This window comes from Bidens hawaiensis, unplaced genomic scaffold, assembly GCF_021521415.1.
Source record: "Bidens hawaiensis isolate Kalapana, Puna unplaced genomic scaffold, B.hawaiensis_p1.1 tig00033528_1, whole genome shotgun sequence".
Lineage (NCBI taxonomy): Eukaryota > Viridiplantae > Streptophyta > Magnoliopsida > Asterales > Asteraceae > Bidens > Bidens hawaiensis.
In genome coordinates, this window is record NW_027495751.1 from 9,582 (window position 1) to 81,670 (window position 72,089).

The window sequence follows — 72,089 nt, forward strand, 5'->3', positions numbered from 1 at the left end:
TAACTACGCGCGGAACCGAGCAGCGAACCTCTGATCCCAAGAGGAAATGGAACTCTCACCACCGAGGGTCCGACTCCAAGCAGCCACCGTTCAAGAAGCAGGAAAGCGCAAGGGTTTACGCGATTCAGGCCGCGGAGCCACCACGAAAAGGATACAGCGGGCCTCGCCCATGGTGCAAACAAATGCAAGTACCACCACGAGGGTGAATGCGTAAGAATCGAATGTGCCAAATGTGGCAGACCAGGGCACAAGACGATGAATTGCCGTGTCAGAGACGCTGGAGCAAGCGACAACTGCTACGCATGCGGGAAGCCAGGGCATTTTAGTCGGGATTGCCCGCAAAAGGGAAACCAAGCTCGCGGGAGAGCTTTTGTGATCGGCGCAGGCGAAGCTAAAGAAGAGCCGAATGTGGTAACCGGTACGTTTTTGCTTAACGGACATTTTGCATCTGTCTTATTTGATACTGGCGCTGACCTAAGTTTTATATCCGCTGAGTTTAAAGACTCCCTAGGCCTAGCAACCAGTAGACTAGACACGCCTTATACTATAGAACTAGCCAATGGTAGGCAGTTATGCGCAAACGAAAGAACTGAGCAATGTGTAATAGTCATGGGAGGTCACGGGTTCAATATTAACTTGTTGCCAATAGACTTGGGAAGTTTTGACATTGTGGTAGGTATGGATTGGTTAGTCGAGAACCACGCGGAAGTTATTTGCCATGAGAAGCAGGTTCGGATCCCACTGTTGAACGGAGAAACCTTGGTAATTCAAGGGGAAAGAAGGGGAGTTGCGACGAAACTGATTTCGTGCCTAAAGGCGCGTAAGTGCCTAAGGAAAGGGTGCTACGCCTTCCTGGCGCATGTAGTAGAGAAGAAAGGAGATGAGCGAAGAATTGAAGACTTACCAGTAGTGCGCGAATTTCCAGAAGTTTTTCCTGAAGATTTGCCCGGATTGCCGCAGCCGCGACAAGTAGAATTTCGTATTGATTTAGTCCCAGGAGCTGCGCCAGTAGCTCGAGCGCCTTATCGACTAGCTCCATCTGAGATGCAAGAGCTATCCAATCAGTTACAGGAACTATTGGATAAGGGTTTCATACGCCCAAGCTTTTCACCTTGGGGAGCTCCAGTACTGTTTGTTAAGAAGAAGGATGGTTCGTTCAGAATGTGTATTGACTACAGGGAGCTGAACAAGCTGACAGTCAAGAATCGGTACCCCTTACCGAGGATTGACGACTTATTTGACCAGCTGCAGGGATCCAGTTATTATTCGAAGATAGATCTACGGTCAGGATACCACCAACTTAGGGTCCATGAGGAAGATGTGCCAAAAACAGCCTTCCGAACTAGATACGGCCATTATGAGTTCTTAGTGATGCCTTTCGGGCTAACTAATGCGCCGGCTGTGTTCATGGATCTGATGAACCGCGTGTGCAAACCATACTTGGACAAGTTTGTGATTGTGTTTATAGATGATATTCTGATTTACTCACGGACCAAGGCCGAGCATGAGCAACACCTGAGATTGATTTTGGAATTGCTAAGGAAAGAAAAGTTGTATGAGAAGTTTTCCAAGTGCGAGTTTTGGCTTAGAGAAGTTCATTTTCTCGGTCACGTTGTAAACGAGAAAGGAATACACGTTGATCCTTCCAAAGTCAAGGCCATCGAAAACTGGGAAGCGCCAAAAACCCCAACTGAGGTGAGGCAATTCCTAGGACTAGCTGGCTACTATCGACGCTTCATTGAGAACTTCTCCAAAATAGCTCTACCTCTGACCGCACTAACTCAGAAAGACAAGAAGTTTGTTTGGGGCGAAAATCAGGAAGCAGCGTTTCAAATGTTGAAACAGAAGTTATGTAGTGCGCCAATTTTGTCTCTGCCCGAGGGGACGGACGACATCGTCGTTTACTGCGACGCTTCACATCAGGGACTCGGATGTGTCCTTATGCAGCGAGACAAAGTCATAGCGTATGCCTCGCGCCAACTCAAGACCAATGAAAAGAACTACACAACGCATGATCTGGAACTTGGAGCGGTTGTCTTCGCGCTAAAGATTTGGCGCCATTACCTCTATGGTACAAAGTGTGTAATCTTTACGGATCACAAGAGCCTTCAACATATATTTGATCAAAAGGATTTAAACATGAGGCAACGAAGATGGGTGGAGTTATTGAACGATTATGATTGTGAGATTAAGTACCACCCTGGAAAGGCGAATGTGGTAGCAGACGCGCTAAGTAGGAAGGAGCGAATAAAAACGCTACGAGTCAAGGCTCTAAGGTTGACCATTCACGCAGATCTCTCTACCCGCATCCGAGACGCTCAGCAAGAAGCCTTGAAACCAGAGTTTGTTAAAAACGAATGCCTTGGGGGTATGGTTAAGAATTTGGAACTGAAAGAGAACGGCAATCTATATTTCGCTAACCGCATATGGGTCCCTCTCAAGGGAGGATTGCGCGAGCAGGTATTGAACGAAGCTCACAAGACGCGGTATTCCGTACATCCTGGCGCAGACAAGATGTACCAAGATGTTAAAACGCTGTATTGGTGGCCCAATCTTAAAGGCGCCATCGCGACGTATGTCAGTAAGTGCCTGACGTGTTCGAAGGTAAAGGCTGAATACCAGAAACCATCAGGGTTGCTTCAACAGCCAGAAATTCCCATGTGGAAGTGGGAACAAATCTCTATGGACTTCATCACCAAACTGCCAAGGACACCTGGGGGTTATGACACAATATGGGTTATTGTGGATCGGCTAACTAAGTCAGCGCACTTCCTGCCGATCAAGGAAACCGATAAGATGGAAAAGTTAGCCCGACTATATATTCGAGAAGTAGTTTCAAAACATGGAGTCCCAGTGTCCATCATTTCCGATAGAGATAGTCGGTTCACCTCAAGATTTTGGAGATCGTTACAAGGAGCTCTAGGTACTCGCCTTGATATGAGTACAGCTTATCATCCTCAAACGGATGGGCAAAGCGAGCGAGCAATCCAGACATTGGAAGATATGCTACGCGCGTGCGCAATCGATTTCGAAGGTAGCTGGGATACTCATCTCCCATTGGTTGAATTTTCTTACAACAACAGCTATCACACAAGCATTAAGGCTGCGCCGTTCGAAGCTTTGTATGGGCGCAAGTGTAGATCCCCACTGTGCTGGGCTGAAGTGGGTGACAAGCAAATGACTGGTCCAGAATTGATCCAAGAAACAACAGACAAGATTTTTCAGATAAGGGATCGCCTTAAGACAGCGCGCGATAGACAGAAGAGCTACGCAGATGTGCGAAGGAAACCATTGGAATTTCAAGTAGGGGATAAAGTACTTTTGAAAGTCTCTCCATGGAAAGGAGTCCCCCGTTTCGGCAAGCGAGGAAAGTTGAATCCGCGCTACATTGGACCATTTGAGATCCTGGAAAGGATCGGTCCGGTTGCTTATAAACTCCGTTTACCCGCCGAACTCAGTGGAGTTCATGATACGTTTCATGTGTCCAACCTCAAAAAGTGCTTATCTGACGAAACGTTGATTTTGCCGTTGGAAGAGATTCACATCGACAAACAGCTGCACTTCGTAGAAGAACCTATAGCAATAACCGATTGGAAAGAACAAAAGTTGCGCAGAAGCAGAATCAAGTTAGTAAAGGTTCAATGGAACTCGAGGCGTGGGCCTGAATTCACTTGGGAAAGAGAAGACCAGATGCGCATGAAATACCCACACCTCTTTCAGAGCATGGCTTCTGCCAGCAACGTCTCCTAAATTTCGGGACGAAATTCGTTTAACGAGGGGAGAATGTGACACCCGGTAAATTCCCAATCCCTTAAACTAAGTAATCAACCTAATAATTAGGTGATTGTGAATATTAAGCGCGCCATGATTAGTCAGCGCGTGCATTTGTTATGTGCGCCCTGCGCGAGCGCGCCATGTTAGTCAGCGCGTGCATTTGTTATGTGCAACCTGCGCGAGCGCACCATGTTAAGAACCAGCGTGAGCATATGTTATATGCGCCATGCGTGAATGTTTTGGCTTTATGTTTTCATGTAACTTAACGATATGTTGTCTATGGGTTGACCATCCCGCATGATGCTAAGGCGGGTGCATCCTAAATCGTTTATGCGCGTGCGGAAGGGAACTAACCTCCCCGCATGGCGGGAACATTGAGAGCTAGTTTGTCTGAAGCTCCAAGATGGAATTGACTTCAACATGACTGATCACTATGTTGAAATACCAAGACCCCCTGGAGAATCTACAAATGAAACTCAATGTCCCTAACTGCGAGAAGGTTACGCACCCACCCGCAGCAAAGAAATGTCCTTCACGCAGAAAGCTATGCGCACAAAGTGATGCGCACAGAACACTTAGTCTATTATCCAGACATAAGGAGATTACTCCCGCCCAAAAGGAAACAGTAGCGTGTTTCAGAGATTTTCCACTTTTTACTGTACACTGACAAAAGTACCTGAAAAAGCACACTGTAACATGAAAAGTCAACTGTCAGCCACCCTATTCTCACCAACCCCAGACCTGCATGTCCTGTCCAAATCAAATCAAGATCTTTTATCCACTCCTCCACTTTTAAGTAAACAATAAACAATAATAATTTCCATACTTTATCATCATTACACCTAGATATGAAAAGATTTCAATCCCCTAAAGCAAGGGATTGTGTTCCCTTGAGTTTGCCTATAAATTTGTAACCTAAATTATCACCCAAAACACACTTCAAAGAACTACAAACTTGCACTAATCCTCTCCCAAGCATCCGTTGTTTTCATTTCCGATCCTGTTACTAGGTAAGCCGAGAATATAACCTTGAGATCTACTTTCCAACCCTTATGTTCTCCCATTTCTTGATCTTAATATATATACTTCTTGTTATCTAATCGTATTCTAGACCTTCGATTCCGAGGCCAACACCAAGAAAACCCGAATCTCGATTAATCCCTTAACAAGAACCACAGGTGAGTCTCACAGCCCCTATTTTCACTATTTTCACTATTTTAAACTGTTTTCGGGGCGAGGGACACGTACCTAAATAATGTTTTATCATGGTATACTTACAAGCTATGCAAGCGATTATGTGTTTAAATTATATTTCATGATGAGCAATGCGAACGGTTATCTAAGGTTTTCGATGTATGTGCGCTAGAACTCGAGTAAGTGATCACTTTACCATTGGAACTCTAAGGGTAGGGACTGCTGGTTTGATCCACCCACTCGTAGGGGTCGCACCTCTTTGCATGGACGAGTGCCTAGTATGGTCATGGGGCAGTACTATGGGTTTGAACCCGCTCGTAGGGGTCGCGCCTCTTTGCATGGACGAGCGCCTTGTTTTCCGGCACAACGTCCGCGCGTAACCCGCGGGACGGAATTATTGATTAGCTCGTAGTGGCAGCGCCACTTTGCATGGACGAGCACATTTTTCCTGAAACGTTCGCGCGTAACCCGCGGGACGGTATTACTTATTTTAGCTCGTAGTGGCAGCGCCACTTTGCATAGACGAGCACAGTTCCCAGAAATGTTCGCGCGTAACCCGCGGAACGATTTTATCAGAATATGTTGATATAACTATGTTTTACCAAGCTTGTGCTTTAATGATGCTACCAGAATTATGTTTCAGAATGATTATGATGCAATACGATTTATCAAGTTACTAAAACTTGTGAACTCACTCAGTTTATACTGATTCAAATGTTTTTACGTGTCTTTCAGGAGATAATTAGGTAGCGCATGGAGTCACACTTAGAGCACCTCACGCTGAACATCTAAACTAGCTTTTTGGAAGATTTTAGTTCTATCCCTTCGATGCGCGTGGTTGTTCCCGCCGCGCATGGGGATATGGCGTGGAAATCTTCAACAGTTTTTATACTTGGATGTTTTTATGTAATGTAATGTATTGTATTAAACATTTCATGCGCAATGAAAATCTTTGAATGTTTGCAATGGCCCGTGCTTAATTATCAATCCCCACTCGCGCGCGCCCGGCTGTTTCCGCCGCTCAGGGCCGGGTGTGACATAATATATATAATTTGTTTTGACATGTAAGAAAATATAGTTGTTTTGATTAAATATGACTCTTCTTGACCAGTTATCACGTTGGACTTGACCCATCAGTTGAGTCTAACCAACCTGATCTTGGAACCTGAAATTTATAGTCTGATAATAAAACTCTTATATATACTTATTTGAAATAAAATTTAAAAGGAAATAATAGCGCACCAAAATATTTGGTAGTTAAGGACTTAAGGTTATAAATTGATAAGAAAAAATAACTAAAAAAAAGAATATAGAGATAGAGATAGAAAATGTGATGTGGGAGGTTTAAAAAAAGTTTAATCTAAAGGAATGATTTTTTTGTAATAAATTATAAAATAAAGATATGAATAAAGAACATATATATAGCTATTTATAAAAATTCATGGGTTTCTTATGGTAGAGTTATCGGTGTTTCATCATTAACTATTGTTGCATATAGCAATCTTTATATGTGTTATTTATCGTATTATGTTGGTTGGTAAATTGATATATAGCTATTTACCAATGTCCATGGATATCTTATGGTATGCTTTCTTTTTATGTGATTTTTTTTATTGCAAGTCTCTTCGTTTGCACGTTGAGTATTTTAAAGTTTAAGTTCTTTTATTATCGTTATTATTGTTATTTTGCAAAGCTCTATTTGAGTTTATTTGTTTTGTGTTTTTCTTTTTTAATCTCTTCGTCCAGTTGTTTCATTTTTTAATCAAATCCGGTATGAGTAAAATACAGGTTTTGAAAACATTGATTAAATGTTTACCACTTGTACAAAGGTCCAATAAGTTCAATTTTTGAAATCAAACTCGAACCAAGCCGTTATATAATACTTTTTATTGAAATTTGTAATGCTTATGACATAGATAGAAAACAACGATGCTACGAATTAGAAAACTAACACAAGTACCATAGTGTATATCACGAAAAAAACAGATAAACTAACAGAAAATGAGTATCGCGTTGTAAATTGTCACACCGTCGCATCACGCGGGTTTCTACTAGTGTGTGTATATATATATATATTAAATAATTATTATAGAAGCGTCTAAATAAATAATATCAATAAAATATATATTTTAGAATCTTTGACGAAAATCGATTCAAAGGGTAAAGATATAACATGTTTATTGTTAATATTATTATTACACTTTTTAATAAAATAACAAATTCATAAATATAATATATATATATATAAAGTTTATAAAGTTGTTAAATGACAAGAAACGTCGATAGTGAAGTGTCGGGTTTAATAAAATATTATTTATTTTATATTTAATATTAGTTTTAATATGTAAATTCACCATAAAAACACATTAAGCAATTAACAAAAACTAAAATACCCAAAACTGGGCTGCCCAGGGCTCGATCCTTAGTCCCTGGCCGGCTCAGTACATGGACACACATCTCACAACTAGCTGAGCCAAGGTAAGACATTGATAAATCATGACAACATAACTTTAAAAATCAAAAACTGATTATCCACTAATTCAATAGAAACCCTAGAAATGAAATTTATCTATCCGTAATATGTTTGATGAATTAAGGTTAGGGCTAATGTTAGTGAATTAAGAACGAATGTATTACATGTATGAATTACCGTTTTTGATGATGGATCGATGGGTAACGGTGAATTGGGAACGACGGCCACAGTTGCAGCCATAAGCCGCACAAGCAGACTCGAAAACTCAATAAATTATGGGGTTTATCGTCGCGAGATCAGGAGGAAGATGTATGCTTGTTTAATTGAATTCTTATTAACTGTTAATGGTATGAACGTCAGATGTTACGTGACGGGTTACGTAATTGTCAATACGTATATCATTTATTGACATAACTAAATTAAGAGGGTCGGTTAGGCCGAAAAAGGCAAGATTAACAACCCTTTTGATTTGATTTCCAAGTTTACGGCGTGAATTGTGGTCCAAGATTGATAAACGGGTCTTGGGTTTGTGAAATGGATACAAGTTACGGGTTAGTTAAAAGGGTTTGGTTAAACGGGTTTGGGTTATGGGTTGTAGTAATCAAAATTTGCAAACTAGTCCTTTGATTATGAAGAGGGAAACACACTTAGGTAAAAGTATTATTTAGGGCTAACAATGTACATAGTTCAAAGTAATGGTAATAAACCAATAATAATATAATAATAATGACTCGACATACGCGATATTTGATTGATAAAAATTTCCAAACATAGAAACGGGTCGAGTAAACGAATAAGAATATTAAACGGAAAAACCGAATTGTTACAAGTTACTTACGAAATAAGCGAAACGTTCGTTTGGTGAAAGCAACCGACACAAACAAACAAAACGTTTGGTTGGTGAAAACAATCGACACAAACTTGATAAACGAAACGTTCGGTTGGTGAAAGCAATTGACACAAATATAATAAACGACACCGCTAGTTAGGTGAAAGCGACTAGCATAAACCGACTTGCGAGTCGATAACGAACTAACTGACCTTGCTCGTTTAGGGCGTGTGAAGGCAGCGGACCTCGGGTCTAAACTGAAATTGCTAGCGAACTAAACACTGAACTCATGAGGTGAGTTTCACTACCCCCTTTTTACGGGTTTACTGTTTTATTTATTCGGGGGTGGAAAACATACACAATTGCTTTTATATACGATAATTAAAAACAAAACACACAATCCTTATGCGAACATGAGTTGAACTATGTAGTGCTATAAGTCTCTTGCTTACATACTGTAACCATTAACTAACGGAGTTAGCCACAGGAATATATGAATAGTACTATTGACGTTGACATTTCCCCTACTGTTAGGTTAGTCGCGCTAACCTTCGATATTGCATCGAAACAAGGTGCGTATATACCATCTGTGAGATTTGAATAGGGCAAACGGTTATAAGTCGTGGTTTGGTTATAGTCTCAGGGTTCGTCATATTAATTCGTAGAATTAGCTAGTCTACGAAGGATCATAGTATTTGTTTCAACAGATTATCGTATACTTGTTTACGAACTGATTCAACGATTTATGAATAACGTATTTTCATACGAGTGTCAAAACCTGTGAACTCACCAACCATTGTGTTGACTTTTTTAAACGTATGTTTTTCAGGGAATTAACAACGCTCATAAGGCATCATGAAGATTGGACCTCAATGCATAATTAGGATACCATTTTGGAGGATTTTGCTTGTATAACCTATCGATGTTTAGGGTCATATACTAGAAATCTCCTAATTGTTTTCAACAAATTTTGTTTGAAAATAAGTTATGATTTCTAAACTCTTCTTAATACTATTGGTATCCTAATACATGTATGTTGGCGATAGCCATATGCTTAAGGTATACATGACGTCACTCGCCTGTACTTCCGCCTTGGCGGGGTGTGGCATGTTAGCCATCGTTCAGTTAATCTCACATCGAGCTTACCACAACATTATTTACTTGCTCAATGGTTAAATTGCTTATCTTACTTGATACAGTTTGCTATTTTATATTATTATTATTATTATAGTGTCTTAAATCTGGTGTTATACTCACTCAACCTAGTGTTGACAAAATTATTGTATTTTTAACGCATATACAGGTTATCATGTGATCTAGTTGCAAGATTTGGTGAAGAACTTAGGATTTGCTATGTTAGAAGAGAGATTATCAAGACTTAGTTAAATCTAGATTTTAAATTATTTTGTTTATATGAATTATGTACTTGTATTTGATTTTTTTTGAATAGTGAATTAAATTTAATAGATATTGTCACTTTTCAAATTGTTGCATGATAGTACCTTGAGAGTTGTGATCAATCAGCTCACGCCCCGGTATTTCCGCCTTAGGTTGGGGTGTCACAATGAAAACATTATGCGGGTGGCTTCTGAGGAAGTCATAGATGACCCGCAGCTATCCTTATATGGGTATTTGGATATTTTCGCTAGCCTACCTCTATAATTACCCTAAGGTGTTGTTTGATATACATGAATAATAGACAGTATAAAATTAACTATTGTGAGAAAATAAAATAAATTAAATAAAAAGAAGATGATTAGGTAATCAGATGAATGAAACCAACAATTAAACAAGAAATCTCATATCATTAAAATTGAAGTTATTCCTTCGGACCCCCTTCATTTTTTAATTCAATTCCTCTTTCATCGTACTTTCTCGACATCACCACCACCACCACGTTCGCTATCTACACCACCACTTGGCCACCATGACATTCGCCACCACCACCACCTTCAACATTGTCATTTTTTATCTTGTTATTATTTTCTTTATTTTGATGTAGGGAATATTGTCATTTGTATCTTATTTTTGTCTTTCTAAACAATATAAACTAATGATTTATTTCATTCCAACACTAGTTTGAGGCCCGTGTATTACACGGGTAATTGATGAAAATTTTAAAAGAGAAAATTATGATTTGCCTCCATGTGCTTTAGTGGCACGCAACACGCAAAATCGGACTCGGGCCTGTAAAGTGCTCCCGCCCATAAAGCATAGGGAAGCAAATTATAATTTTCTCATTTTAAAATTTAAACATTAAGAAATATACAATCAACGACGAAATTATCATATATTGTTAATACAATTACAACTTACATTGAAATTACAGGAATTACAAAAGAAACATTACACAAATACAAACATTTCCTTATACACTACATTTGTGCTTGTATTGGTCAGATTACCTTGTTTATCAAGAATCAAATTCTTTAGCACATGCCTACTTGTAACTCTTGACAAGGCAACATATAACCGTCCATGTAAGAACACGGGTTCTTTCAAGTAATTAGATATATGTTGTTTATTTTTTTATTGAATTGGATACTTTTAATAATATTATACTAACGGACTTTTAAGATAAAGTATTATACTAATTGAATCGGAAGTTGAATGAGCATGATAAATTTACTGTCACCAACCGATATGTATTGAAATATTTCAAGTTTTTTTTTAATTTATTACAATTAAAAGTGTTAAATAATGAATATCTATAATTTGATACACCCCGTGTGATTAGATAATTTCTTTTGTAAAGTTTTTGAAATATTAAACACATAATAAACCATGATTATTTTCATACTTATATATGTATTAATAAGGAAAAAGATATAATTTAATACTTGATTTTAAGGTTTAAAACTAATAATTATTCGTATGATTAGAGTTTTAACAAGAAAACCAGAATTGTAAGTTTCCAAAGTTTCAGCTAAAACTAATAATGGTTTTAATATTTAGCTAAAATTCTCTTAATTAAAAATATTAAATAAAGTGATTTTAATGAAAATGTTAAAACTTTGCACATTAAGCAAAATATAGAACACAAATATGAATAACGAAAAAACAAACAACTAATGGTATCTTAGTTATGAAAAAAAAATACATAATGAAAAGTTTTAAATAACTAGTAAATCGTGATTGTAATTTTCCATATAAACAAAGAATTCGAATTTTTAGGAAGTATCGCAAATGAGTTGACCAGATCCAAAATAATGTTTGTTGAATTTATGTTTTTGAAAAAAGACTAAAAAAATTAAGAATAGCTAAGGGAGTAACAAGTGGCACAAGTAAGGATTCTTTCATTATAATAGTAGAAGTAGATGTTAACAAGCTAGACAAATTATTAATAATGATCCAAATAATTACCGAAAGCACAAATGGCAACTCTTTTTAACGTTTCACACTAACAATTATTTTATTATACCGGCCCCGCCCCAACACATAAAAATAACAATAAAAGCGATGAAGCAAATGCAGTTGTTTGTATTTACATAATACATAATAATTCCAAGTAAGTATATATATGTTGGGTAACTGAATGTGACTAAATTGGATCCCACATAACATTCCACCCCTTAACATTAACATTAACATTACTACACCATGTTCCACAACCCCAAATCTCTCCCAATCTCTAACGATACCGCAACCATCCGCGGTCGGATCGATTTCCAGCAGCACTCAGTATCTTCCACCACCAAATTCGTATCGGCCAAAACCTGGTGGAACCGAGGTTTCGAATGGTTACTCTCCAGAAAACCACATGATCCGGAAGAAACCGCTGTTTTACGCTGCCATAATTATTATAATAAAGGAAGAAGCTTGACAAATATTCTCTATAAGATCCCGAAGCCCTTGGACCGGATCAACCCGGACTTCCTAAAACCATTCCTACTCGTCCGCCTTTTCAGCTTTAATGTAATGTTATTTGTATTATTTTGTTGATTTTTGTATAAGCAAGCATCCATTAATTGATTGATTTACAATTTGTCTTATTATTAATTCTTCTTCTTGTATTATATATATATATACTTTATTATTATTATGATAATTTCCTCAATTGAAAAAATTATTTATCTTTACATAATCACTATTCAATTTCAGTTTATATTGGTATCCGCCAATTTCATAATCACTATTCATTTCAATATCAAATTTTTGCTATTCAGTAATAATAATATTGGTTTAAAACAATTCAAAGCATCACATTACAAAACTACAAACAACTTAAGCCTTTAGTTTTTTTTGTTAACTTTTTATTATTTTGTTATTATAACTAATTTTCATTTTTTTGTTTTTCTTTTAGAACTTTTAAAATATTATTTTTTTGACGATTCTAAGTATACCGCTTATTTTTCCTATGTCACGATATGAAGTTTACTCAGTTTAACACAAGCGATCCATCCACAGATGTACATGGTTTAGTGTTTTCGGTGTATGCCATTTACCTTTTTTCTTGTTTTAATAAAATTTCAAACTCTTTAGCTCCATATACGATTTGCAAATTTTACTTTATGCCCGTCTTTAATACACTTTTTGGGCCCGACACAACGTGTGAGCTCTCATAACTTTTTTTTAAAACAACAATTGTTTTCCATCATAAAAATCCCAAAACATTACACTTGTAAAAATTTAAACTCACAACCTTGATTTTATAAGGTATACTATACCACGAAACTAATAGATCGAATCTGCTGACAAACAATTTATGTATTTATTTATTTTTGTTGTTCTTTTTATTTTATTATTACAATGATTGAGCATATAAAATAAGTGGTACAGAGAATTTACGGAGGAATAGAAGCTGCAACCCATGTTACTTTTTCCTTCCAGCTTTAACAATTCAGATTCTAGGCTTACAATTTAATAAACTATTGTTAATAACAAGTGTTTTACAAGAATAAGATTCCCCTTCATTTCCTTCAACTTTTCTACATGAACCAAACGAATCAACTATGAATCCGCCTGGACCGCTCTCGGTGAATCTCTCATGCTAATATTCACACTATTCCTCATCGTTCGTCTACCAATTCCTGCATCTCCTTTTGTCATCATTGCCACAAATTCGCCATAATCTATCCTTCCATCCTGAAAAATGAAAATCAATCATAGGTTTGATATTGAAAAGAGACCTATATATAATATCATTTGAATGTTGTAATTAGAATGGAGTGGAAAGAAAACAGAAACCTTAAATAGAATTAGTGCAAACTATAATTAAGAGATACTACTGTTTTATCTTTGAGGATTTGAACTCACATTATCTTGATCAACTTCTTTGATAATATCCTCCACAAGAAAATCAGTCATGTTATGATCCGTGCACACTTGTTGAAGCTCATCAACTGTAATATAACCGCTTCCATCTTTATCAAAATACTTAAATGCAGCGACCAAATGTTCCTCGCGTTCGAGTTTATTCAAATGGATTGTAGCCGCTACAAATTCTCCATAGTCAATTGTCCCACTTTTGTCCACGTCAGCCTGCAAACGAACGCAATTAGCTGTTTTTTCCCATAATTTTGGGGAAAATAAGGTCGATTAATAATAAAAGAATAATTATCTTACTGCATCCATAAGATCGCGTATTTCTACATCCTTTAATGTAGAACCAAACTTTCGTAAACCGGCTTTTAGTTCATCAAATGTGATTGCACCACTATTATCAGTATCCATCGCCTTAAACATTTCCCTTAAACCAGCAATCTCTTCTTCTGACAAGCTCTCGGCTATAACCTAAATTCACAAAAACCAAAGATCGATTATTTTCGCTAACGGGCCTGAGTTTGGGCCAACTCTAATGGCCCGACCGGAGATAGGCCATCTTCTTATGAATAGATGAAATTGTTCCGTATGAATAGATGAAATATCTGTGAGTTTCTTAACAAAAAGATTTATCAATCACATAATAAAATATATGGAGAATGCTTATATCACATATATATGGAAAGATTTTATATTCTTCACTATACGGTTCGTATAGCTCAAAATTTAATATTTTTAACCTACATACCCGCAAAGCCATCTTCTTTAACTTATTCATTGCTGAAAACTGCTTCAAACGAGAAAGAACCGCCGGATCCAGTTCTCTAACGGGAGCAACTCCATTTTCACATATCCAAGGATGACCTACACGATGCTTATAAGCTATAACCACAAATAATTCCAATATGATATAGTGGGTAAGAGATCATACATAGAACGTTATGAGCAGTTAACCGCTCAGAAGGCCGTGTACATATCATCTTCCTAATAAGATCTTTTGCACTTTCCGATATAAGCGGCCACGGGTCTGAATCAAAGTCAAGATTTCCTTTCAAAACCGCATCAAATATTCCCTGTTGTGTTTCTACATAAATATTACAATGAGAATCCACAAAACTTATTAGAATTGAATTAAATGCATATATTTTGTTATTTACAACACATACCGGCCCAGAATGGAGGCACGCCGCTTAGAAGTATGTACAGTATCACCCCGGCTGTCCATACATCGGCTTCCGGCCCGTAATGTTTCAACAAAACCTCAGGGGCAACATAATATGGGCTTCCCACCACATCCGTGAATATTTGACCTATTTACAAATACAAACAAAATCCAATTACAAGTTTTCTTCAGAAATAGTAACCAAGTTTCTTAACCATTCCACTAAAGTCACTTAACTTTCGTTATGTGTTCCAATCTTGCGTATTTTTTTTACAAATGTTACAACGTAAAGGAATCCTGATTACTACTCTTTAGTGATTATTATGTTCCACTTCGACTTACATTGAATAATTATGGAACCAGGTTGTTATTTAATGAATTTATTTTCGTCACTATAACCTCATACTTCAAGTTAATCGGAAAAAATAATTACTAAATAGAAATCAAAATTCATATATATCTCACCTGCCTCACTTACTTTCAAAAACTTCCCAAATTTATAAAAAAAAATACACAAGAATGTAACACCTAATGAAAGTTGATACCAAGATTACCTGGTTTGAAGAAAACCGAGAGCCCAAAATCAATCGCCTTAAGCGAAAAATCATCATCTTTATTAACCAACAAGAAATTTTCAGGCTTTAAATCACGATGCATAACTCCCAACGAATGACACGCTTGAACAACACCAACAATAATCTTGATCAGTTCAGCCGCTTTCCGCTCACTATAATTCCCCTTCTGAATAATCCTATCAAACAACTCTCCACCATTACAAACCTCCATAACAATATGAACATACAAGGGATCCTCATACGCGCCTTTAATCGTGACAATATTGTTGTGACCCGCCAAATGATGCATGATTTGAATCTCCCTCCTCACATCCTCCACATCTTCTTTAGATATTAGTTTTCTTTTCGCAATCGACTTACACGCATAATCTATACCGGTCGAATTCTCGGTGCATAAATAAGTTGTCCCAAATTGACCTTGACCTAACTTTTGACCCAATGTGTAATGATCCCGAATGTTATCGGTCTTATGCCCGATCACATAAAAACCTTGGTTTGCGCTGCGGCTCATGGTGTCGTCAGGTTTGGGGACGATTTCGGGCTTGGAATCAAGATTTAAATTCTTGGATGGGTTTAGAGATGTTGGACAGTTTTGAGGGTTTGAGTGGTTAACCCGGTCAGCGGAAGACGGGTGTTTTCGGGTACTCGATCGGGATTGGGATTTGGATTTGGATTGATTAAAGGTTTTAATATCTTTGGCTCCAAATGATCCACGGCATGAATTTCCCATAAACACAATCAAGATTTCTTGAAAATAAATAACCTATTAATTACCTAAAACCCACCTTTTTTTTAATTCATCAAATTAACTGCAAACAATAACAAATTATGTGTTTTTATGGCGATCAAGATGAAACCCATAGGGTAAATTATACATGGGGAATATTAAATGAAGGTAATAAAAGAAATAACCTTTTTGGTGAATAAATACATTACCCAGGTGGAAGTGGAATGATGATGAAACTGATTATCATTATTATTATTATTATTATTGTGTTTTGCTTGCGATTAATTTTTGGGTTGAATTGGATGATGGGGTTGACCCACCCAGTTGTAACCCCTTTGACTTTCTCCTATTATTATTTTATATTTTATTTTCTTTTCTTTTTCAGTTTTTCTTATTAAGCGTGTTTTAAAAGCTATTCAAAAGCAAATGGTCTGTTGAAACTAATTATAATTATGAATTAACCGATAGTAATTCATATTTACGGTTTGACTAACCATACTCCTAACTCACTTTGATCGTCAAAAGCAATTCCAACAGATTACTCACTATTATATCTTCATAGTTGATTTCTACTTAAATTTAATTTATCTTACAGTGATGATTTATAAACGAAATTGAGAAACATACAAGCAAAATCGAGTGTAATATAAGTGTAGACAAAGTGCAAATCTGCGATTACAATCCCATCGGGATTGTCTTTGCCAACAAAAGTGAAAGTTATGAATACTATTGGTAAAAAAAATAGCATGGATCGGATGAAAGTTTGGATTATATAAAATCAATTTTTTTATTAACATAACAAACGAGCTCACACTTGACCTTGACTACGCTAACCAATTTAAACGAACTCGCTACTTCTATAAATATAATAAATTTTTATTATGTACAATAATATATATATACACACACACACAATAAATTGAATGTATAAATAAAATATTTACTTACACAAGCTGAACTCGAACTTAAAAAGATTGTTAATGAGTCAAGTTTGAGTTTGAAGAGGTAGGTCCCAGCAGAGACCAGTTGGTCCCGCAAGACTCACCTTGAATAGGGACGTCTGCGCAAAGGCCATCTGCTCCCGCAGGACCCACCATGCTCATAGAATCTTACGCGCAGTACGCAAGCTGTACACGCAGGGAAAGCCTCCCAATGGTGAAGTACCCCGCATGTTCCCGCAGTTGCGGATACAAGCCATCAGGGAAGGCTACCCGCAGACAGCAGGGCTACACGCACAAGGCAATAGCTACTTCAGTAGTCACATGAAGGAATGAGCAAGGCGGGAACAATCCCGCCAAAATGAGCCAGTCCGTATGATTCTGAAAGATCTTTTGTACTATACCTACCAAGGTATGGATAGGACAGACGATCTGACCAGAACAACCCATGAGCCAATCACAGGGTGACAGCTCACCGACAACAGTACGAGGAGGAGCACCCTCTAGTACTGTTTGTCACTATTAGCCGCTGCCTACTCACCAACTCTTACTGAGGGGCGTGCGTAGCCTACAGTTGGTAGAATAGTGTTACTGTTGGCCGTAACCTATTCACCAACCAGCATGGCCTGCGTATAATCCACAGGAGGTGGGACGTGCATAATCTACAGTTGGTGGAATAGTGCAGCCGACTTTGTTACTGTTGGCCGTAACCTATCCACCAACCAGTATGGCCTGTGCATAATCCACTGTTGGTAGAACAGGAATACTATTCAGCCGGCTGTACCTTCTAGGAAACCTACCTTCGGCTATAAATACTCCAACATCTTGGAATGGTAAGATCATCTGCTATCCAGTTATCTAGCAATCTCTTAATATACACTTATATTCAGAGCAATCTAGTCTGATTCTCACGCCGGAGGGTGGTCACAAGGAGGAACCCCCCCCCCCTTCTCAGTGACGAGCTTACGGTGTTTGTTTTGCAGGTCTCCTGAAGAACAGCCTTCTCAGCTAGATCTCATCCGTGGGAAACATTACTTAACCCCCAGATTATCTATAATCTGTCCAGGGTTCACTTAGTGTTTCTTCATTGGCGCTATCCGTGGGTAAAAGCTAGAACTATTTTAGTTTTTTCACAATTTCTGAAGAAATGGTTAACGTTACTCCGGTCCAAAGGCCAGTAACCGACCAAGAAACCCCGGTAACAACCCCAGCAACTGGGGGGAACACCGGCGGTTATACAATCCTTACGAACACTACCCCGACTACCCAAGCCGGGGCAAGTGCAGTAAATATTCCACTGGGGTTCACCGATACCCAGCTGGAAAAACGAACGAAGGTCCCTCGCCAAACACTAGATCAAGTGAAGGCGTGGGCCGAAGCACGGCAAAGAGAATTCCAAGCCGAATTGGATGAACGCTTGCGTTCAGTTCAACAGGCTGACGAATTCGCCAGTACTCGCCAACACCTCAATATGAGCAGTGACTGCGAGTACTCAGACGACGAGTTGGAGTCCGATACCGACGCAAACCCTCGCCATAAGGCGAAAGGGAAGCGTAAGGAAACGGACGTCCAACCAAAAAGGAATTTTGGGGAAGCGTTTAAACCAATCGCGGAGAGAAACCCGCGTGACTTCTCCAAAACCTTTAGACCAACTGCTACAAATGCAGGAAAGTCAAAATTCGCAAGGGACATTGCGGAAGCAATCGCCCCAAGAAGTGCCAAACAAATGTCCAACATTGGCACTTATGATGGTCTATCCGACCCAGACGACCATTTGAACAGGTTCATTGCGGGGGCTACCGTCAGCAACTGGACGGAACCCACGTGGTGCTACATGTTCCAGATGACTCTGGTCGGAGCGGCCAGGGCATGGTTCGATCGTTTACCGATCCACCACATATATGACTGGGCGGACTTTCAGAACAAGTTCAGCCAGCACTTCAGCCAACAGAGGAAGTACACTGAAGAGCAGTGGACGATCCTCAACTGCGTGAGAGAGGAGGATGAATCTTTGCTAGACTTCATCACTCGCTTCAACTCCAAAAAGCTAAGTCTCGGCAACATAAGTGAGGATCTGGTTCGCGCCGCCTTCATCCAAGGCGCCGAATACCCAGAACTTATCCGCACATTGACGGGTAAGGATGGCATGCCATCAACATGGGATGCCATCATGACGGCGGCAAAGCGCTTTGCCGAGACGGAAAAGCAACTGGGAAGGGATCTTCCCCAGAGTACACACCTCTACACGCAGAGGACAAGAGAAAACAATGTCCGGATCGCCCGGCAGAACAAAAAGAGGAGGCTAGGTATTTGGCAGTCAAGGGTAAACTTTGACACCTCATCCAGCTCTCGCCCTCTTGTTGGCGGAAGGGACAACACACACCCTTCAAACCGAAAACACCGGTGGACGCCACTCACGAAGAGCGTCACGGAGATATTTGCCACGGAAAAATTGCCATGGCCAAAAGCCCCATTGATCCGGCAGAAACCTAATGCGGATCAAAGCAAATCCTGTGATTTCCACGGGACAAAGGGTCATGGTACTGAAGAGTGCACATCCTTGAAGGATATTATTGAGACATTTGTCAAGGATGGAAGACTTGCACATCTCGTGGCATCAATCAGGAAGGGAGGAAGGAATGACAACCGGTACAGAGGTAACGGACGAAAGCCCGTCGACATCAGCATCAACATGGTTCATGGCAAGGTCAGAGGAAGAAAAAGACGAGTGACAGAACCATGCGCGTGGAAGGAAGCTGAGGTGCGCTTCCCGCGAGTGCCAGGAGGCCCCAGCAAAGAAGGCCCCATCGTCATCAGAAGCCAGCTGGGGCATTACATCACTTCCCGCACTCTTGCTGACAACGGCGCTTCGTCGACAGTGATGTACAGGCAGTTCTTTGATAAGCTGGATGATGAAGACAAAGAACGCTTGGAAACGGTCTACGCTTCAATGGAAGGGTTTGACGGCAGTACAGAAACCCCCCTGGGTATCCTATCTTTCCCCGTTACTCTTACTGATGGGAATCATTCACGCACAGAAGACGTGGATTTTGTCGTGATGAAAAAGCCACACCACACGTACGACATCCTATTCGGAAGAGACGGGATGGCAAGATTCAACGCCGTGGTATCTTCAGTCCACGGCATGATGGGATGGCCAACAGCTGAGGGTGTAGCGATGATCACTGGCATTCCCCAGGTATGCATCGCATCTGTCTCATCTAAACCCAAACCGAAAAAGGCTAAACCAACCATCACCGAACCGGAAAAATGGGCCTTCAATGGCAAATACCCCGACCAGGCCGTTACCATTGGACCAACAATCGTTGATCCCACCCGCACCCTACTCAAACGCTTACTGCAGAAAAACGCTGACATCTTTGCGTGGGCACCAGCTGACATGACTGGTGTACCCCGAAGTAAGGCGGAGCATAAGCTCAAGTGCGATCCGGCTGTTACGCCAGTCGTACAAAAGCGCAGAGTAATGGGGCCTGAACAAACTAACGCGTGTAGAACCCAAGTCAAGGAACTCCTTGACGCAGGCATCGTACGCGTTAGCAGATATCAAACATGGGTTGCAAATCCCGTAATGGTACCGAAGAATGACAAACAATGGCGCATGTGCATAGATTTCAAAGATTTGAACAAAGCATGCCCCAAAGATTGTTATCCGTTACCAGAAATTGATCTTAAGGTTGATTCGTTGGTACCATTTCGCCTTAAATGCTTCTTGGATGCGTATAAGGGGTACCATCAAATCCACATGGCCGTAGATGATCAGGACAAAACCGCATTTCGGACGCCCGATGGTACATTTTGTTATAAAATGATGCCATTCGGACTTAAGAATGCAGGGTCCACGTACCAACGACTGATGGACAAAGAGTTTCATGCCCAAGTCGGGAGAAACTTGGAAGTCTATATGGATGATTTGGTCATCAAAAGCCCCGAGCCAGAAGCGATGTTGAAAGACATTGAAGAAACTTTCAACACGCTCAGAAAGATAAACATGAAGCTCAACCCGAGCAAGTATTCATTTGGGATGGAAGAAGGGAAGTTCTTGGGAGTCATTGTTACTAAAGATGGCTTCAGAGCGAACCCTGAAAAGGTCGAAGCCATTATTAAAATGGAATCACCTACCACCATCAAACAGGCTCAGACACTGAATGGACGACTAGTCGCACTTAATCGCTTTTTGGCAAACCATGCGGATAAGTCGTTTCCTTTCGTGTCAACATTGAGAAACTGCTTAAAGAAAACGCACTTCGGCGATTTCGGATAAGTCGTTTCCTTTCGTGTCAACATTGAGAAAGAAAGCGATTTCGGGAAAATGCTTGCCTGAAAAGGGGAGTATTTGCCGGAAATCGCTAAGAAGAAGAAGAGAAGGGTGAAGGTGTGAATTAAAAAGGACCCTCTCCCCCTTAATCGCTTTTTGGCAAACCATGCGGATAAGTCGTTTCCTTTCGTGTCAACATTGAGAAACTGCTTAAAGAAAACGCACTTCGGCGATTTCGGATAAGTCGTTTCCTTTCGTGTCAACATTGAGAAAGAAAGCGATTTCGGGAAAATGCTTGCCTGAAAAGGGGAGTATTTGCCGGAAATCGCTAAGAAGAAGAAGAGAAGGGTGAAGGTGTGAATTAAAAAGGACCCTCTCCCCCTTTATATACTAATCGCAATTAATGCGGTGAATTTAATGCGGAGGAGAGAGAAATCGAGGGTGCAATGAAACTATGACGCGTGGCAAAAAGCAAGCTGGCAACAGCTGTAAAAAGGACGCGTGCCAGAAATTTCGCGGCCACGCGCCCGAAAAATCGCGCCCACGCGCCTGAAAAAGCGTCTGGAATGACCATGTACTGTCACGTCACCATAACTTCCTGCACGTCCTGACACAGTCAGAAGAAACCGTCGCACGACGTTTCAGATGTTTGGACTGTTCTTATCCTCACCAACCTTTCGAATTTCAAAATTCAAAATTCAAAAAGATTCAAAAGTAAGCGGAAAAATACCCCTTACCTTGGCAACCAAGTAACCATAAGACGGATGCGGGTACAGTGTTAAGGCAAAACCCTTCACATACCTAGCACCCGCAGGAAATTGAAGCCAAGAATACCCCGGCAACAAAGTAACTATAAGACGGGTGCGGGTACAGTGTTAAGGCAAAACCCTTCACATACCTAGCACCCGCAGGGAATTGAAGCCAGGGGTACCTTGAAAGTAAAGTAACCGTAAGACGAGCGCGGGTACAGTGTTAAGGCAAAACCCTTCACATACCTAGCGCTCCGCAGGGAATTGAAACCAAGAAGGATCTTCTGGGCAATGCTTGCGGAAACGGAAATAACATCCCCGCATAGCGGGAACGTCGAGAACTACATTGTTTGAGGCTCCAGGATGGAATTGGTGGTTTAAACATAATTGATCACTATGTTCAAAACCACTAAAACCTCAAGGAGAATCCACACAAGTGAGACTCAACGCTCCTGACTTGCGAGAATGTTACATACCTACCCGCATCATACCCAAAGATCAAGCAAAAAAATCGGGAATTTTTGCAAGTGACATTAGGAAACCCGCGGGAAGAATCCCCACGGAGAACCTTAAAACTAAAAACCCTTTTCAAAACCCCTTGCTTAAAGTCCAAAAGTTCACCTCACTTTATTAAACATTCATGAGAAGAACATTGGACTGGGGGGACTTGAAGAGGTAGGTCCCAGCAGAGACCAGTTGGTCCCGCAAGACTCACCTTGAATAGGGACGTCTGCGCAAAGGCCATCTGCTCCCGCAGGACCCACCATGCTCATAGAATCTTACGCGCAGTACGCAAGCTGTACACGCAGGGAAAGCCTCCCAATGGTGAAGTACCCCGCCTGTTCCCGCAGTTGCGGATACAAGCCATCAGGGAAGGCTACCCGCAGACAGCAGGGCTACACGCACAAGGCAATAGCTACTTCAGTAGTCACATGAAGGAATGAGCAAGGCGGGAACAATCCCGCCAAAATGAGCCAGTCCGTATGATTCTGAAAGATCTTTTGTACTATACCTACCAAGGTATGGATAGGACAGACGATCTGACCAGAACAACCCATGAGCCAATCACAGGGTGACAGCTCACCGACAACAGTACGAGGAGGAGCACCCTCTAGTACTGTTTGTCACTATTAGCCGCTGCCTACTCACCAACTCTTACTGAGGGGCGTGCGTAGCCTACAGTTGGTAGAATAGTGTTACTGTTGGCCGTAACCTATTCACCAACCAGCATGGCCTGCGTATAATCCACAGTAGGTGGGACGTGCATAATCTACAGTTGGTGGAATAGTGCAGCCGACTTTGTTACTGTTGGCCGTAACCTATCCACCAACCAGTATGGCCTGTGCATAATCCACTGTTGGTAGAACATGAATACTATTCAGCCGGCTGTACCTTCTAGGAAACCTACCTTCGGCTATAAATACTCCAACATCTTGGAATGGTAAGATCATCTGCTATCAAGTTATCTAGCAATCTCTTAATATACACTTATATTCAGAGCAATCTAGTCTGATTCTCACGCCGGAGGGTGGTCACAAGGAGGAACCCCCCCCCCCCCCCTTCTCAGTGACGAGCTTACGGTGTTTGTTTTGCAGGTCTCCTGAAGAACAGCCTTCTCAGCTAGATCTCATCCGTGGGAAACATTACTTAACCCCCAGATTATCTATAATCTGTCCAGGGTTCACTTAGTGTTTCTTCAGAGTTTTAAAAACACTAACTACTATCGCGAGTTTTACTGGAATTTGACTATTAGAATATTTAATGCAAACAAATGGCATCTCTTGAGATCTAACAGATAGAAAATTTTCTATTAGAAGTGTAGACCGGGTGTATTTAGTATCTCTCTTAATTTCCTGTAAAAGACGTTTTTGCCACATCGTGAGTCCACGCCCTTAGAAAACTAACGGGGTTAAGTTTCGGTTAGTATGGAATACAATACAAATAAGTCATAAGTCATGTGATAGTGTTAATACTAAATACTGATGAGCACCACCAATCAAGCAATGGTTCTCCAGTTTACCCCAAAATCATCTCAAAATAGATGAAAGATAATATCATTTTCCTTATGAAATTCAACTATATCTAGATAAACCAAACCTTTCTTCACCTTTGACCTTTCTCTAGATCTAATCATCTCAACTCAACTCAACTCAACTACATGCTATACATAAACCATCTTACTAAATACTATAGCCTTTTCATTGCAAATTGTCATTTTAATCAATAACAGCAACTATCGAATCCGTGTCATCCAAGATACTATCTTGATATGATATACAGCCGCTGTCCGCTTATTAACATTTATAACTTGCTTCAATCACCTCTGTTATGCCCTCCACTCGTAGGCCTACAAAGTAAACACGAAATTTCAATACAACAGGGTATTGGCGGGTCCCATAAGTTTTCCTAATAGATTCTCACAGTTCCCACAAAAAAATAATTTACGAAGAACACGATACTTACAACCCATTAAGCACTTTAATGGAATCATAGAAAAACCATTGCAGTGTCACAACCGGGCCCACAAGTGCAACCCGAATCGGAAGACTTCTAGTGAACAAATTCACCAACCCAATATTCTTTGCAGCCTGAAAACATCACTCGCATTAGAATCTTGAATACCAAATAACCTATATGTTTAACGAGAAATCTACCTGCAACACTGTGTTGGCCTTTTTGTTATATAGAGACGAAACAATATTATCCGCTGGATTTGAAACAATGGTCCCCACAGCGCCAGCTGTATACCCTGCTGCACAAGTCACCCCTAACTGTTGAGCCCTTGAGCACTCTTCTTTTCTTCTTTGAACAATTTTTCGATAAATAAAGTCAACCGAATGCTCAAATGTTGTAAACATGATCATTGAAACTGCCAAAAGCCCAACATTTTATGCATAAGTTCACTGGATTTGAATTAAAATAATGTGAAAAAACAAAGTATATTACATGGAAGATTACGCCCCCAAAGCGGAAGGAGTCCTTTGTAAAACCTGCAATCATTTATACACAAAGTTGTTTACATTTTATAATAATAAACATGTATAATTGTAAGCTCGTTTAACTTACGAGAATAGCTTTTTCAAGCTCAAGCTCAAGCTCGGCTCGTGAGTAGTTTTTTCAGGCTCAACTATTATTTATCAACTAGTTTATACACAACTTTAATTAATTGTAATATATTTATAAGTATATATAGCATCTTGGGTCGTTTACACCCAATGTACAAGTTGTTAGAATGATAAAATGTATACCCCGGTATTCCTTCTCGTGCATATAGTTTTGGGAAGCCATCAGACAAGCCCTTGGCAAAATTGGGCTGCGTCTGGACACGAACTTTGACTGCTTCGAACGGGCAAAGTGCTATGTCAGCGAACACTTGGGCAGAGGCGCTGCTGAGGAAGAAGACAACACTGCGTCTTTCATTAGTCAGCATATCGTTGTATTGAGTTTTAAAGAATTCATAAAGACCGAACTTGAATCCGCCTTGAACACCATAACCAAATAATTTCCCGGACCAACCTCTCCACAAAGAAGAGGGGCCTTCTTCTTTCCAAAGAGTACTCAAACCAGATGCAATACTGTGAAACTTTATAGGATTCACCTGAATTAAATGAAATTGAAATTCAATTATGTATGATAGAACCCTAACTCCACCACAATGATTGAAAAACAGTAATTAATAATCACAACAACAGGACATATAGATATGAGGTGAGGTGAGGTGGCTGAGGTACCTACCTGCATATTGACTTTCAAGACATCGAGAGGTGTGACGGCGAGATGGGTGGCGCCGGCGCTGAGCATTCCACCGGCGGTGCATATTCCGTAATAATAAAACCCACCTCCTCCTCCTCCTTCAACACCCAATTTTGATCTGAATTCACTCATTTTGATTGCTTGATAATTTAAACAAGAAAACCCATGTCTGTCTGTGATTGTATAATATAAAGATCCCAAAGATGAAAGGGGGGTTTTTGATGAAATATTAATTAGGAGAAAGGGTTTAAGGATGGGAGAAGATCCACGTTAGTTAGTCGTCACAAATGCAAGGCCAATTTGTATTTAGATTCAAACTCTTGTCTTGTGCATAGCACAAAATATTTGACTGTGTTTGATTATAAAACCATGTGTACAAGTTGTTTACCTGTTATTCAAAATCTAACTTATATAATAAGTATATTTGTTTATAATCATATATGGTTGAAAGTTAGCTATTAAAATGTCATTTCTTGAAATTTGATCTTGTATACACATCCACAAACGGACTGCCTTGAAATTTTAGAATTGTGGCTATATTTCTAAACTTTTAATCTACCATTTGTTATATATTTCTAGGTGGAGAGGTAATAAAAAAGATGGGGAACAAGAGAGAATTGGTTCAAACGAATTTCAATTTAACTCATTCTAGCGGTGTTGGAATCTGCTCATCGAACCATAAGCATTGTTATGTGTGTGTATTGGTAACTTTTAGTGTGTAGAGGTTATTTTTAAGGTTTACCATTGTTAGTCTGTTACCCTATGCGAAGTCCAGTTACGTATATATATATACACAAGTTCAAGCAAACTGTCCATAAGCCCAAACACATGTGACCAGGCCCACATGATCCTTAAAGCTCACGTAGACTGCCCCATGTCACCAGGCCCAAGTAAAGTAAAACAGCCCATAAAAATCCATGACATAGGAAATATTATTATTAGTTCCCATGCAAATCTACGCGCGTCATCTCATGTAATGCTTTGCTTGACCCAAGCAACTCAAAAATCGATTGTTTATTTAAGGGTTTATCTTTTAGTCTTTGTATAGGTTTTTTTTGGAATTAATGTTTAGATTTTAGCGTTCAACTTAGCGTTTAGAAGTTGAGTTTGGGGTTTAAGGTTTTGGTTCAATGAGCCGGTTACAACGTAACTTAAAGGAGTTAGTTATAGTTCGTCTGAGTCGGTTTCCTCCAGCTCCCCCTTTTTTTTTAAAGTTCACCTGGATTGAACTCACCGCTATAGTTTTAAGTATATAATATATGCCGGTTAACGGGTTTGATACCTAGATGGAATTGCCCTAATCTCGTACCCGTTTCAAACATATAATAAATCTAAAACTAATCAAATGCCTATCTGATACTCGAATACCCAACCATAATTTGTCCTTTTTGCTCATCACCATGATTGCCAACCCAAAATTTTCCAATACATATTAAGGATTTTAACTTGATCATAAAAATTTTAGATAAAATTACATGTGATATGTACAGATTTCCTTATATTGTTGATTTAAATGGATGACAATACATGTTTGTACTTAAGATATCATATTTACAATTTTTATTTTATTTTATTAAAAAAAATTAAAAGTTTCTATCTACTCTTATTTTTCTTATATATTTAAAATTTCATATTTAATTTATTATAGTATGTATAATTGTATATCTTTACTTCCGAGAGCAACAACACAAACAAACTACGATCATATTGATTAGAAGATGTGAATTAAATAGAATGCCTAATAAGATGGCGCAAGTAAAAGATTCACGTGTTTCACTATGAAAGAAAATAATTTAAGGAAAGACAAACATTTAGGAGTAATGATTACGATTGACAAACCACATATAATGTTGTTTGTCACATGATTCAACATGTTTAGACGTACATCTTCGTTTATTATTTATACACCCAATCTCTTAACTCATTCCTACTCAATATATATAACTCCCATTTTTATTATTCTACTAGAATTAACACCACCCGCGTTGCGGAGGGTGTAAAACCGTGTATTTACATATCCACTCAACTCGAAAGTATGAAGTTGTCACCATCACCACCACTGCATTCGGTCGCCTTCCCATTACCAACGGCGAGTAACTTTCATTAACCATTAAGAAAACTAAATAAAAAGTAGACGTAAAAAATGTTGAACCGCACACTCATTTGCGTCGTAAAATTAGACTGAAGCATAATATATAGAAAAGAAAAAATAACCAAGTCAACTTAACATCTACGCGTTGTGACGGGACCGTTAAACAGGAAAATTGGACATAAAAACGATGAACCACACACACGCGTTGCAACGTGTTAACTTGTTAAATTTAGACCAAAAATTGTAAAAGATGAAAGCATATGAGACCAAAGTTAAAAGTGAAAAATGTTTGGGGATTAAAACTAAAAAATATTATTACATATTTGTTAACTATGAAAATTGTTGGTGCTAAAAATACAAAATAAAAAAATAAAATAAAAAAAACATCACAACACAACAAAGAGGTACAACAATATAGGCATCGAGAACAAATTTGGAAACACAATACTCCCACTTTTATTATTATATAAATTACACAAGTGATGGGTTTGTAGGTCACAAAGGTCAAGATGAATAGATGCTGCATCAACTGATCATTATAAGATCCATTTTTTAGAGAAAAATCAAAGGCGTTGGGTATAGTTTCATTGTCGATCGACACAATACAGTGATATTCAAATTTGACTTTGAAATTTTTTGGATCAAATCAAACAACTCTTAGCGTGATAAAAGTCCAAAATAACTAAAATAAATATACTAGCACTAGAGTAATTATTATTCTTATTTTGATGTCTTTGAACTAGAGTTATTACTTCTCATATTTTATAATTACTATATTTATTTTTACGTTTAACAGGCTAATTTCATTTGTACCGGACTCCAACCTAGCAAGCCCAGTCAGGAAGCCAACAAGTTGAATGGATCCGTGGGAGCGGAGAAGCTAGCTAGAAACCATAGCCGGATATAAGCTGGATAGACGAGAGTAAAGGGCATGACAAATACAATACATGTGTGCAATCTTCTTCTTTGCATCTCTTTTTTTGAACGGTGAATCTTATATAACGCACCTACTAGCAAGAAACTAGCCGGGTAAAAACAAGAAAGAAAATTGGATGAATAAGAGAGGGTTCTTCAACCACTCTAGCCAATTAACTTTACACTTACTCTTTCTACTCAAACACTGAAGTAACATCATAAAACCACACCGCATACTTCATACATGCGCTAGCTTTCAAGAAATCAATAGAATCACATATCTAATTTGTAATCTCTAATTCCCATCCCCTCTTCTGTGTTATTTAATTTAAATTCTCATTGTAGTCATTCCATCATATCAATAGAATCACATCTACTTATTACCTAATAATTTGATTCAGTGTCGCGTAAATGAGTTCACAACATTCATAAATGTAAATTATTACATATATGTACAACATGTTGTCCTGAGCTTCTTTCCAACTCAACCAGGCTCATTATCAAATGCACCATATATATCTAAAACTTTTCTTCTAATCAAATAGTCACAATAAATAAACTAATCAATATAATTCATAATTCTTGCGTTTTTAAGAGTCACAACACAACAATGCATTAAAATAAATTTGAATTCTCCAGCAAATCTAAAAAGTCACATTGCTAGTTATAATATCCACTTTGGCATACAGTCAGATCCAAGCTTATCTTTTATCCAATGAAACATTTTTTCATAAAATCTAAAATATATTAGAAAACAAATAAGTTTTATTTTCATTACATCTAAAGTACTTTGCATAGAAAGCTGACAGCCAAGCGGACGTGCAGCGGACGTGAGGGCAAGATCCTCAACTAAGAAATTTGTCAGTTTATTTTTCAAAACCAGTCCTTCAACTTTTGCGTTATTACAATTACACTCCCTTAACCTGTGGAAAAGTCTTTCCACTTCAACCTCCAAGCATGCTTCTAATAATATGTATATATATACAACCATTCACTTCTCCATATTCATCTTCATTTATCGATTGCTTACTCATTCGTGTCGTAGAAGAGGCGGGAAAATGAGTGGAGCTGTGCTTGTGGCCATCGCGGCCTCGGTTGGCAACATGATTCAAGGGTGGGATAATGCATGCATTGCTGGTAACAATCCATTTTTCATAAGTACTCATAAAATTATATTCTTATTTTGATTTATGATTACTGATAATTGATAACTTGTTATGCAATATATATAATATAGGTGCTGTTTTATACATAAAGAAAGAATTCAACTTACAAAGTGAACCAACCATTGAAGGTCTAATTGTAGCCATGTCACTAATCGGTGCTACATTGGTCACAACGTTCTCGGGCCCGCTTTCAGACCGGGTGGGCCGGCGGCCCATGCTACTGAGCTCATCTCTTCTTTACTTCATTGGTGGTCTAGTAATGTTATGGTCCCCAAATGTATACATCCTTCTGTTAGGTAGACTGTTAGACGGTTTAGCAATCGGGCTTGCGGTTACTTTGGTACCCGTGTACATATCAGAAACATCACCGCCCGAAATAAGGGGCTCGCTTAATACCCTGCCCCAGTTCATGGGTTCGGGCGGGATGTTTTTGTCATATTGTATGGTTTTTGGTATGTCGTTGATGGACTCGCCAGACTGGCGGTTAATGCTCGGCGTTCTCTTTATTCCATCGTTATTTTACTTTCTTTTAACCGTCTTTTTTCTCCCTGAGTCTCCAAGATGGCTTGTGAGCAAAGGGAGAATGCTGGAGGCGAAACGTGTGTTACAAAGGCTGCGTGGGAGAGATGATGTGGCAGGTGAGCTGGCGTTGCTCGTTGAAGGGCTTGGAATAGGTGGAGAGACAGTTATAGAAGAGTGCATAGTTGAAGAAGGCCCGCCTGTAATGGCTTCGGGTCAAGAGAGTGGTAATGGTAATCAACAAAGTGCCACTCTGGTGGACCCGCTCGTGACGCTTTTTAGCAGTGTACATGGGAGTAAAGGAAGCGCGGTTTTCCCACATTTTGGGAGCATGTTTAGTGATAAAGTAAATCTAGTTAAACCCGAATGGGATGATGTGAGCGTTGGTGGTGGAGGTGGAGGTGACGGTTATCAGTCTGATGATGACGCTACTGGAAATGATTCGGATGACGATTTGCATTTACCTTTAATTCAACACGCGCCTCATGAAATTATTAGAAATAGTAATAATCATGAGGAGCAGTTGAGTAGTACTGATATTGGAGGTGGTTGGCAGCTAGGATGGAAATGGTCAACTGGTCAACAAACGACGAAAGACGGGTTTGAAAGAGTGTATTTGAACCAAGAGATTGGTGAGTCCTTGGTTAGCCATCCTGCATTATATTCTAAAGATCTTATGGACCAGCATCCGGTTGGGCCAGCCATGGTCCACCCAGCCAAAGCGACAAACGGGTCAAGTTGGTCTGATCTTTTTGAGCCAGGGGTCAAGCATGCATTGCTTGTTGGGATTGGTCTTCAGATACTGCAACAGGTACAAGATTTGAACTTTTTTGGTAAACTTATGTGGGTCAAGTTGACCCGACCTGTTGGTGATGTTTTCTTGATTTCTTGACCAGTTTTCGGGAATCAGTGGAGTTCTTTATTACACGCCGCAGATTCTTGAAGAAGCGGGAGTTGGCATTCTGTTATCAAATTTGGGAATTAGCTCAACATCTTCATCTCTTCTTATTAGTAACATTATAACTTTGTTGATGCTCCCTTGTATTGCTGTCGCCATGAGACTCATGGATCTTTCTGGAAGAAGGTAATGCTCGCATTAAACGGATTTTAACTTTTGTAACGCAGAAAAAAACCGCTAAAGTTTTAGAAGTTTGATCAAAGATAACCAACTTTTGAGTATATTGGTATAAGTAGTTGGACCCCGGTTGCCTAATAAAATATGACGCACTGATATCTAGGTGTGTTCATGTAACCAAAATAACAGTGTATTAACTAAAACTAGTAAAAAACTGACGTTTTGCCTTCAACCACAAAGCGAACCCAAAAACCGAAAATCGATTTAAGTAGTTTGATGATAATAAATGGTGTAGCCCAAAAATTTTAGGCCCAAGTTCAGTAATTTGGGCCTTTTTTCTTTCAGCCAAAAAATTTGAACCCTAAATGGTAAAACCGAAAACAAACAGAAGCCATTGAGAAAATCAAAAAAGCCGAAACTGAATGGTTTTCAAAAACCCCAAAACCTAATATTTGGTTTTTGGTTCTTTTTAAGCCAAAAAAGGACCCATGCACAGTTGCACACCTTAGGCTGACAGCTGACGTGTTAGTAATTTCGACACTTCAACTGTTTAGCTCAAAAGTAAATGCATTACCTTATCTAAAAATTCTTGATCTTTTTACATTATTTTGTTCATATAAAAAAAATGAAATGACTTTTATACCCTTTTCGTGTTATTGCAGGACACTTCTGCTAACCACGATCCCCGTCTTAATATTAAGCCTCATAGTTTTGGTCATAGGAGGTCTAGTAAACTTTGGTAACGTTGCAAATGCAGCCATCTCAACCACTAGCGTCATCATCTACTTTTGTTGTTTCGTTATGGGCTTTGGCCCAATCCCGAACATCCTATGCTCCGAGATTTTCCCAACACGTATTCGTGGGATCTGCATTGCCATTTGTGCCCTCACGTTTTGGATTTGTGACATTATTGTCACGTATTCTTTGCCCGTGATGCTTACTTCTGTTGGTTTGACGGGTGTGTTTGCTTTTTATGCGGTTGTATGCATCATGTCGTGGGTGTTTGTTTTCTTGAAAGTGCCCGAGACGAAAGGAATGCCTCTAGAAGTGATTACCGAGTTCTTCTCGGTTGGTGCTAAACAGGTTGTTGCAGAAAAGAAGATTTGACTTGATGGGTTTGGAGTGTGTTTTTGTTTTTGTTATTGTTATGTTGTGTTTTTGGTTTGGAAGTTTGAAAGATGGGATTTTGAAATTTTGGTTGTTATCTTTTATTTTTAAACTGTGTATTTTATAAACAAGGAAGCAACAACAAGACCACCTCCACACTCCGGAGGAAAGCCACCAAACACCAAACAACCTACATAAGCTTAAAATTACACCAACTTGACCAATATAAGGATCTATTTTTTGATCTATATTTGAACCACAAAAAGTCAAGAGACTTTATATCCCCAATAATGTCTTCAATATTGATATCTTTTCCTTCAAACACCTTTTCGTTCCTAGCCTTCCACATCCTCCAACAAGTAATTATAACTATACCATGAAAAGCTTCCTTCTCAACCGGCCCAAGCTTACACGATTTGTGAAGCTCCAATAAATCTCTAACCGAGAAACCGAAGATGGGGGGAACTCTACACCACTTACTAACGTGATCCCAAACTATCGCCGCAACCATACACCCGGTGTTAATGTGGTCAGCCGACTCGTTACCCAACTCACAGAAAGCACACAAATCATTCGTTACCGGGACATTCCTTCTAACTAACGCCATTCGGGTAGGAATTCTATTCATTTCTGCCCTCCAAACGTGAATATTACACTTCACCGGGACCCATTTACGGCATGAAAACAACATGGAAATATTACACTTGGTTGTTATCTAACTAGTTTACCATCAAAACGGCATGGAAATAATTAATCGTTTGTTAAATGGGTCAGCCATGACCCATTAAAAAAACTGACCCATTTAACAAACATGTTAAACTGAATAGAATCCATTTACCATTTGAAAAGATGTTTATTTAATTTTACGGAAAGTTATTTGAACTTTTGAAGTGTTAAAATTCAAAATTTAATATTCCATTTCCCATTTTATTAGTCTAAACAGATTTGGTTCAGTGTTGGGTTGCACCCGTAAACTAGGGCTGGCTGAGTGGTCGACAACCATAGGCCGACTACCCGTTAGGTCCGATTTTTAATTTAAAAAAAAAATTATACTTGTTTTTATGAAAAACGATATTTATATTTAATGTTTAAACTAAGTTATATAACAAACATTTGAGACATGTTTAAGCCTATCTTTATATATACATTAGTTTTTTACACAACTCAAATCATAACCAAGTAAGCCAATTTAAAAAATAAAATTGTTTAAAACCAATAAAATACTTTTTTTTTTACTTAAGGCCCAAAATATTTTTCGCCTCTGGCCCAATTTTTTTTCAGTTCTCGAAGTTGGCCATACCGTAAACATGTTTAGCTAAATGGGTGGCGTTCGAATAGACTTGATAGGTTTGCGAGTTATTCGTGTAAACTTGAAACACAAACACTTCTTATTCATAACTTAAAGCCAGCGCTTCCTCCAAAATGAAACCGAAATTCATGTCTGACTTAACGCTTTGTGATGCTTCTTCACTTATACTATGTCTCGAAGTCTTGCAATTTCCAAACCATCGAAGATCTTTACCCGAATCTCTAAACCCACAAAGATTCAAACTTTCGATCAACAACAATCCAAAGATAATATTAATAATATCACTACCCACCATCCCGCCTTCAATCCCGAAGCTTTCTGCACGTCAATTCTCGACAAATCAACCAGCAGTAGTCATCTAAATCAAATTCATTCCCAGATAATCACATCCGGGTTTCAATCAAACGGGTTCATTATCACCAAATTCATCCACGTGGGTTCAAATTTAGGGGAAATTAATCATGCACGCAAGGTGTTCGATGAATTTCCTGACCCATATGTGTTTTTATGGAACGCCATTATTCGCGGGTACTCGAAACAAAACATGTTTAATGAAGCTATCGCATTGTACACCCGAATGCAGAACTCGGGTGTCGGGCCGGATTGCTTCACATTGCCTCATGTTCTTAAGGCGTGTGGAGGAGCGGCTGCGTTTGACGTTGGTCGGGCGGTGCATGGGCAGATTTTTAGACACGGGTTTGAGTCAGACGGGTTTGTGCAAAACAGGCTTGTTGCGGTTTATGCTAAATGTTGGGAAATTGATCGTGCTAGAACTGTGTTTAACGGGTTGGGCGATAGGACGGTTGTGTCGTGGACGAGTATGATTTCAGCGTATGCTCAGAACAATCGGCCGGTTGAGGCTTTGAGAATATTTAAAGAAATGAGGAGTTTTGGTAATTTGCGACCCGATTGGATTACTTTGGTTAGTGTTGTGAGCGCGTATGCTGACGTAGATGATTTAGGACAAGGTGAATCTGTTCACTCATGCGTGATCAAGACGGGACTCGAGTCTGAACCCGACTTGCATATTGCTCTTATTACGTTGTCCGCAAAGTGTGGGCGTGTAATGACTGCAAAGTTGTTATTTGATGAAATGGAAACGTGTAATGTGATCATGTGGAACACTATGATTTCTGGTTTTGCTAAAAATGGTTGCTGTGAAGAAGCTATACTACTTTTTCAAAAAATGTTGTCGAAAAAGTTGAGACCAGATTCGGTTACAGTCTGTTCCACGATCTTGGCGTGTGCTAAATTGGGATCACTCGAAGAAGCAAGAAAAATGGGTGATTACATTGACAAAAACGAGTTAAATCACGATGTTTTCGTCACCAGTGCACTTATTGACATGTATGCAAAATGTGGGAGTGTTGACTTAGCCCGCAAAGTGTTTGACCAAACGAAAACCAAAGACATCGTTGTTTGGAGTTCCATGATTGTGGGATACGGTTTACATGGTAAAGCAAATGAAGCTATTAACCTTTTTGAATTAATGAAGCAGGCTCGTGTGGGCCCGAATGATGTCACTTTTATCGGGCTTCTTACAGCCTGCAATCATGCTGGACTAGTAGAACAAGGTTGGAGAATAAAGAACTCCAAACATGGAACTCCAAACAACGATGTCTTTGGTTTTCGTTTGGTCAAACACTTTGCGGGCTAAGTCAACACTCCCACATTTTGCTTAAAACCAACAAAATACTTTTTTTTACTTAAGGCCCAAAATATTTTTCGCCTCTGGCCCAATTTTTTTTTCAGTTCTCGAAGTTGGCCACGCCGTAAACATGTTTAGCTAAATGGGTGGCGTTCGAATAGACTTGATAGGTTTGCGAGTTATTCGTATAAACTTGAAACACAAACACTTCTTATTCATAACTTATGCCAAAGTTTGAAAGATCCAAAACAAAAAAAAAGTCCGTAAAATCATTAATTATTCAATAGATCAAACTTTTTTTTTTCCTTTTTAAGGGGTGTTTAGAATTGCTTATTTTAGTCATCTTGTGACTTATAACTCATTAAAAAGTTAAAAAAGGCATTTGAAATTGTTTGATATATGAGAGAATAAGTTGATAATAAGTTACAATATTGTAACTTATAATTTATCCTAAAAATAAGTTAAAAAGAAGGTAAAAGTAAGGAATCCCAAAAATGTGTACATGAAATGAAAACTAAATCTAAACAACTAGTATCGTCTCTGAGAATTTAAATACCTCGGCTGAGCTAAAAAAAAGGTCCGTAGGCCTTAATGCAAATTTTTTATTCTCTAATGTAAATGGATAAAACTTTTATCGGCCGATTTATTATAAGCAGAAACCATTCTGAGAATGAAATTATCTCATAAACCATTGTAAATAACCTTATTTTAACACCAAAAAACATATATATGTAATATGTATAAAAAACGCTTGTGCTCCCAAAACTTATGTACCCCGACCAATAGTGCGGCTCACACACCCTCCAAGCCTCCCATGTAAACAACACACGCACTAAACTAAACTAATGGCGGGAATATACCTTTAACGGGATAAATAATAGTGCATAATTAGCTGAATATCTTAAAACTGTGTGGATCAGACGAAGCGAAACCCAAATTTGAAGCCTAGCCTTTTAGGGTAAATTTATGTTTCACATTTCAGTTTGTATCCCAATCAAACCCGAATAAAAATACGGAAATTCTAGAGATACCACGGGTTTTTCTAAAAAAACCCACCAATACCCACAATTTTTGTCTTATTATGTTTTTCTTTTTCTTTTTGTTTCCTTTTTTGTGTTGTTTTTATATAAGAACTAGTATTTGCAATCCGCGCGTTGTGGCGGAGCTATCAAACTGCACTAAAAGCATACGTAAAAATGTTAATCCACGCACATGTGTTAGACGTGTCAACTCATGTATGAAATGTAAATTAAAAATTTGTTATGGTATTCTAATAGTACTCTATATGGTCTAGTCAAATTTTATAATTTATTTTTGAAAGGCGGTGTCAAATTTTATAATTAAAAGGAGTGTATTAATATATAAAACAAAACTAGTTTTTGTACCCGCGCTTCGCGGCGGGGGCATGAAGTTATCAATTATTGCATTTGTTAGCCTCATTGAAACCTAAGTTTTACATACATACATACATTAACATAGAGAAAACATACATTGTGCTATATTCCTAGTTTAGAGAAAATATACATTCTACTATATTCCTAGTTAAGTTTTACATATAAGGAGTTCCACATTCTTGTTCCTGTGAGAGTATGGATGTTGAAAAATTATCCAAGTCTCTGTTGTGTTCTTCTTTGGTGGTGTTATGGGGCCTGTCACATGTGGATGTCCAAAATGAGTGTGCAGGCAGTGCTTGTTGTAGTTGATACACTTTCATATTCTTCTTCAGCTTCGGTTTCTGTTGATAATGAGTTTGCAGTTAGTGTATAGTGCGAGTAGTTTGGTTTGTACGTCGAGAGTCGATGTGGTGTTTGCTGTGACAGGTGTGAGTGTTGGCTTTTTCTTTGCCTTTCAGACTGCTCCATATTTTATTAAGGGCAGCTGTAGTTGGCATGTTTATCCTTTGATTGCAAAGATTTCATCTGGAATTACTCTTATCTTTGTAGCCACGTTTCATGATTCATTGCTTATAGCTTGTTTCCAGCATGTCGATCATGTTTCATTATAGTTATATCTTTTTTTTTTCTTTAAATTGTTTTGATAATTGGTCTTCTTTTTCTTCGAGATGTATTCTCTTTCTCTTTTCTTTACAATAACTATCATTATATCAAACCTCATCTAAGTATCTTCATCAAAGTATAATTTAGGTTTATAAGATTATCATTTTGCTATCAAATTGATTAAAGACACAACAAATGGGTGAAATCATCTCCAGCATAATCTGAACTAAATTAATCTCAATAAAGCATGTGTTATACCAAAATTCTAGAAAGTGACACCTGAATACCAAATATTAGTGTGAGACGATTGAGAAAATAAATTGACCCCCATCACGTTAAGTAATTTCAATATTATATAACTGATTTTAAAAACAAAATCAGCCACTTTTGATCTTGTTAATAACGGCGCGCTACAGCGGGCACGCGTCGGGAACTCAGTTGTCACTCGAACAATTTTCAATCATTATGGCACTAAAAGCAAGGTATATAGATGTATAAAAGTAACAATCAATGTGAAACGTCGTACCAGTTCATTATTAGCAGTACAATATTGCCTAGCAATGATTTTGCTTATAAAAACAGAGTCCCCGAGCATGCACATTTATCACCCAGCGAGTTCCACGAAATTGAAAATATACATTCAAGAGAGAAAACTAACATATGAAAATGCTTACTTGTTAATCCAGCTAAAGATTACAACACAACTGAATGAAAAAAAATATATATGTTCGCGTGCACTTGCAGAGTTTGTGGTGAAATTTATAGCACTCTAGTTCGTCTAGGCAGGGTAATATTTTTGTATACAAATATATTCAAATAAATATAACCGAAGTCTAAAAAACAACGAAGCATGATTGTTGTGAATTCCCCAAGTTAAGAATCATGACATATATACTAAATTAAGTGAAGCAATTGAAAGGTAAACTTACTTGAGCAATCTTTCCTTTTTAACACATCATTTTCGGTGCCTTCTACAACTGGATCTTCTTCCTTCAGTTCCAACAAGATTAGTTTTGCAGCTGGATCACTTTGTATTGTATTAAAAACTAAATATCTGGTTTCATATAATCTAACCATATATCTACATTATTATAGTTTTGTTTTCTACAACTTAATGTATCTATAAATGAATAGTTTTGACGGAAAACTAAATCTCAAAATCTTATATGTAAACATGAACGACGTGTTTTATGAAACTGAGCAACCGACACCTGTAACCTAACAATAAGAGTTGCACTTAATGTTTCGGTCAACAACATAGTTGATGAACTATTGAGATAAGATTGAATATGTTCGTATGAAAAGTGAAATCGATAACCGTCAATGTGTACATGCCTAGGGTTATATAGACCCTTGACATAATGATATCATCCGACCCACATGTAACCCGGGTTGGTATGATATAATAATTAAGTGTTAATATATTGTTTCTAAACTAAAGCACAAATGAAATAAATAAATACAATATAAATCTAGCTTAAACGTATAATATCTTTATTCATTTAATATGAACACCTCCAATTACCAAGAATCCATCTGTGTGTATAAAAATCTGGTGATGGTCCAAAGGGGATCAACACTCATTTAAATCTGCGTTTCTTGATTTCGGCTAACTCTAATTCCCCGCAAATAAATTAAACAAATCCACCTAAATTAATATACTATTTTGTTTCTCTAATCAACACAACTTGTAGGACCAGGCATACATGCAAGTTAAAAAGAAAATTGTTAACTACAATTTGAGATGGAGCAACACAACCTATAACCCTAGAATTGGTGAATTCTTGTTTCCATATCCTAATTTGGGTGAATAACATAAACCCTAATTTCTCAAATTCTTTCCAAAACTACAATTCAAGTTGATTTTAGGCATATAGACTCTAAAACATAAATTAATGATAAAATTGAGGGATATCGAACTCACCAGACTTGCAATCTAAGAGGGAGATGAGATGGCAATCTTACAGAACACTCTATCATGGTCGGCCAATCAATTGCACCTGGGCTTTTATCAATCGTCTTCGATGCTGCTATCTTTACAACACACACACACACAATCTCTATAGAACAAGCATGCTGATTTAGGAAGGAATGTGAGGGACAAGTGGCGAGATGAAGACAGGTGAAACGATTTCCAGGTTGACAACAGTTGTAACGGTAAAACCCAAATACAACACCTGGAAAGTAACCATTAAAATACATTAAATACAAATGTGAGTAACCGTCACTTGTGATTTAGTATATATATATATATATATAAATAAATATGTTTCAAAATATATCTTTTATTGTTATGAAAAGCAATTTATAGATATTGTGTATTGTGTATATTATTTGTAAAGAGAACTTTTAAATGTGTGGAAGTTGTGAACTTTTATATATAGTAATATAAAATAAAATTTGTAATAAAAAAAAGTATGTAGTTTATAAATTATGTATACTTTTAATTACCAATTTATTTGGTAAATGATATGTAAAGTAGTTTTGTATAATAAATTTTTTTATTAGCAATAATAAATATTGAAGAATATTATATTCAATTTGTTTGGTTCGTATCTTATGATGTATGAATATGTGTTTGATGTATGTATGATATTGACATGAAGATATGTGGGTGGAGATTCAAATGGATGAAATTAAGAGGTATTAATCTAAGATTAGGTAGGCAAAGGAACAAACTACCAGACATGACTAAACCAAGTGTATCTATTAGTAACACCCATCATAGCATAGTATACAACTAAAGAAAGCATAAAATGAAGTGAATATTAAATTTGTGAGGTAACTAAAACCTGAAAATTGTATATATATAATTTATTTAAATATGTGTATTTTATTTATTATTAATAATAAATAATCGTTATTAACAATCATCTTGATTTCTAGAAGTTCGTAAAAAAACAATAAACACATAGATACACCAAAACATGTATTTTATACAAAATAACGAGTTCGTACAACTAAACCAAAATATAAAAATCTACATAAATGCCCCATCGTCGGGGGTCGTAATCGCCGCGTCATGAACATCGACGTGGTTGTCGCCCCTGCGCTTGACGCCCGATCCCTGACCAGCGTTGTCCACATCGTTGCCTCGTCCACTTCTGACACCCAACATGCTCGCCTCGTGGGGCAGGCGGGGGTGGTACATCGTACCTAGTACCACGCTGAGTGGCGCCCAGGTAAAGCTCATCTGACACTGCATCTGTAGCATCCCAAGTTCCAAGTGTTGTAATCGAGCGTTAGTGGCGGTATCCAAATGCATCACACGATTTTTACGGGGAACGTGCTACGACGATGGATAATAACAAAACAATAAAAACATTTAATAAATAGATGAATTAAAAGTAACCATAAAATGATAATATAACAAACGTACCTCATGTACGTCTAGATAATATTATTTTCTTAATATTTATCATTATATTTATTTAATATATATATAAAAATAACTTTGATTTATATACATTATTAACCCTAAACTAAATTATTACCCTATTATGTTTCCACCTCAATAGTTCAGGGATCTAATTGCAATTTCTATTATATTATTATATTATTAACTCATTTACCAAGAACCCCATAATCAAAACCCGTGAATCAGGATCCAAACCTGTAACCGCGACCGGTATGATAACTTGTGCCTAAATCCTTGTTCTATAATCGAATTTGATATTTTATGATCGTTGTAATAACGTCTGCGACTCCACCGACGTGATTCATTAGGAAACTAGGATCATTCATGATACGTATTGCCTATATGAATTAACCGAAATAACTCGTTTAAGGATTCATCATATAATGACCATTATAATCCAATTAATCCTCCCTGCACGGTCCTTATAGCAGCGCAAACGAAACCCCTTTATCTAATTATATTTTATTAGCTTCTATAATCGTGTTCTTGGACTCTCTCTGGCCGACGGGTTATCGAGCAATTAGAAGTGATTATGCATCGATTAAGGTAATTGATTATACTGTTGTGTTCGTCGTTTCTTCCTCATCAATAACCCTATTTTTATTTGATCGAACAATAACTGGATTAATCAATTGGATTTATTAGGGTTTATGTCTGATTTGGGGTTTCATCTGATTTGTTTATATTTAAGCGATAATCATGTTTACAACAAGTAACACACTAGCTCAGTTGGCTGGTGTGTGGTTGTGTAAAGTTCGGACCGCTGGGGGGCGCGGGTTTGAACCCCCAGCCCCTTTATTTTTAGAAAACATTTCCTGGCTATTAATTAATTAAATTAAATGATCAGATAATATTACAAATATACTAAAACTTATATATTAACTAGTTTCTTTTCCGAACCTTGGTTAAAACCATATATATATATATATATATATATATGTATTTATATATATGTATGTATTTATATATATATATATATATACTATATTAAAATACATATAGGAAGGGCATAATAGTCATTTTAACAAAAAACTCTTAAAATTAAGAGTGTACAAGTGACTTAGCATATGTTACAACCTAATGTTGCATACAAGAGGCTTTGTATGTGTCAGATTTGTCTCAGTTCCATTCCACCGCACCAATTTTTTGAAATCCCGCCCAATGTTTAAACTCTTTCACTCACCTCTCAGCTCACCATCTGAACTCCCACCATCATTCATTCCTGAAATGATTTACAGATCTGTAATCCACACAAGTTAAGCAGTCCGTCGATTTATAGATCCGTCGACGGTCCAGATCGACACTATTGTCTAGATCTAAACGAGGAGATCGAATAATGTTGTGAGTGGCCGGAGAAACAGGCCTATCTTTTAGCGGTCTCTTTCTCTACCTTTGAAACCTTCAATCTCTGACATCATACCCTTAAGATAGGATGAAGATACCATCTGCTGTTGTGGTGATAGGCAACGGCGTCTAGGGTTTCATTGGGGTACTAAAATTAATTTTTTTTATACAAACTCGATTGTTAAACACTAGAGACGGTCTAGATTTGTGATTATTTATTAGTCTAAAGGGAATCCGACGTTTATGTTTAGATATGTGAATTATATGAGTGTTTGAATTTGGGATTTTGTGTTTTGCTGGTGTGCAAGTTTGAATTTGTGTTTCGTTTTCTGTACACGTTTAACTTTTATAAGGGATTAAATTTATGTATTTTTTGCTTCATTGTTTCATGGTTCTTCCCATGATATGGAATGGATGCAACATAATCCTAAGTTCCTAACATAGATCCAGTCAAGATGGTTTTTCCAAACTTTTAGAATTTTTGAATGCCATAAGGTACTAGCAAGAGTGTAAATCTCCAATAGAGTGATTAAGTTACGCTTATCGAATTCTAAAATATTTTTTCATTTTTTTCTTAAGGAACGAAGAGCACAAGCTACATGAAGCATACGTTTATTTACTAATTCCGGGTAAGAATATATTAGCCCTTATTATATATTTACTTGTTTTACTGATTTTTGTTTGTTGTATATATGTTTAAATGTAAACTTTGTGTAATTTTTATGAACTTTTAGCAACTGTGGTCTTTTATACTTTGTTAGCATCAAGCCATCAAGAGGTACTTTACAAAGAAGGGCTTCATGTAACACCCCGTAACCGCAGCGGAAACGTAAACGGGATGCAACAGACACCTCTGATATCAACCACATTGTTTATAAAGAAAACTGAATACATTAATATACTTCAAATTACATTATCTCATATTTCATTACCGTCTAGGTGATACACACATCATACAATACGATACATAATTCTATTTATTATAATGTATCCTAACATCCAGCACGCAAATCTTACACACATCAAGCACTTAGCACGTAAGCAATCACTTCATCTTAGTTGTACCTGAAAAGCATGTGAGAAAACGGGTCAACTACGAATAGTTGGTGAGTTTTACAATTTGAGTAAACCATGATAAATCCATATCATAATATAATATTATCTAGGGACACTGTTAACCCAGTACTGTACTCATTCCGGAGGCAATGTTAACCCAGAAACACGATGTAATTATGCTGAGCCCACAAGCGAAACCTCTGTCTGGGGACACTGTTAACCCAGTACAGTACTCATTCCGGGGACAATGTTAACCCAGAAACACTTCTAGGGACATCTGGGGACACTGTTAACCCAGTACTGTACCCATTCCGTACGATTCCCGTATAATCAAATATTTATAAATACACGCAAATCCATGCGTTCAGTATGTACTTAAACATTTTATTAGTAACATGCTATCCGCCCCGGGAAAATATTTGAAAACTATTCAGAAAAAGGGGCTCGTGAAACTCACCTTAGCACATGCAAGCAGGTAACAACAATCATTATCAGTTAACACGTCCAATCTGTAATATGATCCCTACGATCGTTACTATACACTCATTATTAATATAACTTTAACCGTATCAACCGGTACATCTGGGGACACTGTTAACCCAGCACTGTACCCGTTCTGGGGGCAATGTTAACCCAGAAACACTTCTCCGGACTCAGATTGTGATATCGTTTAGAGTTCCATGGTCACAACTACTATTAGTCGTTTTTCTCGTTTTGCGTGCCTAGCACGGTTATCCGTTTTTACGTTTCAAAAATGAGTTTGGTCACACACGACCCGAAAGTAGTGGTTGAATGATAATTTAATTAAAGTTGTGAGATTTGAGCTCGGTTTAGACGTCCCGATTGGCCGCGGGTCCCGTTTCCGTCTTTGGCGTACCGGAAACTGTTAAATCGGTTAAAAATACCCAAATCATCCGAATTATTTTCGGATGATTCGTTTTTACTTGTTTAACTCTATTATATGAAAATAGTTCATTTTTAGGGTTTTTATACACCAGTCAGTTCGTTTAGACGAACTTTACCGGTTTATGCGTTTTAGACTTTAAAGGTTTGTTTTTAACTTCATTTTAGCACAAATAATTATCCGTTTAGTCTCGGATCTTGAAATTTTGCACAAATCACTTTTTGACAGTGGGGAATTTTATAAAAATATTTCCAGAATTAATTTTTATATTTAAAATTTTTTTATCTATTTTTAAACACCATTTAAACACTAAATATGTCGTAAATACCAAACGATCTTAGAAAAATTCCAAATTTTTCCTGGATGTCCCCTGCCATCCACATAGTCCCCTGTAATTTTTCCAGAACCAAAATCTTCTTTTACATGCCATTTTCACTAAAACCGAGCTAGAAAACCCTAGAACTCGTTTAACCGAAAAGCCTACTTAGACTTCTCTAACTGACCTGAAATTTTGTTTGTGACTTATACATGTTATAAAAAGCTTATCTGCAATTTTCCAGAATTTTTCATGATATTTAACTATTTTTCACCATTTTTGGCCAAAACCGAGCATTAAATTCACCAAATATTCATCCTTATCCAAAAATTACCAAAACTTCACAGAACTCATATTTTCATGTGTTTAACACCTCTGTAAAATTTCATGACCTAACTCTAAAGCATCAACAATCTGTCCACAATTCCAAAACCGAACATAAACCGAATATACCTTTCGTTTTCCGCCACTACAAGCTACAAACTCATCTTTCCGCCTTATCTACCACTAAATACAGAACCTACAACCAACATACCACAATACCAAGCAAGTTACACTCACGATCAAGCCTCTTACACTATAGTTTCGGTTATTGCTTTAAAAACAAAGATTTAACCGTAAAAATCCGTTTTTGGTCCGTTTAACTCCTTTCTTGGACCAAGATCCCTTGTATAACCCGTATACATCACTTGATCATGCAAGAATCGGTTTTCATCTTTGAAACCTCATTTTCTTGCAAATAAACTCAAGAAACGAAGATGGAAACGTGATTAACTCGATCCTTACCGTGTTTTTCTTGCTACAACCTCGGGTTTTTGGATCATGATGGAAAGGAGATGAAGATGGATGAATGTTTGATGAGAGAAAAAAGAAAAATAATAAGGAAATAGGGTATGTGTAGGCCGATCGGAATATGAGGGGGGTGGGGTGGGACCCACCTCTCCATTTCTATCCACACATTTGGATTCTCGCAATCCGGATAATGTTTTGGATAATCTGGTTCAGTTCGTTTTTTGGTTAAATGTTTAATTCGGCTTAAAACGAGGCTAAAACGGTCGTTTTTTCGGCTTAAAAATGAAATTTATATAAAACCGATTTAAAAACTTCAAAAACTTAAACCATGACATTTATTAACTTAAAACATCATATTATTAATTATTGCGCATCTTTTTCGGCTTGATTGATCGTCTCTTGCTCGGTTTGGTATTAAAGGTTTCGTTTAACGTACCGACGTACCATTAAATCGAAATTCTTTTTCTGTGCCGTACTTTACTTATCCCGAAGCATTAATGCTTCGTAGCATCACTAAATATTATAGATATCGTCTATAATTGAACCCTCGATTCGTTCAGGTTTCAATAACTATCGATCGATTAATCGCATAATCAATACGATGAATTATATATTCACGTACAATCAATACCCTGTATTCTTGTATAATTACTATGGTAATTCATGTACCCGACATTAAATATGACGTAACTATTGTCTACCGGTTAGGGTATACCTGGTTTAGGCGGAATCGTTACATTCTCACCCCGTTAAGAAATTTCGTCCTCGAAATTTTACACGCCTACTATCCCCTTCCGAGAGAAAGGGGGGGGGGGTTTCCCTTCAGAATTCACCCTCGCGTTACCAGGTATAATCTGGTCCTCGCAGTGAATTCCACTTAATCTTAATTAATAAAGCTTGGTGTGTCCAAACTGTTTAGTTTTCTCGTCTACTATCTCTACGGAATTATTTATGATATCACGCATGTTTTCTATGAGTACCTCCTTTACTAGTACTTTCGTTGCCTCAACGCCTAGGCACTTTTCAATCCGTATACATGGCAAAACGTCATGTATAGTATTTAACCCCTGGAGTACTTTAATCGATAAACTAAATGACCAATCATGGAGATAGTCTCATAAGGTCCAATATATTAAGGAGCTATTTTCGGTTTTGCCAAACCTTATATCACCTCTCTAAGGTGATGCCTTAAAAATACCTTGTCACCTCTTTCCAGCGACAATGGTTTCCTTTGAATGTTGGCATAAATCCTTTGCCAATCTCGCGTTGCTTTCAACTTATCTTAAATATTATAAATCCGATTGGTTGTTTCTCGAGTCAATTCAAATCTTATGGCTTGATTGACGCCCATTTTCAATTTAACAAATTGGTGATAATTACTTCACCCATAGAAAGCTTCGAGCTCTCGATGCTTCCTCCCCCGCTTTCCAATAATGGAAGTAGGATGACTATTTCAATCTGAAATAATTGAAAATGGTACTCCACGACGAGATACCATTTCATCATCATGAATTTGGGCGAGAATTCATTGTGGTAATCATCATAGATTGGGATGAAATGCGAGGATTGGTTAATCGATCCGCGATTACCCAATTTACATCATGCCTTTGATATATCTTGGGAATTTGCGTCCCGAAATCCATTGTAATTTATTCCCACTATCATTGGCGAATTTTCTGTCGTTGCGGCGTTCCCTAGGGTTTTCGGTGTGCAGCCTTATCTTGCACAACTTAAATTTTCACCAACATACGTAACCGCATCTTTCTCCACACTCGGCCATTGATAAAACCCTTTCAGATATTCATATCATCAATAGTCTAATCCGATCCCAGATGTATGGAATATTTCAATCTATGCGCTTCGTCCATGATTAATTCACGAAGGTCATGGAGGGTCGGGATCCAAACCCTGATTTTTGAAGTAGAGAATTTCGTCCACACGCTGTTCGAAATTCTTCTCATTGCCGTAAAGTCTCTCCTTTTCCAATTGTTCCTCTTTCAACGCCTCACGTTGAGCGACTCGAATCAGGTCCGAAAAGTTCGACTGGACTATCATCCCCAGCGCTCGCACTCGCAATGGGTTTAACCCGATCCTTCCTACTCAAGGCATCGGCTACGACGTTAGCCTTGCCGGGGTGATACCGGATGTCACAGTCATAATCGCTTAACAACTCGACCCATCTTCATTGCCTCATATTCAGTTCTTTCTGATCGAATATGTGATGCAAACTTTTATGATCGGTGAAGATGGTGCACTTCGTACCGTAGAGATAATGTCTCCAGATTTTAAGTGCGAAGATAACCGCTCCCAGTTCTAAGTCGTGAGTAGTGTAATTTTTCTCGTGTACTTTTAACTGTCGGGAAGCATAGGCTATAACCTTATTATTCTGCATCAACACGCATCCTAACCCGCTTCGCGATGCGTCACAATACGCGACAAAACCATCGTCTCCATCGGGGAGACTTAAAATCGGCGCTTGGCACAATTTTAATGGTTTCTATCTTATTTGGATCTATGTGAAATCCTTGTTGCTTTACAACATGACCAAGGGATTATGCCTTCTTTATTCAAAATCACATTTCGAAAACTTCGCGTACAACTCCTTTTGCTTTAACACTTCCACAATTTTCCTTAACCGTCGTTCGTGCTCTTCTTTACGTTGCGAATATATCAAAATATCATCAATGAATGTTATGACAAATTTGTCAAAATAAAGTTTACAGACTCGGTTCATGAGGTCCATGAATGCTGCCGGCGCATTTGTTAGTCCGAACGGCATAAATAAGAATTCATAATGGCCGTAACGAGTCCGAAACGCTGTTGTTGCAACGTCCTCATCTTGGATTTTTCATTTGGTGATAATTATATCTAAGATCAACTTTTCTAAAAATAAATCACCCCTTGCAGTTGGTTAAACAGATCATTTACTTCGAAGAAGTGAATACCTATTCTTGATCGTCACTTTATTCCATTCTCCCTAGTCAATACATATCCTAACACTTCCGTCCTTCATTTCCCAAATAACACTGGTGCACCCCATGGTGACTAACTAGGTCGTATAAAACCTTATCCAAAAATTCTTGCATTTCAGTTGGTGCAAGTCGGTAAGGTGTTTTAGCAACAGGGCCAGCTTGAGGCATTAAATCGATTCTGAATTCGACCTGTCGGGTTGGCGGTAATCCAGGAAGTTCTTCTGGGAAAACTTGTGGAAATTCGCGTACCATCGGGATATCTTATATATGTTTTCTTTTAAATACTTTGGCAATCGCGTTTGTTAAATACACCACGTCTTCTTGTCGTAAATATTATAACATCTCAAGATGAGATTAGAGTGGTAACATAATACCGTACACTTTTCTCTGTATCTAATCGCTTCATCGTCCGAAGGAGAGCTTCTAATCATCTTCTTTTCATATTTGATTTCAGCTTCATGTTGAGTTAGCCAATCCATGTTAACTATTAGGTCAAAACTTCCTAACTTTACTGGTCGTAGGTCAATAAGGAAAGGTTAATCGTTAAGAATAATAGGACAATTCCGAACAATTTAGTTAACCATCAGGGGTTTATCGTTAGTGATTCTACAGTATAGAGTTCTGTAGTTTCACTAATTGGTATCTTTCCAAATGATAGGAGGTCAGCAGGAACTGTAAGGCCCCGAACCCGGGCACCCTACTTTAGCGTCGGATTTACTCATAAACACAGTTCTTCAAATCAGAGTTTATTAAAAACTTTACGCGGAATATAAAACTTTCATAAAACATTACATATCAATTCATAATCATGTCTTAAAACATTCCTCTTGTCTTTCAAAATCAAAACATAACTTATAAAACATATCAGATCTTCAGATGCCAGGCTTTAGTCTTCTGCCATGTGTCCTCCACTCAAGCCAGCTGTCTCATCCTACTTACCTGCGTGCATACTAAAAGTCAGCTACGCTGAGTTAGTTCTAGTTAATCATACAATACCATACAATACCTTATTACATACATACGTACTTAACCTCATAACTTTCTTTCCTACACACATAAGTACTCATACCTTCATTCTTACTTACATACTTTCTTTCTTACTTACATACTTTCTTTACATTCATAATCATACGTTTTAAAGAGCCTTTCGCCCTATAACCTCACAGATATTATAAGGGTCTGGTCCCTAACATCACAGATATTATAAGGGTCTGGTCCCTAACATCACAGATATTATGAGGGTCTGGTCCCTATCCTCACAGATATTGTAAGGGTCTGGTCCCTAACATCACAGATATTGTAAGGGTCTGGTCCCTAACATCACAGATATTATAAGGGTCTGGTCCCTAACATCACAGATATTATAAGGGTCTGGTCCCTAACATCACAGATATTATGAGGGTCTGGTCCCTAACATCACAGATATTATAAGGGTCTGGTCCCTTGTTTTCGAATATTAGTAGGGTTCGATTCCCTCTTCGTTACCATACAACCATACATCATACCTCGAGTATTATTAGGGCTCGGTACCCTTTTCGTAACCATACAACCATACAACCGTCATTTCCTTCTTTTATTAGCTTTATTACGTTCATACACATAAACGTACATATCATACTTACCATATTTATAACATTACAACCTGACAGTACGTACAATATCCGAAGATCGTTCACGTACCATCAAGCAATCAATCATACATATCACATATATCACATATGGCATACACTTATCACTTAGGATAAATGTATTAACAACACATCAAGTATGCACACAGCCCCGAAAACATAACAAGGAATGGGGCTAGAAACTCACCTGAACTCTGCTTCTTTTTCTGATAGCTGTAAATCCCTTCTCTAACTGAGCTCGGCTGACTGTACAAGTTACACGTATCAATACTCGTCTGATCTAATCTGGTGGCCTAGTATTAGCTTACTTTAACTTATCGCTTTATAAATTATTTTCTAATCAAACTTGGCTTTAGGCGAAGTTAAACCTCAGGCGAACTTGGCTTCAGGCGAAGTTAAACCTTAGGCGAACTTGGCTTCAGGCGAAGTTATCCTTAGGCGAACTTGGCTTCAGGCGAAGTTAAACCTTAGGCGAACTTGGCTTCAGGCGAAGTTAAACCTCGGGCGAACTTGGCTTCAGGCGAAGTTATCCTTAGGCGAACTTGGCTTCAGGCGAAGTTAAACCTTAGGCGAACTTGGCTTCAGGCGAAGTTAAACCTCGGGCGAACTTGGCTTCAGGCGAAGTTAAACCTTAGGCGAACTTGGCTTCAGGCGAAGTTATCCTTAGGCGAACTTGGCCATAGGCGAAGTTACGCTTGAAGGCGAAGTTACGCTTGAAGGCGAAGTTACGTTTGAAGGCGAAGTTCATCAGGCGAACTTAATCTTGCAGGCGAAGTTATCGCGCTGCAGATCTGTTTGCCCATAACTCCTTCGTTTCTTAGCCAAATAACTCGATTTTGGTACCCACGGAATCGTATGATCGGCGCCTACAAATCCCAACCATCAAATCGGCCTAAAATCGACGTTTTAGGGGTCCGATTTAGGGAGTTTGGGTTTCGGGTCCGGTTAACCCATCCAATCCTAACCATTTTCAGTAATATTAGCTTTGTTGGATTTGTTCTTACCTTACCAACTCAGATCTATCAACAAAATCTCGGGTCTCGGCTTCGAATCTTGATCGGTTAGAATGTGTGTGTTTTGAGTGTGTGTATGGAATATGTGAGAAATGGTGGTTAAGGGTATTTATATTAGGGATCATGGGCTTAAGCCCATGGACTCTCCTTCCTTCGTTCATAACCCAAGTCCATAGCCCATATCCATTACCCAACACTAGCCCGACCCATACCAACTCCTACTCTATTTATATCCCGATAACCCGAGTAAACTTTCCCTCTATTATTAAGTAATATAATTAATATTATCTTGAAATTTCGGGATGTTACAGGAACTAACTTCTATCGACGACCGTAAAAATATCACTGAAGCCTATTGATTTAAAACTACAACATACTTAATACCACCTTTGGATCATGACGTGCTTTATTCGAATTACTCACAAAAGTACGGCTCCTTGCTTGATCAGAGATTGATGCTTGTCATGAGGTTCGTCTTCCAACGACACCTTGGTTCAACTTTGGGCAATTTCTCTTGAAACGTTCTGTACTGCCGCATTCATATCAAGTACAACTGTTTGGCATAATTTGATTTCTTTGGATGGATTGTTATTGAAGTTGTTGGGTTCGGAGTGGTTGTACACGAATGGGTTGGGGTTGCCGGTTCACGTGGCTTCAATTGGTTCCACAATTGGGGCATTACGTCCATCTTTACCACACCTGTGGCCTACTATCACTCGACATTCTTCTTCCTGCCGATAACCATATTTTCCACATTTAGGGAAGGATCCTTTATGCGGTTCATGTTTTCACACCAGAACTAGTCTTAGTATAATTCTGGGTTGTAGGACATACCTACTTATTCAAAAGCCTATCTTGCACTATTCCTTTATCATTTCTCTTCTTTAACACTCGACGTCTCACCTAACGTCCTTCCATTCCGCTTCCCATAGAGTCAAATATATCAATGCTGGCTTGCGACACAACCCTTCCAAAGGTTGTATATTTTACAGGATTGACTATACTCCTTATCGATGGAGTTAGTCCCAATATAGTGCTCACTTCGCTTAGTTTCAGAAGTAATTAGCCATGTTACCAGACATGACCATTCCTTCAAACGATTAGCGTGTTCTAAGTGATCAGCACACAACATTTCTATCTGCCATAGCTCAGTTTCCAGTCTCTGAACTTAATTACTTGAATAAAAGTGCTCTAGCACAAGAATTTTAAATGCTGACCATATCGTCTGAGTAATAATTTTCTAACTATAATTTTGTACCATCGTGTTCCATCACGATACCACATAATCTACCAACATATCTGTAGCATATTTCACTACACAATGTTCTAGACTCCTACCAATATCCTTAACCATTTCGATCTTTTCTATTCACTCGCTAATCTATTCCTCCCTTTACCATCAGTAAACTATTAATAGTTTCCTTAACACAACCAACAAACATATCCTTATACCGGATCTAATTCATTACGACTACTATTCATGTTTAGTTTATAACTAATACTTGTAGTCATAATAGTATTTGGTGGGACATTATCACTCTTAGTAATAACACTAAGAATTAAAATATTCATAATCATGTGATTTCTCGATCTATAATTTTGTGATCACATTTGCATCAACACTAGCAGTGATCTGTGATACGACACTCGGTATCATCATCTGCTATCTTTGAGCAATCAACTGAATCATATCAATCTCCATCATTGGAGTTACTCTTTTTATGTCATTCTGCCGTACTCATCCCGTACGCAGTAATCAATACTAATCTCACCGTATAACTCGTTACCAGCTCAATCATAACAGCAGGTACACATACACACCAAATATTATCATACATATTACACATACCAGTATCTAGTATATATGTCCCACAAATATAATATCATAAGGACTTAACCTGACGTCGGTTAAAGTTTAAATATGTTTCATAACCCTTGTCACCAACTGACATATAGATCTTTCTCAACACAGATTAATGTTTACTATGCTTGATTTCAATATCCTTCTGCAAGTCAGCATAACCGATACATGCTCACCGTGAGCACCAAACGATTACGTACAACGGAGTTATAATATCCGTGTCTATTTGTACATCTGGCATACACAGTATACCACCTACGAACGAATAACCAACTATGCTATAATGATTCCAACACCTCTTTGTGTATGCGTAATCATTCTGTTTGAGTATACATGGGTATGGGCATCTAACGGATGTAAGGATAACATAGGGAGTTGCAAGGTTCAAGGTGATCGCGCAACATGGGTTGCCTTCAAATATTATTAATTACTATTATGGGAAACTCTATCACTTGCTCAGTCAATGTCCTCAGGCGTTCTAGGTTTGCTAAAATCAGTAATTCTCGATCTGGAGGTGGTATGTCTCATATGTTTGAGAGTGAGCAATACATATATATATTTCTATATATTATTTTTATCTGCTCATTTATTATCCATTTTATTATTATTATTTTATTTTTATTTTAATGGAACAAGAATGGGTTCAGGTACAGGTCCGTCCGTACGTGAGGGTTGGCGGTTCGGGTGAACATAGGGGGTTATTAGGATATACGGTACCGGTGTTGGTAGGGTAAGGGATTTATCAATTTTGGTTGGGAGTGACGGTTACTAGATATTTCTGGTTAATATCAAACGGGAGATCTAACTTGGTACTATCATAACTATGGCCCGATAAGTCAGACTCATTGTCAACCGATGCTCTAGAAATTTTCAGCATCCTCAGTACTTTTATTATTTTATCCCCCGGTTCCTTATCCGGGTCCCATTTCTCAATACATGTACCCACAAGATATGTACATATATATATATATATATACACATTAGCACGTATAAATAATATTATATACTTTACACATATGTTGCCATTTTTACCTATTAATGTACCCAGTGACTTCCCCTGAATTCCCTCGTGTAGACAAGTCTGTTATTATGTTCCGGACCATAATAACTCACTTGTCCATTCAAGTTCATCCAGATCCCGTCACTATATATTATTAGTTGATATTCAGATCCTATAATACTTGAGCTACTGGTTATATTTTAGATATCTTTTAAAGACATCCTAATTCTTTTATAACCAATGGCTCTGATACCAACTTCTGTAACACCCCGTAACCGCAGCGGAAACGTAAACGGGATGCAACAGACACCTCTGATATCAACCACATTGTTTATAAAGAAAACTGAATACATTAATATACTTCAAATTACATTATCTCATATTTCATTACCGTCTAGGTGATACACACATCATACAATACGATACATAATTCTATTTATTATAATGTATCCTAACATCCAGCACGCAAATCTTACACACATCAAGCACTTAGCACGTAAGCAATCACTTCATCTTAGTTGTACCTGAAAAGCATGTGAGAAAACGGGTCAACTACGAATAGTTGGTGAGTTTCACAATTTGAGTAAACCATGATAAATCCATATCATAATATAATATTATCTAGGGACACTGTTAACCCAGTACTGTACTCATTCCGGGGGCAATGTTAACCCAGAAACACGATGTAATTATGCTGAGCCCACAAGTGAAACCTCTGTCTGGGGACACTGTTAACCCAGTACAGTACTCATTCCGGGGACAATGTTAACCCAGAAACACTTCTAGGGACATCTGTGGACACTGTTAACCCAGTACTGTACCCATTCCGTACGATTCCCGTATAATCAAATATTTATAAATACACGCAAATCCATGCGTTCAGTATGTACTTAAACATTTTATTAGTAACATGCTTTCCGCCCCGGGAAAATATTTGAAAACTATTCAGAAAAAGGGCTCGTGAAACTCACCTTAGCACATGCAAGCAGGTAACAACAATCATTATCAGTTAACACGTCAAATCTGTAATATGATCCCTACGATCGTTACTATGCACTCATTATTAATATAACTTTAACCGTATCAACCGGTACATCTGGGGACACTGTTAACCCAGCACTGTACCCGTTCTGGGGGCAATGTTAACCCATAAACACTTCTTCGGACTCAGATTGTGATATCGTTTAGAGTTCCATGGTCACAACTACTATTAGTCGTTTTTCTCGTTTTGCGTGCCTAGCACGGTTATCCGTTTTTACGTTTCAAAAATGAGTTTGGTCACACACGACCCGAAAGTAGTGGTTGAATGATAATTTAATTAAAGTTGTGAGATTTGAGCTCGGTTTAGACGCCCCGATTGGCCGCGGGTCCCGTTTCCGTCTTTGGCGTACCGGAAACTGTTAAATCGGTTAAAAATACCCAAATCATCCGAATTATTTTCGGATGATTCGTTTTTACTTGTTTAACTCTATTATATGAAAATAGTTCATTTTTAAGGTTTTTATACACCAGTCAGTTCGTTTAGACGAACTTTACCGGTTTATGCGTTTTAGACTTTAAAGGTTTGTTTTTATCTTCATTTTAGCACAAATAATTATCCGTTTAGTCTCGGATCTTGAAATTTTGCACAAATCACTTTTTGACAGTGGAGAATTTTATAAAAATATTTCCAGAATTAATTTTTATATTTAAAATTTATTTATCTATTTTTAAACACCATTTAAATACTAAATATGTCGTAAATACCAAACGATCTTAGAAAAATTCCAAATTTTTCCTGGATGTCCCCTGCCATCCACATAGTCCCCTGTAATTTTTCCAGAACCAAAATCTTCTTTTACATGCCATTTTCACTAAAACCGAGCTAGAAAACCCTAGAACTCGTTTAACCGAAAAGCCTACTTAGACTTCTCTAACTGACCTGAAATTTTTTTTGTGACTTATACATGTTATAAAAAGCTTATCTGCAATTTTCCAGAATTTTTCATGATATTTAACTATTTTTCACCATTTTTGGCCAAAACCGAGCATTAAATTCACCAAATATTCATCCTTATCCAAAAATTACCAAAACTTCACAGAACTCATATTTTCATGTGTTTAACACCTCTGTAAAATTTCATGACCTAACTCTAAAGCATCAACAATCTGTCCACAATTCCAAAACCGAACATAAACCGAATATACCTTTCGTTTTCCGCCACTACAAGCTACAAACTCATCTTTCCGCCTTATCTACCACTAAATACAGAACCTACAACCAACATACCACAATACCAAGCAAGTTACACTCACGATCAAGCCTCTTACACTATAGTTTCGGTTATTGCTTTAAAAACAAAGTTTTAACCGTAAAAATCCGTTTTTGGTTCGTTTAACTCCTTTCTTGGACCAAGTTCCCTTGTATAACCCGTATACATCACTTGATCATGCAAGAATCGGTTTTCATCTTTGAAACCTCATTTTCTTGCAAATAAACTCAAGAAACGAAGATGGAAACGTGATTAACTCGATCCTTACCGTGTTTTTCTTGCTACAACCTCGGGTTTTTGGATCATGATGGAAAGGAGATGAAGATGGATGAATGTTTGATGAGAGAAAAAAGAAAAATAATAAGGAAATGGGGTATGTGGAGGCCGATCGGAATATAAGGGGGGTGGGGTGGGACCCACCTCTCCATTTCTATCCACACATTTGGATTCTCGCAATCCGGATAATGTTTTGGATAATCTGGTTCAGTTCGTTTTTCGGTTAAATGTTTAATTCGGCTTAAAACGAGGCTAAAACGTTCGTTTTTCGGCTTAAAAATGAAATTTATATAAAACCGATTTAAAAACTTCAAAAACTTAAACCATGACATTTATTAACTTAAAACATCATATTATTAATTATTGCGCATCTTTTTCGGCTTGATCGATCGTCTCTTGCTCGGTTTGGTATTAAAGGTTTCGTTTAACGTACCGACGTACCATTAAATTGAAATTCTTTTTCTGTGCCGTACTTTACTTATCCCGAAGCATTAATGCTTCGTAGCATCACTAAATATTATAGATATCGTCTATAATTGAACCCTCGATTCGTTCGGGTTTCAATAACTATCGATCGATTAATCGCATAATCAATACGATGAATTATATATTCACGTACAATCAATACAGTGAACCCTGTATTCTCGTATAATTACTATGGTAATTCATGTACCCGACATTAAATATGACGTAACTATTGTCTACCGGTTAGGGTATACCTGGTTTAGGCGGAATCGTTACACTTCACTTGCCATATAGCAAAATCCACAGTGAGGTATCATTTCTTGATTTTCTACACAAAGGTCAAAAATATGTTTTTTTTTGTTTTTGTCATGATGTTGTTTACTATCACACCTAGACTTTTGATATATAACTCAAAATAAAGTAACGTATCATATCTTGATTTTCAACCTTAAAATCTAGAAAGCTTATGCTTAGATTTTGATCTTGTTCACAATTTTACCAACATTTTTTCCCTTTCATTGTTATAATTTGTTATAGATATGTGAATTGGTCTTGGAGCTTTTTTAATGAATGTAAAACGTTTTGCTGAAGCCAATATTTTAGCAGTCCTTGTGAAAGAAATTATTAACCGCGTCCCGAGCACAGACTTGACAGACATACATGGAACGAAGATACCCGTTGTTAAAGGTGAGCTGGAGTTTAAGGTTGTTGAGTTTGCATACCTATCAAGATCAGAATGTTTTGTATTAAAAGGTCAACTTTTAACTCGAATATAAAGTTTGAAGATTTTTACCTTTGACCTCTAAAGTCAAACAAGGAATTGTGACATTCATATGATAAAATAAAATTGTTATTTTTCATAGAGAATCGATATTGGATTATGTGTACTAATTGTAACTTGATAGATATTTTCACACTTGTAACTTGACAAAATAAAATTCACCTTCCTCGATCTCGTCGGCATTAACCATGCTCATCAAAAATCCTCGTTCATTATCCATAAATAAACCGTATTGGCCTTTACAGACTCAATAGGTTGCACGCAAGTAGTGTCACGATACACCACTAACTGCTTATCTCCACCTTCAACCTCAACACCAGCAGAACTGCCAAATGTGCTGATCTTATGTTGCTACTCACCTCCACTTGTTCCAGCATCGGGGTCTTGGTCATCGTCATTACCTTTCAGCTTTTTCAGCATATCGTCTTTGCACGCAAGCTGAAGGATGATGTCTTCTCGTTCTTTCAACTTCCCCCTAAGCAGTAACAATAGCTCGCATCTCACGATTCTCATGTTGAAAGTATGAGATGTGGCTGACCATCTTCCATTGATCCAATCGCATATGTTCTTGTAATTGACGATTAGCGACCATTTGAATCAGATTCAACAACATATTCATTTGTTGAGAAACTGGCATAGTATGGAAGGATGGAGGAAGCAAATTCATTAGACCTTGAGGACGGTTGAATGCCATAAATGAGAAGTCCAGTAGTTGCATAGGCATCGGTGCCATAAATGAGAAGTTCAACCTATGGAATAAGCCTCTAATCCATGCTTTATCAAACTCACAAGGATCATCTACGGTAGGGATGAGCTCGGTACCGTACCAGTACCAAAATACCGATCCCGGAAATCATGAATTCTTGGTACCAGTACCGGGGTAGTACCGGTACCGAAGGTAAAAATTCGGGAAATACCGGTACCGTACCGATCCCGGAACTCAAAACTTTGGTACCGATTTGGTACCGACGGTATTGGTACCAAATCGGTACTAGTACCAGGATAGTACCGGTACCGAATTTTCTCATCCCTAATCTACGGTATCAGTAAACCGTAGGACCTTGTGTTAGTGCACGGTTTTGCGTCTCAAGTCTTTGTATTTAACGTTTGTTTTTTATAATGTAAAAGTTATTTATATTATTATCTAGTTTGTTATGGTCAATCTAGTTCGTTAAGGATGTTTAACGAACTAGATGTCTAAGTAATTATCCCTCCTAATTTGTTAAGGATGTTTAACGAATTAGAGGGCAGTTCGTTATACTTATAAGTCGGTTTGTAATGTAACGAAGTGGAAGGCTAGTTCGTTACGGAATGTGTAACGAACTAGATTCCATCTTCTATATATAGAGGGTTCCTTCTCTGTTAATTTTAGTTTTGTGATTAACATTATTGAACCTCTGTCCATTTATACTCTCGATCAAAGCTTCTGATATATAACGTATTACTATAATATATACACATACATACACCTAATATAACTTATAATTAAGAGTAATCATGAACTAAATCCATCACGGTATTAGATCTAATTGTTAATTGATATAGATCTGAGTTAGATCCGTGTTCTCTCAAGTGGTATCAGAGCTTTCGGGGTTCGATTGCTCTTGATCTAGTGAGTTAATTCGTTATTTGAAGGTTTATAAGTATAATTTAAGTTTTATTTAGATTCAATTTTATTTAAACAAATTCAGTGTTGATTTGGTTGAATATGGACTGAATTGAGAAGAATTTGTGTTTGTTAAAGTATTGGTAGTGTGTGGTTAAGTGGAATTAGGAATTGGTTTGGATTAGTGTGGTTTTGATTGGATTTGAAATTGACCGAAAACAGGGGATTGGTTTTTGGACAATTGGATTGGATATTGAGTATGTTGGTATATGGTGTGTTGCGATTTGATTTCGCGATGGATTTACGAGTAATTTGAGCCATTATTTGCGTGATTTGGTGTAGTACCGAGTTAGTATTACGAATTTGAGATAGTGTTTGGTGTTCTTCATTTTTCCAGAAATTTGGAAATTTAGGATGAAGATTTGAAGATCTTCATATGTTGTTGAAGATTTGTTATATCTTTAGTTAATTCGTTATTGTAGTTTGTTAAACCTTCTTAATTTGTGCTCAATTCATTACTAAGTTCGTTATCAAATTTGATTCGTGCTCCTCTAGTTCGTCAGACACGTGGTCTGATTCGTTAACCTCATATCTAACAAACTTTTGCCACGTGGCAATAGTTGTCAGAGTTTGTTATAACCGTTATAACAACCTGATTCGTTAGTTAACTATAGCTAATTCATTAGCTTGCTTCGTTACCTTGAATCCGAGATTCGTTGATCTGATTCGTTAGGTTGACCTGATTCGTTGGTAATTCGTTACTTTGATTCGTTAAGTAGATTCAGAGATTCGTTCATTTGATTCGTTACTTTGAATTTAGATTCGTTAATCTAATTCGTTTAACTAATTCATTTAACCTGATTCGTTGACTTAGTTCGTTGGTGATTCGTTACCAATTCGTCATAAGCTAGTTCGTGTGACACTGTTCCTTGTTCGTTACTCAGATAACAGTCAATTCATTATAATTGATTCGTTATCAACACTGTTCACAGTTCGTTAGAGTTACTGTTCACAGTTAGTTAATTTTCAAGATGGCTGGTTTTTATGAGTTAGCTTCTCAAAACGCACTCATGCAACAAATGTTACAACTGGATACTGAGATTGGATCTCATTCTAAGTGTCCTCGATTGATGAAATTTAGCGACTTTGTTAAATGGGAACCTCGTTTTCGTGCTCATCTTGGTTATGTTCATCCTGACTGTTATGATTGTCTCGATGAGGTCACTGTACCGATGATTGGAGATGAGACTATTGGTTTTACTCCTAAGGATATTTCACAATATTCTCAAGAGGAGAAAAATGCATTAGAAATCGAAACAAAAGCTCATTCGACTCTTACTATGGCTTTACCAGATAACATATTTCATCAAGTGGGAAGTATCAAGATTACCGCCTCATTGTTTCAACACATCAGAATGAGAAGTATGGGTAACACTGAGGAAAGTAAAAAGGTGATGCTAAAGTTTCAATTCAGAAACTTTAATTTACTCAAAGGTGAAACTGTTGAGGAAATGACTACTCGTTTCAATCATTTAATTGCTTAAATGGATAAGTTAAAGATTGAACCATCTAAATCTGATAAGATTGAGACTCAAGAATTCTTTATCTATTTCTTACTCGACATTTTTAATGGTGTTGAAAGAGAATAGTTATTTCAAGAATGAGGATTTGATTGCTTCCAAATTTATGAAAAAAGTTGAAGCTCGAGAATATGATTTGAGATGTCAAAGTCTTCGAAAGAAAGTCAAGATCCAACATTTTATGGTACAAGTATGCCTCTAAGCTCGACAATTGCTCCAATCACAACATTTCTCAGTCAAAATGCACAAGAAAACTCCACAACAACTTATAGTGATCCACGTGCTTGTTTCTATGCTTCTGGAGGTTCTAGATCTTCTTGTAATTCTGGAACTTCGGCTCCTGCAGATCAATTTTCACCACCACCGACTATAAATATGAAGGAAGCTGAACAAAATTTTGCATTCTTAAGTGCTTTCATGTCTTCTTATGAAAATCTGGTTGGTAGTAAAATTGCCACTAGTGAGTTAACTGATGAAGATTATGACCAAATCGATCCTGATGATTTGGAACTCATGGATTTGAAATGGAATATAACAATGATAGTCAGAAAGGTGAAAAGGTTCATGTAAAGAACTGGCAAAGGTCTTCCCTCATTAAACAAGAAGGTTGGGTTTGACAAATTAAAAGTTAAGTGTTATAATTGTCAAGAGTTTGGACATTTTGCCAAAGAATGTGATATACCAAAGAAGGAATATATTGGTCCTAGAAGTCAAGATCGAAATTCGTCTGGAAAAAATGGAAATGATGCTGTTAAGTCTTCTGGAACCAAACCATCTTCTACTGGGTCACAAGCTATGTTGTCCAACATGGATGGAACTGATTGGTCACAAAGATTGCTGTGCAACGATACTCAAGCTAATCTAGCTATGTTCGGGTTAAATGAAAATTTTCAAGATGCAAGTGGGAGTGAGCTATCTTTTAACAATGATACTGAGTCTGATTCTAATGATTCATGTGGGAAGCAACCGACTACTTTTGCTTGCATGGCCAAAATTAACGAGGTTAGTCTTTCTGTTTCTTGTGTTGATTGTGAGAAAAACAAGCCTAAGTTAGAATCATTGAAAAATCATAATGATTGTTTAGTGAAAGAAATTGCTTCGCTCAAAGATACTTAAAGACAATCTTTATAGTCTTAGATGAGATCTAGGGGGAAAATTGAAGCATTGTCAATAAGTAATCATGATCTCAAAGCTGAGTTATCTGTCAAAATGACAATTAACGATCAAAAATTTCAAGAAATCTTAAAACATTGTTCTAAGATAACCGAGTTTGAGAATGAAGTTCTGGAGTTGAAGAATAAGTTGGGCAAGTTTAGAAACTCATCATTTTTGCTAAATGAGATAATCGAAGTATCTGGTAAGCAAAAAGATTCTAAAAAGGGTATAGTTTTTTTTGAAATACCACCACCATTTTATAATGATTATACAACAAATCCTTTTGCTAGAAAAGAAGAAGATGTGATTGTATAAGAACCTGTTGTTTCAGAAAAACCTAAACCAGTAAAAACTGATCATGTTAAAGTCCAATCTTCAACTCAAAAACATCATGTTGAAAGCAATACAGTTTTTGTTAAGAATGTTGATAAGTTATTATTGAAGATGTATTTGAACCAGAAATTATACACAAAAATGAGAACATTCCAAATTCAAATCACATCTTATGTGAGCCTCATGAATTTGAGGAAGCTGTATATGGTTCAAATACAATTCAAGAGAAAAAGAAAACACATGTTAAGGTCAACTCAAAGAAATCCGACAAACCAAATATTTTGGATGAGGATTTGTTGCGTTTTTTAAATCCTTCAATTTCTACTGGCCGTGTGTTTAAGTTAAAAGGGTTGGACACCATGTTCCCTTCACTGAGAAAGACATTCCGATAAGTATCATCAAACCTGAATTGATCGAAAGTAACTTTCACAATGAAACTTCAAAGATACAAGACCTTGAACGTCAATTTGTTTGTGCCAAAACTTCAAACACATTAGACCCATTGATTAGAACTAAACAAGTATTAAAAAATGCTAAGAAAGTTCATTTTGTGAAATCTACTAGAACTGACACATTGCAAAGTTTTTCAAACTGCTATAATCTTGATTTCTACCTGAAAAAGAAATCAGTGCTGTCTTATGATTTGGCCAAGAGTTTTACTAAAAATGTGAGTCATCAACCTTCCGAGGCTTCTGTTTTTGCCAAATCTCAAAATGATTGTGTGGACATGCGAAGTTGCTTTCTTTGTGGTCAACAAGGTCATGTAGTGAGAAACTGTGGATAGAAGAAGGCTCAGAATCTTCATCTGTTTGTCAAGGAATAATCGAAACCCGTACATGTGATAAAGGATATTTTGAAACGCCCTTTTTCGTGTGATGATGATACTCACATCATGTTTTCAAATGTGAATCCACGTAAGGTTATTCATGTGAATGAAACATATGGTCAAGTAAAACCAAAGTTTGTTCCAACCGAGCCAATCTGCAAGAACGTGAACTCAAATGTCGTTCAAGCTGCCTATATAAGACGAAAGTCTAAAAGGCCTGTAACTTATTCTCAAGTTGCTAAACAACAATTGAATTTGGCTAAATTTGATTTTTCTCATGAACCTCAAAAGGTGCCCAAGACTGAGGCCTGTGCTGCCTTTTTGAACCAATCATTTTTATTTGTGTGTAGGGTACATCCAAGACCGTGTCTGGTGAGAACTGGATAATGGATAGTGGATGTTCTCGTCATATTACTGAAAATCTCGACCTCTTAACAAATGTTAGAAATATTCAATGGGGTTATGTTGCTTTTGCTGGGAATTCTGGGGGTATGATAACACAAGAAGGTGAAGTTTCAAATGGGCATATCATGTTTGAAAAAGTCAACTACTGTGATAAAGTTGATCATAATTTATTAAGTGTGTCACAAATCTGTGACAAGAAGTATACTACTGAATTTTATGATAAAGAATGTCTGATTCTGAAACCGGGATATGTCATTCCTGAGGACATGGTTGTCCTGCGATCACCTCGATAAAATGATATTTATGTCTTAAATATGAGCTCTAAGGTATCTAAATCGATCGAAACATGTTTCGTCTCTAAAGAAACTGAGAAGGACTCTATTCTATGGCATCGTAGGATGGGTCATATTCATGTTCGAAAGATGAATTATTTAATGGCAAATGAGTTGGTCGAAGGTGTTTATTTGAAGAACTTTAAGTTATCTGACCACTGTTGCTTGCTAGAAAGGCAAACAGAAGAAAAAGTCTCACCCGTCTAAGTTATTGAATTCCATTGATACTCCTTTAGATAGAATTCATATGGATTTGTTCGGTCTAGTGAATCGTGCTAGTATCTCTGGAGATTGGTATTGTCTTGTAGTTACCGATGACTATTCAAGATATTCATGGGTCTTATTTATGAGTTTAAAAGATCAAACACCTGTTCTGGTTTAAAATTTAATCACTAAGATCGAATCACTATACAAGCAAAAAGTGAGGAGAATTTGAAGTGATAATGGTACTGAATTTAAAAATACTATATTGGATTTCTTTTGTGTTTAAAAAGGAATTTATCGAGAATACAGTGCCCTTTATGTACCACAACAGAATGGTGTTGCTGAAAGGAAAAACAAAACTTTGATTGAAGCTGCTAGAAGTATGCTTGCCGATTCTAAGCTTCCTGCCCAATTCTAAATGAGGCTGTGAATACTGCTTGTTATACGCTTAATCGGGTTTTGATAGTTAAGAGAATCCAAAAGACGAGCTATGAGCTTTTGAACAAACGAAAACCTAACTTAAAGTACTTGGAACCATTTGGGTGTCCTTGTACGATGTTGAAAAGAGATGTGGGTAAATTTGAAGAAAAGGCCATTGAGGGTTATTTCTTGGGTTACGCTTCTCCGAAGAAAAGAGTATTTAATTTTACTTTTGGTTGTGTGAAGTAATGGTACCATGTGGATTGTCAAAGGTACACCACACCTCCTCAAGGGAAAGGTCCCTACTGGATGTTTGATTATTATGGTTTATTTAATTCATTCTCTCCATCAACTGAGCAACCAAATGAAGACCTGGTTCGTGCGTATTTTGAAGATCAGTTGGTACTTCCAAGGTTTTCAAGTTCTAATGATGTTGAAGCTCCAACTGTTGCTCCAACTGAAGAGCCACATGATGATCCTCTAGTTTCATTTGATAATTTTTCTACTTTTTCTGATGATAATCAAGTTGTTGATCAAGTTATTGAACCTGATACAGGTGACAGTGATGATTCATATCATGATCTTGGAGAACATTACCCTTAACTTATTCGAAAATGTTGTTGTTCCTGAGAATCCCACTTTTAGGATTCATAATTATCATCCAAAGGAAAACATCATTGGGGAACTTGATGTGGGTGTGCAAACACGTCATCAAGTTGCTTCTTCGAGTGAGAATAATATATTGTGTGCTTATGCAGATTTACATTCTTCTGGCATTGTAAATGTTTCCAAATACACCTGCTTTCTATCCCAAGTAGAGCCAACAATGACTCGTATGGCACTTGAACATCCTTCTTGGGTAGAAGCAATGCAAGAGGAATTGCAACAATTTGCACGATTGAGTGTATGAGATCTTATCGACAAACCCGCTAGAGTTAAGAAGCCTATTCCAACTAAGTGGGTATTTAAATGTAAAAAAGGACGATCGTGGGGTGATCGTGAGAAACAAGGCACGACTAGTGGTGCAAGGTTTCCATCAGCAAGAGGGTATAGACTACACTGAATTATATGCTCCGGTTGCAAGATTGGAAGCTATACGAATTTTTCTGGCTTATGCGGCTTACAAGAATTTTAAAGTCTATCAAATGGATGTAGAAAGTGCTTTTCTCAATGGTGAACTACATGAGGAAGTGTTCGTGTTACAGCCTCCTGGCTTTGAAGACCCTGATTATCCGAACAGAGTTTATCGCTTAAACAAGGCCCTGTATGGTCTACATCAAGCCCCGAGAGCTTGGTATGGCACGCTTGCCGACCATTTGACTGATAACGGCTTCAAGCGAGGGACTGTTGACTGCACTTTATTCTATAAAAACATTGGTGATGATCTTCTCCTCGTTTAGTTTATGTCGACGACATTATCTTTGGGCCAACAAATGACAAGTTGTGTAAAGAATTCGAGAAGTCGATGCAAACAAAGTTCGAAATGAGTTCGATGGGAGAGATGAATTTCTTTCTAGGGTTGCAGGTTCATCAGTCCGCGAAAGGAATCTTTATTCACCAGACTAAGTACGTGAACGATGTCTTGAGCCGATTCAAGATTACTGCCGAAAAATCCTATCTACTCCTCTCCCCGTGGGTCACAATTTATCACCGGATGAATTAGAGGATACCATTGATCCTACCCTCCATCGAGCTATGATTGGTTCTTTAATGTATCTTACTGCTTCTCGACCTGACATAATGTTTGCAGTTTGTTTATGTGCTAGGTACCAAGAAAGTCACCGAGTGACTCACCTGGCAGCGGTCAAGCGTATTCTTCAATATTTGAGGGGCAATCCTGACATCGGGTGGTAGCCCAAGGACGATAATTTTGAACTTACCGCCTTTTCTGACTCAGATTATGGAGGGTGCAAGATTAACTTTAAATCGACAACAGCAGGGTGTCAATTTATAGGAAGCCGGCTTGTTTCCTGGCAGTGTAAGAAGCAGACAACGGTCTCCACTTCAACCGCTGAAGCAGAATATGTTGCATCCTCGAGTTGCTGTTCCCAGGTTCTGTGGATCCAAAAACATCTGCGCGACTACGGTTTGAAGTTTCTTACTACTCCCATTTTAATTGATAACTCTGCTGCCATTAGCATCACCAAAAATCCCGTACAACACTCTAAAACAAAACATATCGAAATTCGATATCATTTCATACGAGATTGTTTTGAAAAGAAGTTAATTGATCTTGAGAAAGTACATACCGATTTTAAAAAAAGTCGATCTATTTACCAAAGCATTTGACAAAACACGTTTTAGTTTTCTACTTGGTTTAAATGGATTAAAAACCCTTGCTGATATCCTGAAACAAGGATAATTATCTTATTTTAGTTTCATTTTGATTTTTTTTATTTTTCTTTTTTCTTTATTTTGGTTTTGGTTTTTAGGGGTCAAATAGAAATAGAAAATACAAAAAATATTGTGTTTTTCGTTTATATAGATAAAATCTAAAAACCTTAAAAAATTTTGAAAAAGGCAAAAATATGTTCTTCTTGTTTAAAAATTTTGAAAAATTCAAAAACATTGAAAAATCCGAAAAATCAAAAATATTGTATTTTTATGTATGTAAAGAGAAAATCCAAAAATATTTTTGCATACATTCGCTGAAAATTATGTCAATTACCTACATTTGAAGGACATATACTTGTATATGTTTGGTCCTGATATTTACTTGTATATGTTCGGGATAGCCATTTACCTGATAATGGAAAGTATTTGGGGCGATTTTTATGCGTTTTACTTTATTCTTTCGCTGAAAACTATGTCGGTTATTTAAGTTTGTGGAACATGCTTGCATGTTTTGGTCCTGTTATTTACTTGTAGATTGACAGGATAGCCAAAATCTATAGACTGAAAGTGGTTGGGGCGATTGAATTTTTTATGCTCCTTAAAAATTGAGTTTTGAAGCAAAAAGAGAAAATGATAGTACATTGATCAGTTGACCCCATATCCAGATAGAAATAAGCTTAACAGACTGTGTGCTTAATTGCATTGGTGCATTGATAGGTCTTAAACAAGCTGTTAGAGTAAAGTATGTGATATAAACATAACGAAATGCCAAATTGAAAGAGGTGTTAGTTTCTACCAAAAATCTCGGTAAGGATGGCAGAATTGTAATAGCCTGTCATACTCAAGCCTTATATATGTTTGATCACCAAAAATAAAATAAAGCAAATAACAAGCGTTAGGGTTCTGGACACTGTGAGTATTTATGCGACTTAATCATCTGGGTATTCATAAGCATGAATATTTTAGTCGCTTTTAGAGCAAACCCAAAGTCATTAAACTTGATCACCGCTGTACTCCGTACAATCTAAACTACTGACTTGACCAAAATCTACTGTTAGTCATACATTTGTTCCTCCCTTGCGCGCGTCTCAATACCAATAAGAAACGGACAGGGGATACAATGTATGTAAGCCAACAGATGGACTCGTGTATACTCACTCACAGTAAAGAAAACTTAATGCATTGCTCAAAAGTTCTATAAATTCAAATTTTGATCGACATTATAATGGCTTAAGCCAAGTTGGGGTGATATGGTAAAAATCAAATTAAGCTTGAACCAAAATTAGAGGCTGATAGTTTCTGATATTCTGTGCTCTAATTGAACAATTAATCATATCACAAAAACACTTGAAAGTTTGTTATAAGATTTAAGTGGACAACAATATCAACGACCGGATTAACGCCAGTCACAATATCGCTGAAATATAAAACTGTGATGGAAGGGCAATTTGGTCAATATGATTCTCTGCTTAAACTCGCAAAAATCCAAAAATATGTACTGTTTTTGAAAAATCATACAAAAAAACAAAAATATTTTTCTGCTTTATACTTTACTTTCGGATATTTTCCTTGTAAATATTTTACATCAAAAACTCAAAATATAAAAAATATTTTACTTTTTATTTTACATATTATTTAATCACTATATTTAAGTTTAAGTATTTTAAACGTAAAACATGTTAACGTATTTGATCATAGAGATACTGGAGCTCGTTAATTTATTTAATAAACAATTGGTATAAATACTTTATTTATTCTTTATTTTTATTGATTTATTTATTTAATTATTTAATTTAAACTTACATAAGTCTAATCGTTTTTTTAGATACAACGAATTAAGGTCATTCATAACGAATTGCGTTCCAATTCGTTAACTTAATTCGCTTCCGCCACTCTGTAACGAATGACCTCTAATTCGTTATACTTAACCTATCGAATTAACTGTAATTCGTTATGCTACGTGTGCTGTTATGATAACGAATCACCTGATTCGTTATTTCAAATTTAAACAAATCAAATGATTCGTTATCTTGGGAAATGTGTCAAGTTGTTGAATATAGGGATTCGTGAACCCATTCGTCTCCCCTATTCACCCTTCTTCTTCACTAAACCTACTGTTACTCTGCCAAAATTTTCTCTGAAAAACTGATCATCCTTATACGTAATAATAATCAGTGTTTCTGAAACATAAGGTAACGACGATCTCAGCGTGATGATTTTCGTTATATTTAACTAACATTTGCTGGGTTAATTAATCGATTGAGTTATCGGGTTTTATTTATTGATAAAATCTTTAATTTACCTAATATGTACCACGATTTGGTACAAATGGTCAATACAACTCTGTTTGCGATGTGTTTCTGAGATCCTAGTGATCGTTTGTTTGGTTTTACATCGATAATTATGGTTTAATTGATTTCAGATTGCATTTTTGACTTTTTGATGTTCTTGCCAATTTTGACTTAGACTTTTTATTAGTCAAATATTAAGCTTCAAAGCCATTCGTTATATTGTAACGAATTGGAACTAATTCGTATCCAATTCGTTATACAGATCAAACGAATCAGGATAGTTAATTTTAATTTATAACGAATCAAGTTTTAATTCGTTAGATTTTATTCCTAATTCGTTAGACCTAATTCGTCCTTATTTACTTGATAGTGAAGTATCTGATTCGTCATAACGAATCTCCAATTCGTTATAACGAATCAGAATATTTAACGAATGACATTTTAAATTATTTTCAAATTAAAAGTTTATAAATTAGTTCAATTTTAATCTTTTAATTATATTTTATAATTATTTTTATTCATTGTCACTAATTCTTGGGTTTATTTATATAGTTTAATGGCTGACAATATGGAGCAGGATCCTCCTGCAGCTGAGCCACAGCAACAACAGCTCAACAACATGCGTTATCTTTATTATCGTACGACAAAAAGCATAACATCTGTGCTTTTGTCGGTACGAATTTTGCTGATGAGGACATGTTTGGAGACATATTGACATTTATAAGACGTTCGATGATTCATTATGCTGTGATAGCTCGACCAAATGTACATTTCAGCATTATACGTCAATTTTGGAATTCAGCCCGCTATGTTAAAGCTGAGAATCACATCACAGCTACTATCAACGGAAAGTCTATTATTATCACACGAGGAGTTATCAGAAGAGTTTTGCAGTTTAATGATAATATTGATAACCCGTGCGAGTTTTATCGGGAGTTGATTCGAGTTTATATTGGTGATTTGGGCAAGTCTATGTATAACAAGACGTACTTGTGCCCAACATACAAGTACTTACTTCATGTTTTAATTCATTTCCTTGATGGACATAAGGGTGGCTTTGATGAATGTCGGATTATGTTAAAATCGGCATTTGTCGCTTTAATACTGAATAAGCCATTTAACTTTTCTGAGATGATCTTATATAATCTCAATGAGAATTGTCTTGTGATGACTAGACAAATTCTTAATGTATTCTCGGTTCATTCAGCTTATTATTCAAGATCTGATTCCAGACCTGGTGATTGATCAAATAAATCAGAATGATGTGATGTTGCTGGAACATATGACAGTAGATACCGTGCGTATAATTAAGATCTATAGGCAAGATCCACATCCACCAACCAAAAGATTGATTGGTCATCTGGTAAATCCATATTATGTATGTACTCTCAATGATCGCTGGATCCATGATGACTCGGATTCTGAGCTTGAGGAAGGACCAGGTGGGAACGATGGTGATGAGGGTGATGATGGTGATGGTTGTGATGGTGATGGTGGTGATCCAGCCCAACAACAAGCTGAGGTTGAAGCAGTTGCTGCTATTGCTGCTCAACGTAAACGTAAAGGGAAGGATGTAGCTGGTGAAGGGTCGTCCAAACGACGTGTGTCAGCTGGTGCTGGTATTTCATTTGGAGTTCAACCTCCAAGGTCGTTCATTCCTCAAAGACCGGCGGTGCCGCTTACTGCTAGCACCCCGGAACTTACTTTGACGACCACACTCACGTCAGATCCTCGGCTTGGCATGATTCCACAATCTGTTCTATCTACTTTGCCAAGGCCTACTACAGCAACATCGGTGGTCTTTCCAACACTAATGATGATGCCTCTACCACTAATGGATATTTCATTTTTGAGGCTTAATCGACCTCAAGGTCCTGTTCAGCCGATCCCTTATTCGTTTCTTGCTATGCCACATGATCATCAAATGAATATGGTCTTCAGTTTACTTCATTTATATGAAAATCAAATGTCTGCTGACCGAATGACTCAAGAGCGTACGATGGACAATCAACGAAAGCTGATGGGATATGTCTCCTATTGCCAGAAAGAAACTAAAGAGCTTCGTGAGATTGTTAAGTCTCAGGGGGTGAAAATAAAGGAACATGAGGATCTTATCTTACAGCTGACATGCAAGGACGATGCACTTAAGAAGCTCAAGAATGATAATGAAGATCCAGATGCTTCGGGTACTAGAGGAAGTGAGCCTAAACAAACTCATGGTTCATCTTCTGCTGCAGGTACAAGTGCTGTTGGTGATTCGTGAAAACAGTTGGTTGTTTATCATGACTCGGAGAATGTTAAACCTATTGAGTCGATAAAAGCCAATACTGTTATATTTATTGATGGGTCGGGGATTGTCAGAAGCATTGTGAATGCTGATGAAATAGAAGCGGGACAGTTTGTTGAGTGGTCCTTAACACGAGAGCAGATTTCTATACTACTGGGTCTAAATGACGATGAGCTAACCGTGTTAGAAGCTGGGAAAGATGTGGAGGTCGAGAATGATGAAGAGATCTTGAATGATCCGACTATTCAGATGAACAAGTCCTTTATTTATGAAGATGAGAAAATTGAGATTAAGGACATTACGACTGAGGAATACCTTATATGTTTCAACGAACTAATGTTGATCAGGGTGCTCCTGTATTTACAGAAGAAAACGTTAATGCAGCCGAAGACCATTTGGAGAAAATGTTAAAGGGTAAGAGTGTGGATACAAGATTCGACTTAAAGCGAGATCTGACTGTCGCTGATATTCAAGGGTGGTTTGCTTGTCGGGACAAGAAATCTCGTAAGATTATTGATGCATACAGATACGTTGATGAAGAATGAAAGCAGGAAGCCGTTGTACGTGCCAAAGCCAATCAGATGATTTCTTTCAAGGACGTGTCTAAAGTTCAAGGTGATATTGTTTCATGGCTTTTTGATTCTGAATTAAATGTTTGTATCATCAAATGGTAGAATGGCGTTCAGTACTACGAAAAC

The 72,089-nt window shown here is 37.5% G+C and overlaps 3 protein-coding genes and 1 pseudogene across 3 annotated transcripts; 2 read left to right on the forward strand and 2 right to left on the reverse strand.

Annotated features, from left to right (window-relative positions):
* Positions 1-13,183: 13,183 nt before the first annotated feature.
* On the reverse strand, positions 13,184-16,208 carry LOC143584992 (calcium-dependent protein kinase 26-like). The gene is made up of 7 exons (XM_077066895.1): positions 15,249-16,208; positions 14,699-14,842; positions 14,464-14,616; positions 14,281-14,396; positions 13,836-14,003; positions 13,527-13,751; positions 13,184-13,355 (listed from the first exon to the last, which is right to left on the reverse strand). The coding sequence occupies exons 1-7, from the start codon at positions 15,997-15,999 to the stop codon at positions 13,221-13,223; spliced, it is 1,692 nt and encodes a 563-aa protein (XP_076923010.1). The 5' UTR covers positions 16,000-16,208; the 3' UTR covers positions 13,184-13,220.
* Positions 16,209-24,017: 7,809 nt separating this feature from the next.
* LOC143584995 (mitochondrial phosphate carrier protein 1, mitochondrial-like) lies at positions 24,018-25,859 on the reverse strand. Its single transcript, XM_077066896.1, has 6 exons — positions 25,695-25,859; positions 25,208-25,557; positions 24,906-24,949; positions 24,614-24,828; positions 24,423-24,547; positions 24,018-24,306 (listed from the first exon to the last, which is right to left on the reverse strand). The coding sequence occupies exons 1-6, from the start codon at positions 25,842-25,844 to the stop codon at positions 24,273-24,275; spliced, it is 918 nt and encodes a 305-aa protein (XP_076923011.1). The 5' UTR covers positions 25,845-25,859; the 3' UTR covers positions 24,018-24,272.
* A 3,918-nt stretch (positions 25,860-29,777) lies between these two features.
* Positions 29,778-32,638, forward strand: LOC143584997 (monosaccharide-sensing protein 2-like). The gene is made up of 4 exons (XM_077066897.1): positions 29,778-29,856; positions 29,957-31,215; positions 31,301-31,488; positions 32,142-32,638. The coding sequence occupies exons 1-4, from the start codon at positions 29,778-29,780 to the stop codon at positions 32,584-32,586; spliced, it is 1,971 nt and encodes a 656-aa protein (XP_076923012.1). The 3' UTR covers positions 32,587-32,638.
* A 1,426-nt stretch (positions 32,639-34,064) lies between these two features.
* On the forward strand, positions 34,065-35,552 carry LOC143584993 (pentatricopeptide repeat-containing protein At3g12770 pseudogene; annotated as a pseudogene).
* The last annotated feature ends 36,537 nt before the right edge of the window (positions 35,553-72,089 follow it).

Coding starts and splice junctions, on each gene's coding strand:
- LOC143584995 (XM_077066896.1), bottom strand. CDS start 25,844: ATGAGTGAATTCAGATCAAAATTGGGTGTTGAAGGAGGAGGAGGAGGT. Junction 25,558..25,694: donor TCTTGAAAGTCAATATGCAG/GTAGGTACCTCA, acceptor CATTTAATTCAG/GTGAATCCTATAAAGTTTCA. Junction 24,548..24,613: donor AGGCCAACACAGTGTTGCAG/GTAGATTTCTCG, acceptor TGATGTTTTCAG/GCTGCAAAGAATATTGGGTT.
- LOC143584997 (XM_077066897.1), top strand. CDS start 29,778: ATGAGTGGAGCTGTGCTTGTGGCCATCGCGGCCTCGGTTGGCAACATG. Junction 29,857..29,956: donor GGATAATGCATGCATTGCTG/GTAACAATCCAT, acceptor TATATAATATAG/GTGCTGTTTTATACATAAAG. Junction 31,216..31,300: donor GTCTTCAGATACTGCAACAG/GTACAAGATTTG, acceptor TTTCTTGACCAG/TTTTCGGGAATCAGTGGAGT.
- LOC143584992 (XM_077066895.1), bottom strand. CDS start 15,999: ATGGGAAATTCATGCCGTGGATCATTTGGAGCCAAAGATATTAAAACC. Junction 14,617..14,698: donor CGTGCCTCCATTCTGGGCCG/GTATGTGTTGTA, acceptor ATATTTATGTAG/AAACACAACAGGGAATATTT. Junction 14,004..14,280: donor TAAAGAAGATGGCTTTGCGG/GTATGTAGGTTA, acceptor TTGTGAATTTAG/GTTATAGCCGAGAGCTTGTC.